This window comes from Gossypium hirsutum, chromosome D07 (genome assembly GCF_007990345.1).
Source record: "Gossypium hirsutum isolate 1008001.06 chromosome D07, Gossypium_hirsutum_v2.1, whole genome shotgun sequence".
NCBI classification, from domain to species: domain Eukaryota; kingdom Viridiplantae; phylum Streptophyta; class Magnoliopsida; order Malvales; family Malvaceae; genus Gossypium; species Gossypium hirsutum.
Genome location: NC_053443.1, coordinates 902,692 through 974,780, shown reverse-complemented (window position 1 = coordinate 974,780; position 72,089 = coordinate 902,692). Strand labels below are relative to the sequence as shown.

Below are 72,089 nucleotides of genomic sequence, written 5' to 3'. Positions count from 1 at the left end.
AAAGGGGCTTGAGTTGAAAACCCTAAAAAAGGGCGACTCAAATTTTGGATCAAATTGGGGCATGAGGCGATCAGAGCATCTCAAATTTTGATCAAATCGGGGCATGTAATGATCTTGCTATACCTGATTCAACAGGAAAGGGTAGGTAGCATCTTGGGGCATCGACAAAGTCTTGTAGGTCTCCTAAACACATGTCAAACACAGAATGGTCTTTCAAAGAGTTGGTACAGAGAAGTTCAAGCTACGATATCTGGGGCATCTTGTCCTCATACTTTTTTTTTCTCTTGGAATACTTCATTCTTTTTCAAGATACGTGTTCTCAATTAATTCCCCTTTTATTCTTGCTATCCTTGATAGTTTATCCATTTTGAGCTATGCTCTCAAATCAATTCTATTTTATCAATCGTTATGATCTTTTGCAAGCATGTTGCATTGGAATAATGATTAATGGACTAATAAAACTTTCACGAAGGAAGTTTTGCATATTACTCTGAAAAGTTTCTAAATAATATAGGAGCCTGAAGCAGGACAATTGTTTAGAACACTCCAAATTTAAAGGTTGGAAATTTGGGAAGGAATAGTCTAAGTTTAGACTTTCTCTTTGGATTTTTGTTGTCAAACGCGTTGATTGACAAGACGCCATGTTGGTGACAAAGCTTGAATAAACAAGAAAGTGATGATCTTCAGGCAATAGGAAGAGGTTACCTCGGGAAGGAGAGCCCTCGTTTGCGCATGAGTCGTTGGTACGACACATTGGGAATGATGTAAGGGACCAGAAGGATTTAAATCTTATACCCTTGAATTGCGATAGGAGAAGATTGACAAAAGCCATATCTTTCTACCCTAGGGTTACAGTGGGAGATTGATGGTACAAATTTTATGTCCCAGTGGGTTGAACTTCGATGTTCACAGTGGGGGCAATCAGATTACGTGTTTCTTTGGAAATGCCGGCTGGTCAAGAAGGCGTTGCGACACGTTAGTGATAAAGCCTTAATAAGCTTTTGAGCGATGATAACCTAAGCATTAAGGAATTATTTTCATGACATTCTACATTCATTCAAATACCATTCACGCAGGTCTAGTTAGGAGCATTTGATTCATTTTGATCATGCCATCCTAATCATTAGGCATAATTAGGTTCATTATACAGGTCATGTTCCCTAGAGGACAGATCAGTAAAAATTGAAGATAAACCTTGCCTCTCTCGGTCGTAGCAGAGCTGGTTGAAGTTGCCTTCCTGCATTGACAGCGAAGCAGATCGAAGACAAACCTTGCCACTCTCGTTTATAGTAGAGCTGGTTGAAGATAGCAGATCTTGCCTTCCTGCATTGACAGCGAAGCAGATCGAAGACAAACCTTGCCACTCTCGTTTATAGTAGAGCTGGTTGAAGATGGCAGATTTTACCTCCCTGACAACAGTGGAGTACATTGAAGCCGATAACTCTATCTCCCTGTATTTGGCAGTGGAATAGATTGAAGATCGAAGATGGCAGATTTTACCTCCCTGACTACAGTGGAGTACATTGAAGCCGATAACTCTATCTCCCTGTATTTGGCAATGGAATAGATTGAAAATTGCAGATCTTGCCTTCCTGTATTTGGCAGCGAAGCAGATCGAAGATGGCAGATTTTACCTCCCTGACTACAGTGGAGTACATTGAAGCCGATAACTCTATCTCCTTGTATCTGGCAGTGGAATAGATTGAAGATTGCAGATCTTGCCTTCCTATAATTGGAAGCGAAGCAGATCAAAGATGGCAGATTTTACCTCCCTGACTACAGTGGAGTACATTAAAGCCGATAACTCTATCTCCCTGCATTTGGCAGTGGAATAGATTGAAGATCAAAGATGGCAGATTTTACTTCCCTGACTACATGGGAGTACATTGAAGCCGATAACTCTATCTCCCTGTATCTGGCAGTGGAATAGATTGAAGATTGTAGATCTTGCCTTCCTGTATTTGGCAGCAAAGCAGATCGAAGATGGCAGATTTTACCTCCCTGATTACAGTGGAGTACATTGAAGCTGATAGTTCTATCTCCCGGGGCAAGAAGTAGATCGAAGATAGCAGGTCCTATCTTCCTATATTGATAGGAAGTGGATCCAAGATACAGATCTTGTCTTCCCATACTGGTGGTAAAGTAGATCGAAGAAAGTAGATCTTGCCTCATGTATTGGCATGAAGTAGATTGAAGATTACAGATCTTATCTCCCTAAGCAGTAGTGGAGCAGATCACATTCAGTCTTATCTCCCTAAGCAGTAGTGGAGCAGACGAAGAAAACAACAAATCTCATCCCCATGGAGTTGCAGCAAAATAGATTTAAGTCATGTTTCTCTGGAGCGCAGTGAAGTGGATTGAAGCAACGAGACACAGCAGAACAGAACGAGGCTACTTGAAGAAGAAAAGCACCAAAAGAAGTCAAAACTCGACGAGCCCGGGCAAAATTAGCCTTTCTTAGTCTTTGCTCTGTTCTCGTTACACGATAACAAGCAAAGAGGGGCAGCTGTAAGGCCCAATTTTATGCCCAGGCCCGAATATTAAAACAGTAAACAACAGTCCAATTAAAAAATAACAAACCCAAAATTCAACCCACTACCTAGCCCAATAGCAGAAACCCTAGCCCAAATAAAAAAAAAACAAATGTTTGCAGCAGAAAACCCTAGGCGCAGCATGCCTAGGGCGCGTCGCTCAGCCTCGTCTGCCCCCCTCACGCATGCACGCCTCTGACCGGTCGCCACTCGCACGCCTCGGCCTTGGCCACCACGACGCCCACGCGTCTGACACTCCCACCTGCTCCACCGTGCCCACCACCTGCAACAAGAACAAACACAACAGCAAAAGGAAGCATGCAAGGAATGGGGAAAAGAATAAACAAAAGAACGAAAACAAAAAATAGGAAAGGAATGTCTTATAGATCGGCTTTAAAAAGCCAAAAATGGATCACAGCAGAGGGGGGAGAGGATTTTTGATATTTCAAAGGGGGAATCGATTGTATTTTAGGGGGGAACCGATGGTATTCTAAAAAAGGGAAAAAAGAAATAAAAAGAACAAAAGTTTTGTACCAGGATTCAAGCAATCAGAAAAAAAAGAGGTTGAAATTCATTCTTGCGTCCCTTCATTTCCGTTTCTTTATTTGTATATACATCTTCTGTTTTATTTTTTTTTGATTTTCTTTACAAAAAATCTGTTTTAAAACGAAAAAGAGGAAAAGGAAGAGAGAAAGCTGTTACCTAAATCTTGAACCGTCGGCACTGTCGGAGTTCTTCTCCGTTTGAACCGAATCCAACGAAGATGGGGGGCTTCCATTTCGATTTCTCATGGAGGAAATACTAGATCCCCGAATATGGATCCAAAAGGGGTCGAACAAACCCTTCTCCTCGAGTCATCGACCACCGCCTGCGGTGGTACCATGGCAACGGCGGCCATGAGGGCTTTGAGACTCTAGTCGCAAGAAAGAGGGGGAGAGGATGGAAGGGGCTGCGTTCTTTTAAAGTTTCCTAGGGCTAAATAAGATAAAACAAAAAAATGAGGCTATTTATGTGGCGAGTCCCTTTGATTTTGAACCGCATTACAATGTGGTCCTGATTCGTGTTTTTCTTTTTTTATTTTTGCCCTATTATTGTATTTCATTTCTGATTTAGTCCCCGACCTGGACAAATGAAACGAAGCGCATAGGACTTGGGATATTGTCCCATTTCGTCCCCACAACTTCGAGCGCATAAGTGATTTGGTCCTCGGCAACTTTCTGTCATTTGTAATTTATACCTTTCCTTTTACTTTAATTTTTATTTAACTATTTCCTATTTTATTTCAAAAAAAAGGGGGGGTCTGCGAGTGGCCTGATCCACAGGCTAAATCCACGCATTCTCACTTTAAGTGGGTAATTTGCATGGTTGGTCCCCTCCATTTGTGCTGTCTTTTAATTAAACTCTATTTTGTTTCTTTCGTTTTTACCCTAAAATTTGTGTGTAATCTCAATTCGGTCCGCGCTAGAGTACTGCGTTTTGGTATTTGGGATAATTTTGTTTTTTTAATCCCCATTAGTTGGCGCGCATCGTATTTTGGTCCTCAGTATTGTTTTAATCATTTCATTTGCTTGCGATTTTATTTTATTTTAATGGAGTATTTTTTTTATTTTTTCTCTTTTCTCTTGTAATTCTTTTATTTCCTTTAAAAATTTATTTTTGTTCAATGTTTTAAAAATAAAAAATAAAAAAGTAGGCTTTATTTGTTTTTTTCCCCTCAAAAGTAGAGCCTTGGGAAGGGAAAAAGCTTACCGTGCATTAAGGGATGGAAATGTGCACATTTCTTTTAAATGGGAAATTTTCGCGATTAGTCCCTGTCCTGGGTGCCTACGTTCAATCAAGTCCTTTTTTTGTTTTCTTTAAATGCTTTCAAATTACCCCGGAAATTTGCGCCCAGACCCCTCCCTCATTACCCACGTGTCCATTTTGGTCCCCTTGTATCCTTTTATTCTGTTTTCACTCTAGAATTTTATTTTTTAATTCAATTAAGTCCTATTTTGTTTATTTTAGACACTTTTATCACAATTTTTTTTGGTATTATTATTAATCTAATGTTACTATTTTTTTATTATCATTTTTTTATTATTTCCTATTATTTATTATACTATTTTTTACACTATTATTTATTATACTTATTATATCATTTTCATTATTTCTTATTTCTTTTCATCTAATTTGATCAATTGGAGTTAAGTTTCACATTATTATATTATTTATTTATTTATATATTTGTTATATGCTTCATATATATATATATTTAAAATAAAACGAATTATTTTATGTATAAATCGTCATTATATGTATCACATTACTTGTTATATTTTTTTTACTAATAATCATTTTTTTGTACTATTTCTTTTTATATACATATTTTATAATAATTTTAAATATAGTTTATTATACTTATTATATTTTATCATGAAGACGAGACTCAATATTTGGCAATTCGCGGAATAGTGCCCTATCGTGCTGGGCTGCAATCTCCCGTTTGTCCAAAATAATCGAATATCTCTCCGGAATTTCACTTGTATTTTTCTAAATAAGGCAATATTTCGCGTTTGGAAAATCGAGAAAACGTGCCCTAACGTGCTGGGTTTCGATTTCTCGTTTGGCTAAATAGCCGAATATCCTCTTAAAACTTCAAAGTATGGTTTCATTAAACTATAAGGTGATCTTGGTTTCGATGGTTAGAGTATCGTGTCCTAACGTGCTGGATGTGATATTCCTTCGGAACAAGAGAATCTTATGTTTCAATTCACGATATCAGATTTTCTTTTAAGGATCGCATTTTTTAAAACTCTTCAAATTTTCAATTTTCGACACTAAGACACTAATTAATCAACTAGGTACCAATTTTGGGCGTATCGAGGGTGCTAATCCTTCCTCGTGCGTAACCGGCTCCCGAACTCATTTTTCTGAATTTCGTAGACCAAAATCGTTGTTTTAATAAAATTAAATCATTTATTAAAAACAACCACTTTTTGAGGTGACCCGATCACACCTCGTCAAAAAAGGATTGGTGGCGACTCCCGTTTTCATTCTTATTTTTTTAAATCCAAGTCGACCCCGTTTTCATTCAAAAAAATGGTGTCAACAGTGATAATCACAAATATATATATATATCATCAAAATTGCTATTAGTCCCTCTATTTTGATTAAATTGAAATTTAATCTTTATACTTAAAAAAATAAAAAATAAATTACCATATTTTTTTCTATTTAAAGTTTCTAATCAAATTAATATTTTCTTATAAAAAAAATTAAACTTAGCATGTCGATTAGCAAGGCAAAAGAAGGGGTAGGCCCCTAAAATTGGAAAATTATTCTTTACGCCCCAAAATTTATAAAATTATAAGTAAATACATAATAAAATTATAATTTGATATTAAAAATGATGAAATTTGAATTTAATCTTTTTAAAATTATAATTTATAAAAATATATTAAAAATGATGATATCAAAACTACCTTGATATGATGGGCACATAAGAGTGGTACAAGCCGCATATAAGTCCCTTGAGCTCCTCCTTAGTTCGAGAAAATCGTCTGTTGATCCTCGAAAAAGTGAAAGTCGTAAGCTAATCATGAAAAAGAAAAAAAAATATTTTGGCTCTCAAAATTTATAATTCAATCTCGATCCTCTTAATATCAGACTTCTAACTTTTTCTTTAATGACATATGATGACAAAAAATGCTAAATTTGTTAATAATCGAATTATAATTTTCAAGTCAAAAAAATGAGATGATTTAATTTATGTAAGGATCAAATTTCAAACTTTATTAAAATATAAGGACCAATAACAAATTTTGACTAAAGTTTCATTTATAATTTATTGCTTCGGGGAGGAGAAAAATGAAACCATGTTTTAGGTGCAAGAGATAAAAGTGATAAAAGACTCAAAACTTCAATCATTTATGGAATTTAATGGAAATAAATATAACCTCTCACCCATTATTAATTAAAATTATAGCCATTTCTTGGACCAGCAAGTTCTTTGTTATTTCCTATTTAATAATATTATGCAAATTTGCTTCCATATCTAGAATTATAGACCGACAACATGTTACCTTACTATATTAAATAAAAAAAACCCTGTTCATATCTGATACTATTTGATGTATTACCAATAAATTTAATTTTTTGAAAAATAAATTATTTTCAATATTCAAGTGATGTGTTAATATCTAAGTCATTAATTAACAGTTATACACCGGGCCTGAAAATTACTTTTGGAAGTCAGAGAGAATCATAAAATTTTGAAGGGTTTAAATGTAATTTTACAATTAAATTAATATGTAATTTCATAAAATTTTAGGGGTTAAATGAAAAATTTATCATTTGGTGGAGCTAACATCATTGCCTGCCCTATTTTCTTTTACTACTGTTGAAGAGGCTGACTCATTGAAAGAAGTCTTTAAAGTGTTGTTTGTCGGGTAACTGACCTGTCCTCCATATAAAAGGTATTGTCCTTGAATCATGTTGATGTTTTGTCTCTTGACGAAATCTGGCACGACTCAAAAACAATACTTATCATTGTTGAGAGTTCAAACGGTTATTTGCCAAACGAAACTTTAAAAAAAATTACTAGGAGAAGGGATTTTTTTTATTATAGATTTTAATGGAAAAATATAAAGATATATATATTTGTTTAAAAGCAACTTAACTGCATTAATTGTTTCCAAAGCAACTAACCACATGAAAATGAAATGAAATTATATTGACTTTCATGCATGGCAAACTCCTATAGTGACGTAAAATAAATCAACAAAAATTAAGGACAGCCATCACTATCAAAAATTAAGACAGCTACACTGCAAATACAAGAAAAATATATTTTAAAACAAAAAAAAGAAACCCTAAAAAGCTAATAAATCCAAGACATCCCACTCTCCATCAACCTCCAAAATTATTTCATTAAACTAATATGATTTCACATATTTTACGGAAATTAAAAATTGCAGGTAGTTTTTTTGTGAATATCAATAATTGAATTTATTTTATAATTTTCGTAAAGTAATGATATTCATAGTTAGACGAAACTTAAACACATATTCTTTTTTCTCTTTTTCAAGATTATAAGAAAAATACAGTCACCTACATACTCCTTATTTTACAATTATTAAAAAAAAACTTCGTATATATTTACTGCATTTTTACTCAAAGGAATTAACAGTTATTCATTCAACTCTTTAAGCTTCTTTTCTTAACATGGTATCAGGCTAAACCTTTTTCCTGATCATCTTTGATCTAGTTTTCTTCTTCATTCTTCTCTTCTCTTCTTTCTTTTTTTTCTTCATGGCTAATCCTTCCTCTTTCAATTTGCCATTTGGCCATCCTCTTTATTTGCATCCTTCTGACATGCCAGGAATGCTTTTGGTTTCTCATCAGCTCACTGGAACTGAAAACTATTGCGTTTGGAGCAGGTCTATGCGTATCGCCCTTCTTGCCAAGAATAAGCTTGGTTTTATTGATGGTTCATGTTCCCGTGCTGACTTTGATGCTGATCTAATGCCTCATTGGGATAGATGCAATGCTTTGGTTCTTTCTTGGATCCTTAACACTGTTACTCAGGAACTTTCTGCTGGAATTGTTTTTGCGTCCAATGCTGCCATTGTTTGGAAGGATCTTCAGGAACGATATGACAAGGTTGATGGTTCTCGTATTTACTATCTCCATCGTGCTATTTCCACTCACACTCAGGGAGCTTATTCTATTTCCACTTACTTTACTAAGCTTCGATTATTTTGGGATGAATATGATGTTCTTGTTCCTTCATCTACCTGCGATTGTGATCTTATTCGCCGAAATGCTCAACTTCAACAACAACGTCTTTTTCAATTTTTGATATGTTTAAATGAAACATATTCTAATGTTTGATCCCAGATCCTTTTGATGCAACCTTTGCCCACAGTTAATCAGGCTTACTCGCTTGTCATGCGTGATGAAACTCAACGAGAACTTGCTTCTCCACTACCTGTCTCGGAACCTACTGCTCTTCTTAGTCAGCAATCATCAACTTCTTCGGTTTCCAAGAAGCGTTCTGATTTGTCTTGTAGTTATTGTCAAAAACGGGGTCACATTCGAACCGACTGCTATCGCCTCAATGGCTTTCCTGCTGATTTCAAGTTCACCAAGAAGAAATCACCAACTGTCAATCAAGTTGTTGTTCCTTCTTCTGATTCTCCTGCTATGCCTGCTTCTTCACCATCTATTGTTTCGGCTCCTACATTTACTGCTGAACAGTATCAACAGATCTTGGACCTATTACACAAGAACTCTTCTGTGCAAGCTGTAGCTCACATGGCAGGTATATCTTATGCATCTGATCCGATTCATTGGATTCTTAAGACTGGGGCTTCTAATCACATGACGCATGCTTTTAATGCTTTAATTCAACCTGTTGCATGTGCTAACAACACTTTTGTTAAATTGCCTACTGGTAACACAGCCACCATCACTCATATTGGTACTCATAATCTTACACCTCATCACACTCTTAAAGATGTTCTTTACATTCCCTCATTCAATTTTAACCTTCTCTCCATTTCTAAACTCACCAAAGATCTCAATTGTTTTGTTTCCTTTTATCCTACATTTTGTGTTTTACAGGACCTTTGCAGTGGAAAGATGATGGGGATTGGTAAGGAACAAGATGGTCTTTATCTACTCCTCCCTCAACCCTCCTCAACTCCCACTTCCCTACCCGTACCTCTTCCTGTACATTCTTCAAATGTTACTTCTTTATCTGTTTTTAAGCATGTTGATTACCCTCTGTGGCATGCTAGACTTGGTCACACATCTTTTTCAAAGATGAATAAAATACACTTTTTACATAATGGCTTTGTGCATTCTCATAACATTCAAACATGCACTGTCTGTCCATTAGCAAAACAAACACGCTTACCCTTTCCACAAAGTACTTCACGAGAATCAAAACCTTTTACTCTTGTCCATGTCGATCTCTGGGGTCCTTATTGCACTTCAACTCATTCTGGTCATAGATATTTTTTAACCATTGTTGATGACCATACTCGAATGACGTGGATATATCTTTTAAAACTTAAGAGTGATGCCCTTTTTTACCTTAAGCAGTTTATTATGTTAGCCAAAACACAATTTTCTGGAATTGTTAAAACTGTTCGCAGTGACAATGGTCATGAATTTTTTACTAAAGAAGGTACTTTCTTTTTTCAATCCCTTGGAATCATTCACCAATCATCTTGTGTCCACACACCTCAGCAAAACGGTGTGGCCGAACGCAAACACCGCCATCTTTTAGATGTTGCCCGAGCATTAAAATTTCAATCGCATGTACCTGTTAAGTTTTGGGGGGAATGTGTTTTAACAGCTCGTTACTTAATTAATAGGTTACCTTCTGCAGTACTTCGCTGGAAAACACCTTTTGAGCTGCTGTATAATAGGCCACCAAATCTTTCTCACCTTAAAATTTTTGGTTGTCTTTGCTATGCCACAGTAACCAATCTGCATGATAAATTTTCTCCCAAAGCTACACCATCCATTTTTATGGGTTATTCTCAAGTCCAAAAAGGATATATCCTGTTCAATCCTGTTTCCCAAAAAATTTTTGTTAGTCGAGATGTTCTATTTCATGAATCTGTCTTTCCTTTTACAACACCCTCCAAAGATCAACCCCTCTTTCCCTTGGATGACAATACATTTGGTTCTTTGCATGATCCTGATTTTCTTTTACCACTTCAACACCACCACCACCACCTTCCCTCCCTACTTCCTCTATTTCTTCTACCCTACCAACATCTTCCTTACCCTCTTATCCTTCTCGAAGAAGCACCCGAAACACCAAACCACCTGTCTGGATGCAAGATTACATTTGTCCTACTTCTTCATCTTCTTCTACTACTGCACAAGGTCAGTATTCAATCTCCAACTTTATAACATGTCATCACTTACCTTTACACACTCAATGTTTCGTTGCTTCCATCTCTACCACCTCTGAACCTCGAACCTACCAAGAGGCCATTCAACATGATTGTTGGAAAGCTGCGATGCAACAGGAAATTCAAGCTTTAGAAGCAAACTCAACTTGGGAGGTTGTTCCACTCCCACCAGGAAAACGTCCCATTGGCTGCAAATGGGTGTTTCGAATCAAATACCATTCAGACGGCACTATTGAACGCTATAAAGCCAGATTAGTGGCTAAAGGCTATAGTCAAAAGGAAGGTATTGAATTTCAGGACACGTTTTCCCCAGTTGTTAAGCAGGTTACAGTCCGAATTGTTATTGCTCTTGCTGCTTTATTTAACTGGCCTCTCATTCAAATGGATGTCTATAATGCATTTCTTCAAGGTGACCTTTATGAAGAAGTTTACATGCACTTACCTCAGGGATTTGGCACTCCAGGGGGCAATCATGTATGTAGACTGCTCAAATCCCTTTATGGATTAAAACAGGCCTCAAGACAATGGAATTTGAAGCTCAGTGAGGCTCTCATCAACACCGGTTATGTTCAAAGTAAGCATGACTACTCTATGTTCATCAAATCATCTGGTAGCAAAGTTGTTATTTTGCTCATTTATGTTGATGATCTCTTGATCACTGGGAATGACAAATCCTTAATTGAAGACTTACAAGCAACTCTTCATCAGAATTTCAAAATGAAGAATTTGGGTACTCTCAAGTATTTCCTTGGCATAGAAATAGCAAGATCTAAAGAGGGTATCATTATGAATCAGAGAAAATATGTTCTTGAACTTATTAATGATCTTGGTTTGACAAATGCAAAGCCTGCAAATACACCATTGGAGCAGAATCTAAAAATGACAAGTCTGGAATATGATGCAGCACTAGACATACACGATGCAGATACAGAATTAGAAGATGCAAGCATATATCAAAGATTAATAGGAAGACTCCTATATCTCACCAATACTAGACCAGATATTGCATTTGGAGTACAGCACCTTAGTCAGTTTATGCAGAAACCGAAGAAGGAACATTATGAGGCTGCTTTGCGTATTGTGAGATACCTCAAGAAGAATCCTGGTCAAGGTATTTTTCTCACAGCAGAAGGAACGACAGATATACATGCATATTGTGACTCTGATTGGGCTTCATGCAACATGACTAGAAAGTTAGTTACAGGATATTGTGTCAAATTGGGAAATTCTTTGATTTCCTGGAAATCCAAGAAACAGAATACGGTATCTAGATCATCTGCAGAAGCAGAATACAGAAGTATGGCTACCACAGTTGCAGAGCTAGTCTGGTTGAAAGGTTTATTAGCTGAGTTGGGAGTTAAAATTTCAAAACCAATGTTGTTACATTGTGACAATCAAGCTGCCCTTCAAATAGCTTCAAATCCGGTCTTCCATGAAAGAACAAAGCACATTGAGATAATTGTCATTTTATTCGAGAGAAAATTCAAAAAGGTGACGTGGAAACAAAGCACATCTCAACAAATGAACAAATGGCAGATTTACTCACTAAAGGATTAAGCATTCCTCAGCACAAATACTTAGTGACCAAGTTGGGAATGAAAGACATTTTTCATCCTCCAACTTGAGGGGGCATGTTGAGAGTGTAAAACTGTTGTACCAGCATTTGTATAGTTAGTTAGAAATTAAGTAACAGTATGTAATTAGTTATAGTGTTAGTTACATTTTCTGTATATATTTACTGCATTTTTACTCAAAGGAATTAACAGTTATTCATTCAACTCTTTAAGCTTCTTTTCTTAACATAATCAAATTACAAAAAGGCAAAATTACAGTGTAAAACCCCTTTCGTAATCAAACTTTTGTCAGATTAAAACAAAAAAATTCACATGAGCAACCTTGCTAAATGGATCAAAAGTGTATATATATATATGCTTATGAACTTATAATATATATATATGCAGCAATCATCATCATCATCGACCCCATGTTTCAAAAGGCAGACATTCTTTTTTGCAGCTTAAGATCCTTATAAAACCTGTTAATGAACTCTTCAGCCGCCATATCCACTTGACTATCACCCCCACCTTCATCTTTCAACGGGAACGGCGAGTCCGTCACCCTTAATTGCCTCACAAACGGACTCTTCCCCCCAAACCCCGGTAAAACCAACGGCGACACCGCCGCCTCCACCGCCTCATTGTTCAACATCTCAAGAACCTTCTGCACCGCAGCCACCGTCGTAACATCATCGTATCTATACTTAGACGACTTCCCAAACTGATAACCATGGTGGTGGTTCTTACCGCCACGCTTGTGGTAAAAAAACGCTGCCGTAGCCGGGCTGTTACTGCAACTGAACTCGTACTCCCTTGGTGAAACGAAGGATAAGTGAGCATCGTTGGATCGGCAACTCAACGACGACAAGTGGTCATGGACTTTCCGGTGGAAAATCAAGTTTTTTATCACTTTTCCGGCATTGTATTTTCCTTTCTTCACCATGAAATGAAGGTCCAACATAATTTTGCTCTTGGATATCCCTGTCTTCAACATGAGGAAGACTATCCGTACAATGTTCCATAGCTTCTTTTCTACAACTGGTGGGCTTGCTTCCATTTCCATCTTTGAAAAGCTTTCCATGGTGGCACTGAGAAATAGGTTTTTTGGGGGGTGATTTTTCAGAGAGATGAAAGGGAAAGAAGGGATCTTTTTGTTGTTGTTGTTGTTGTTTGGACGCAATGGATGAAGGAGATGCAGTGATATATATACACGCATAAAAGCTTTCAAAAAGGTCCAATTTTCATGTTGGCCCCTCTGTTATGTTTAAATTTGAGATTAAATTTTTGTACTTTAATTTGACATATTTTGGGTTCTCTAATTTTATTATAATGTCAAAGAGGGCCTTATTTAGGGAAGAGCAATCGGTTTAATTAGTCGGTTCGATCAAGGTTTTTTTCTAACCGACTTAAGAAAATCGAGCCATCCAATTAAAGTTGAGAATATTGATCAAACCGAACCAACTTTGATTTGGTTGGTTCGGTTGGTTTTTCAATTAATTGACATTGAGTTATTGGGTTGGATTTATATGGTTATATTTTATTATATATTATAAAATATAAAATAAGTATGTTTTTCTTCAATTGGTTTGATTCTGAGATTCAAAAACCGATAACCACTCAAATTAATCGATTAAATCGAAATCAAAATCGATCACCCCATTTGACTAAACTAAAAAAATCGAATGGATCAATTTTTCGGTTAAAATCGAAAATTGCTCTCTCCTAATTATGACTCCCTTTGATAAATAGAAAAGATTGCAATTCCAAATAATAATTTAATTTAAGTCCCTTTTAAGCTTATAGACTAAATGGGAAAAAATGTACTTTTGGCTATTTCTAAAAGTTACTAAATCGACATTTCACACAAAATATTTAGTTTTGTCGCTTAATTAAATTATATGTTTAATTTCTTAAAAGGGCCCAATATAAATGTTGTTATTCAACCGATGGACTAAAGAACTTGAATTATTAATATTTTGGAACAATTAAAAATGTAGTGTTCTTATTTAACCAAGGGGACGTTTTGGTTTTGCTTTTGGGTGTGATATTAACTATATTATAAAATTTGAGTACCAAAGTAAGTCAAACTAAAATTTAGGGACTGAATCACAAATTTGAGTATAGTAGTAGAACCAAAACCAAAATTTCACCTTTGGAAATACAAAGTCACACGCTTCTTATGATTTCAATGCAATATGGAATTTGAAAAAGTGGTTGAAAATTGTCTTTTTTCTTTTTATATATTTAGCCATTAGAGGAAATTACAACAAAACCCTGGGGTACAGTCAAATTAATAATAATTTAAAGATATTTAGTATCGACGACGTCGTAAAAGAACTCCTTTTGCCTTGGACAATGGACATTATAAGTTGATGACTTAATTTAATCTCATACAAAGTCTAGACCACATCTGAATTGGATTAAATCCTAACCGTCCGTTCATCATAGTAAATACCCCATGGAGCATTGACATAGCTAATCCGAAAATTCAAAGTCTAGCAACTAGGATTAATACCCATAATAGTACATATAGTACTATAATGGAATGAAGAAAGGGGCTTTTCCAAATAATATTATTATTTTACACTTATAACAATTAAAATATATATTTATTTTAAGATTAATATTTAATACATTGACAGTGGAATTTTTTTATATTACAACTTCAAATGCTTCTACATGTCTCATTCTATATTTTTGAATCTTATTTGTAGAGTTCAAATATTCGTACGATAATAATGTATTAAATAATTTTAGTCCATTTGGCACATAATTATTTATACTATTTATAAAGCTTTTTATTGAGTTAGTGTCACGAGTCAACCATCACCAATTCGGTTAGGAAATTTATGGAAATGTCATTCTGTAATTAAGTCTTCTTATTTTAACAAAAACCAATAAAATATGTATATAATGAGATTTAAAGCCATGTTAATTGGATTAGTAAAATATTAAATTTACCACTAAAGCAAAACTTCGTTTTAATGTTTTTATTTTAATGTGCACAATTCATTACCTCCATCAGTTGTATATATTAATAATGTTTTTGATTGAGTTGATGTCACAAGTTCACTCGACACCAACTCAAGATTGATGACAACATCATGATAGATAATTATACTCAATTTAGTATTCTTAAGTTGATGCATTTATGTGTTTAAATTTCGTCTTACTCATAATTTAATCTCATTTTTTTCTATTTTAATATCATACATATTTTATGTGTTATTATTAATTAGTTTTAAGCCATACGTTTATTATTTATTGTATGTTATTTTCAAACACACCTTTGTGCTCTCGGTATGTGGTTTTTACACATATAGATATGTGATAAAATTTCTAGTGATAAATTAAAGAAATGGAAGTGAAAAGGTAAATATTCAACTCTTGATAACCATTGCTTGGATAATTATTGTACCAAGTGAACCTCGTGTGTTAGCCTGATGGTCAGGGCACCTTAGGTATGGTTTGGGTTCGAGTCACACTAGTTGTGTTGTTGTTAGAGCTTTGCCCTCCACTTGTAATTCACTAAAAAATTTATTGTACCAAGTAAATATAAATGAGATGACCTTTTACTTTCGGCTCTAAAATTATTTAGAGGAAAAAACCAGATATATGTGCATGCCTGTATTCACAACTAGTAACTCATTAATTATCTAATTGGATCTTGTAATAATTTTTGTTTAAAGTTGTTTTAAGGTTATAAATGAATTATAAATTTTTGAGAAGGTAAAGTATAATTTTATCATTATATTAATTAAAAGTAGAGGAGCTAGAAGCAGAAGAGGGGAAGGCAGCGAGCCGCTTTGACTTCCAAAAAATGAAATTTTTTTTATATAGTCTTTTTAGTTTTTAAGAAATCACAAGTTAGTACAGTGGTAAATTTCCGCTTTGACTCTAAATTTTTTTTATTCATTTCTAGCATCAAAACAAAATTTTGGCTTTACCCCTAATATTAACATGTAATTTCACAAATTTTAAAAGGATTAAATGATAGTTTTACTATTTCTGTCTCTATAAGTTCTTCCCACACTATTTTCTCTATTCAAAATCTATCTTAAAGATGATTCAACTTCTAATTACTCCACATGCATGGATGAATATTTAAGATTTGGACTTGAATCGTATCATTTCATAAGCTTGTAGAGAGGCGTTGATGTAGGATATTTGATAAATATTTTTGGTATTTTGGAAGCTTTTGTTTCCATGGCGAGAGAGATAGAGATGAGTTTTCAAAAAGAATGCCAGGCTGGCAGAAATGAATAGTTGCACCTACTTGGGACACATGGCTATTGGTTGAGGCACATATCAATCTAAGGTCGTACATGGACTCTCATCTCCACCATACAATTGGTGATAGAGAAAAGGGATTAGTGAAAAGAGAGTTTAAGTTTTAGATTTTTATCTTTTTATGAAATTAGGGTTGTGCTCAAAATTAATAATTTTAAAATTTAAGGTTTAAAGTTAAGGTTAAGATTTAAGGTCTAGGATTTCGAGTTTGAAGTATTCGGTTTTGTTTGTTAATTAAAGTTAGAAGATTTTAATAAAAGTTAAATTTTGTATTTATAGATGTTAGGGTTTAATATTTAGGGTATTATTAATTAGAGTTAAAAAGAATGTTGATTTTTGTTAGGATTTAGTATGTAAGATTGAAGGTTTTGGATATTGATAGTGAAACCCAATGAGAGTTTAACTTTGAATTCGTAATGTATTATATTAGTGAAGAGACTGTAAACAATATGAATTATTTTATTTTATTTTTTATGATTGCTTTTTTTTTCTCTTGAACCGAAGAAATAAATAGGAAGCATATATATTCAATATATATTATACATACAAAATTACAATATTGGGCATGCAAAATTAACATGATTGCCTATATATTCTCTTTCAAACCAATTGTGTGTTGAAAATGACAGTGTTATCCAACTTGGACAAGCCAAAACTATGATCTCCATTCATTTCATTGAAAAAACCACCAACAACGCGTGTTTGCTTCCATGAAATTGAAATGTAGTTTTGTGTCACTTTCGGGAGAGGCTACCATTTCATTGTTTGCTTCAACTTTAGCTTTTGACTAGTTAGACTTCATTTTAACTCTATTCGTCAAAAATACTGAATTTCCAAGTCTTTTCCTAATGAGGAGCAAAAAGGGACGAGAGCTTATCCACAAGGAAAGTTCTTCTATCTTTGCGGATAATGTTAGAAAGTGCATTCACAGGTGTAGTGGGTTCTTTGCTAAAGAGAGGAGGCGTTGCAAACAAGTAAATTAGATGTACTAGAAGAAGGTATAGAGGAAGACTCGAGTAAATCTGGTAACACTGAGCACAATGTTAATTGGTGGTTGGTAAGGCGGAGAAAAAAGAAATGTGGCTCACAATAAGGTTGAGTAAAGAAACAAGAGGATATAAGAACTTTAGAGAGAGTACTTTGTGAGTCCAAAATGCCAAAAGTCTTCTCATCAGTTGTGAAAGGTTCTTATTTATAGTGTCTCAAGAATGAGAGTTAATAGGAGTAATGAATGATATTTTTTTCAGTTACAAAGATATTGATGGTTCTTTTATTAATAAAAGGGTTTTGTTGGTGATGTTGATTATTTCTGGAAGAAGGGAGAAGCACGGTGTTACAGGAAAAAGTCAAGAGGAAACCTTTTAGCTACCTCCATATTTGATCCACCAAGCTAAACTTTCCGGAACATCCCAAGAGTGAAGACATTAATCCAATATCTCTACCATATTTTAGGGTTACTTCCACTTTGGTGAAGTAGCACTATGTGAAAGATCTTCCAAAGAACATCTCTTGGAATGCAAGACAAAGACGAGAGTTGTTCTTGAAAAAGAATTATTCTAACTTGTTTCAAATGTGAGTGTTCTCAATGTAGAAGTTGTTCCAAACTAAGAGTTGTTATGTGGTTATATTTTTCTTGGAAGTTCTTGTTCTGAATAATGACTTTTCTCAAAAATACAATTATTCTATATAGACGTTGTTCTAAACAACGATTGTTTTGAACATAGCTATTTTTGGAATACAATTATTAAACCAAGAGTTCTAATAGATGAGCTTCTCCACATATTCTATGAATCGGGCCAATTTAAGCGGGTCAAATGAACCCCATTTAATCAATTGACCTCCATGGGACGTTCTTTATGCATTAATCACGAGTTTTGATCAACAACCCATGGCACTTGCAAGTTGCTTATAAAAAATGACTTCAGTAATGTGTGTCGTAGTTGAAAGGTCCATCCAAGGCCCATTCTATTTTTAAAGAGGCAATATTGTTAGCTCCGAGTCTTGGTATTGATAGGAGTCGGGAAATTGCTTTAATTCCTAAGAAAGGTAACTTTATAGCTAATCGACTTGCAAAGGCAAGTAGTAAAGATTCTTTGGTTACAATATTGGTGTGTTCAGGGGTGAAGCTAGAAAATTTTTCTGGTGACCAGAATTAAGTTGTATATTTTTATGAGAGCTAAAATGTAATTTCATAATTTTAATAGCTTATTTCTTTACCATTTTTAAAGGAATAAATAATTTTTTTATCATTTAGGGAGGTAAAGTATAAAATTACCATTTACTAAATTAAAATCTTGTAAAACTTAAATAACCAAAAGTGAAATTTTACATTTTATGAGGGTCGGGCCCTGCCAGCCCTCTTGGCACTGCCTCTAGGTATGATGTGGTGAATTTTTTTATGTAAAAATATATTCTTTATAGGTGTGTTTTTATTGATTTTATAAAAGAATATAAATAGACGAATACCTTTGTAATAATATAACATTGTAAAAAAGCATAATTTTTAAAATATTTTTCTAACTGAATTGATTCTCAATTGACTTGCAACACTAAACTTTATCAGTTTTTTTTTTTGCAAGTTACTCGATCTTTAAATATAGTATGGAGTGTATACATATAAATAATCAAATATTATAAAATATTGTTCTTAAGTTAGCTTTTTTAAAGGCTTTTTTTTTGGTTCGATTATGTAAACAATGAAAGCAGCTTTCAAGTTGGGTCCCTAATTCGAAGACATATTAGAAAGCTTGAACTTAACAAAGGGGAATCCAAAGCTGGTTAGGAAATGCTAACTACAATACTTCAATTCGAAATTTAAATTTCTCGTGTTTCATGGAAATTCCTTCTCTGATGCATGAATTGATTTATGGTGCTTGGCAATTTTTCATGATCTTTCCATTTTCAGTCATTGATGAAGGCTTGTTTGATATCGCATGTTGTTCTTAACTCATTAAGATTTATGAAAAGCCCCTAATTAACCCTTTGACCGCTTTGTTCATGGGTGTTTTGTCATGTTATTTTACTGGTGTTGAGTGTTTTGATCTCGTGGCTCATATTTGTTTTTGGTGTATTGTTTGATTTGGATATCTTTGTGCACGATATGTTTGTGTTGAAATCTCTTTGAGGTCTCGTTTCGTTAATAAAATTTTTATTTTCCGAAGCAAAGACCTAGTTAATGTAATGATGAGACTTTAATAGGTTAATTAGAATGTTTTGAAATTTAGGGATTAATTTAGAATTTAGATGATAGTTTAAGAACTTTTGGTGGAATTAACCTTTATTTGCATTTATTTCATACTTTGGAAAGGATATTATTATTGGATTAATTACCAAAACAAGTATTTGGTGCAATGGTAAAATACATTGCAATTTTTTTTGTTCTGTTTTAGAAAATGACACAATTCAATCTAATGAAATACTTTTGATTGTAATCAATTGGATTTTAATTATTAAACCAAAAAGTAGAGAGAATAAATGCTTAGAATTAAAAGTAGAGGAACTAAATTTCAAATGTGTATTTGTAACGAGTATAGAGAAGGAAAACATAATTAGACTTAAAAAAGTTACCGACTGAGTCTTATTTTGGTCGGCATCAAGATTGTTGCCGGAGTAATACATGAGTTCGAATGCGCTGAAACGTGTTTATCCTTCTATTTAAGGGTTAGGGAGAAGTTATGGATAATTCTAGGCCACCAAATTATAAACCTTATTTTGAATTGGTTCCCAAACTTCAAAACGTTCTAATTATATCCCAAACTATCAAAGTTATACCAACCAAATCTTTTCATTAATAAAATCATGAATTTAACCATTAAAAGATATTTTATTTTTAACTTTTTTTTTATTTTTAAAAGTTAAATGATAATATTTTACTTTTTAAAAAAATTATCTTAAATCATGCTGTATACAATATAAAGTAATATTTAATCATTAAATTTACGATTTTAATAATAAAAAAATTGGATTAATATAATACCAATGCTATTGATATTGGTGGAATCCCTTTCCTAATTAAAGTTTTAGTCGGAAAGGGAAAAAAGTAAAGCAAACCCATCTGCATCAAAGGGACCACTTGAATGTTTACTTCTTTTAATAAATCACCAATAAATGGACTCTCACTTTGATGTGGGTTTGCTTTAGTGCACACGTTGATTTTTATATTATGTGATTCGAAACCTTGCTACAATATAATAAAAGATAAAAAAAATATTTATATCAAAACTTAATTTATTAAAATGATTAATTTATTACTTTTTAAAAAAATGCTTAACGCATTAATTTTATGTAAATATATAATAAATTAATTTTAATGTATATGCATAAACATAATACTAATTATCATGTCTAAGGCTTTTTTTTCTTTTCCAATTCGATGATGGTTTGACTGGTAAATGTTTCTTTTTCCTTTTCTTTATAAAATAGTCAAATACATTAAGATTGGTGTTGTATTTACTTAAAAAGAAATTAGGTCCATTTATCAAGGATTGTAAACTTGTGATGTGAAATGTAAATAAGCAACAAAGATCCTTCTCCCGTCGAGTATATGAATATTTAGAGCAGTGGCAGAGTGGGGAAGTTGGTAGAGGTTGTAGTTCTCCTAAAATGGAAAATTATTTTTTATTTTTTTTATAATTTATAAATTTTAAATCAGTAATAGTAAAATTGTATTTATTATTTATAAATTTCAAAGGGGAGATTGTTGAAAAATAAGGAATGAATAAGATGTGCTTGAGGAAGTGTCTATTTCCTAAAACACTGCGACAGATTAACTTGTTTCCATATTTATGTGATTGACAATTTATTGAACCACATCTTTGGAATGTGCTGAGATTTTGGATTGTATCTAGTCCATCAATAAAGATATATCACTTAGGGAAACATATTTGGAGAACATCTATCTAATCCCTTAGATCAAGGAAGTTGGATTGGAATATTGAAAACTTAGCTGCCAACAATCCTTATTTACTTTGTCTGTTATTATTATATTGCATTTAGCTAGTTTATTTGTTGTTTAATAAGGATTGCGATAGATCTTCATCATGTCAGCAAGTCTTGAAAATTTCTATATAATTAAAAGACTTGTATAGGTTTATGTACTGATTTTTTAGAGTACTTAATCTGTTCAAGTGAGAACATTATTTGTGAGAGCACATGTGATTGTAAAACATTTGTGCTATGATTTTACAAGCTAAGTTCGTAGTGTCGAATTCAGGGGTGAGAGTTCTAGTCTTCAAAGGTGCAAAAGTGACGAAATTGTCACTCGAGTGTGATAGATTTAGGTTCACTTGTTACAATTGTTTGAAGATAGTGGATATTTCTCACCGAGTTAAGCTTTACAGTTGTAGGGAAACCGAACTGTGTTAATAATCTTTGTGTCCCCTATTTTTGTTTCATCTTTCATAGTGCTTGGAGAAGTGCCAACTTCCTTAATCACTCCTACCAGCACTTAACTAGATACTTAGCAACTATTTCCGGTCAATAGTCCTTCAAAAAATTATAAAGATATTAGTTAATACAATGGTGAAGTTGCATTTTAACTCTTATCAAAATATATAACTTAATTCTGACTCCTTTAATTTTTTTTCTGGCTTCACCTTTGGTCGAAGGTAGGTGTTTTTCCATTAGTTATTATTATTATTTTTATACCAATACCCAATTTAAACAAAAAAAAAAGGTCTAAATTGTTGAGAAGATTCTAAAAAATTATACAAATATTTTTGTGATATTGAACATTTTTTCATGATTAAATTTTAAATAAAAATCAAAGATGAACAATTTGTGATAGATAGGAGCTAGGATTTCATGGATTATTATTTCCAAGTTTCCAGTTGGAAGCCAGTAGCCCCACATAAGAATTAAAATGAAAGGACCTTAATATTCCATATATATACATACAAAGCAATAAACCTGTTCCACAATTTTTCCAGAGGAATTGAAAAGGACTATGGGGCTGCATGCAATATGAGAAATTAAGTAGCTTGAAAGCAATGGCTTTTGCTCTTAGCCATAGAGAAAATTCAAGTTCAGGTCGATATCATGTTTATTAACTCAATCCCACATCGAATTGAACTCTTATATTGATAACCACTAATCTCACTATCATCTGGATCAAAGGTGCTTATAAATTAAGCCGTTTTGAGAATAATTCGGGATTTTTTTCTTTTAATTTGTTTTATTTTATTATTTAAATTGAAATAAATTACACAACTTATGGAGAGATGTGTTCCAATCTAACTAGCTTACAAATCTATAATATGAATTATATTTTTCAAAGATATTTCTTTGAATTATTGGTGGTCGTACCACATATTTCTAAAGCTATATGTCTCCATGTCATTTTCTTTGTTATTATTGATTATTTTTCGAAGGTTGTTTTCTTGGTATAAAACCTTTATTATTTATGATCATTTGATCAGTACCCTTCACTTAGTTAAAGTACTTTCATATTCTAGTTTTGTCCTTTTACTAAATTTATTTTTTATTTTTTAATTTTACACAGTTTAATTTATTTATTTTTATAATACTATTAATTAGTTTAAATAATTGATATCAATAAACTATACCTTCTAACAAAAAGAAAAAATTCACATAAACATTTTAATTAGACTTATCCATGGGCTAGGCCAAGTAGGCCTGTCAGAAAAGTGGGAGAGTTCGGGTAAAAATATAGGCCCCAAAAAATGGGCTCATTTTCTAAACGGGTTAAGCCTCGGATAAGCTTCTTTTAGCCCAAGCCGAGCCGAATTTGCAAAATAAAAAATAAAAAATTTGTTGCTGTTTTGCCACTGTTTTTATTGTTTTGCTATCATTTCATTATTATATTGCCACCATTTTGTTGTTATTGTTTGGGTATTGTATAACTCTTGTTTTATTATTAATTTTAATACCATTTTAGAGGTATTTGCTTGTTAAGTTGCACTTATATTAGTGTTATTTAAGTATTTTTTTTAAAAAAAATCATTTGTTGGGAAATATTTATTTTAATATTTTTAGTGTATTTGATGTATTATATTTTTTAAATTTATTTTTATATAAATAAAATAATATAAAAAGTTTAATACAGGTGGGCTGGGCTGGGCTTGGACAAAATTTTAAGCTCATTTTTTAGGAGGGACTCGAGTCAGGAAAATAACCTAATTTTTTTACTTGACCCGGCCTAACTCATCCCATGGACAACTCTAATTTTAATACTATAAAAGTAGAACTAATTTATGTCAAAGTTGAAGTATAGGACTAATCTCAAATTTGAGCATATTTAAAGGACCAAAACCAAAATTTGACCATGTCTTTGTTTATTTGGGATTTGGGTATTTCTTTTTATGACAATATATAGTCCATGCAAAGTTAAAGCTAAGGCTTTAATAATTTTTTTTCCAATTTGTTGGTAGATTTGACACTTTACTAGCTTTAAGTGCCATATGTGGGAAGAAAGGCCAGGAGTGAGGTTGTCCTTTAGATTGTTGGACCTATTTATTATGTGCAAATCCTTGGACCCCAACTCATTCCATTCTTATCTCTCCCTATAGCTGCTTGATTCAAGCCTTTAAAACATATAATTTTAGATTCTATCGATTTTGGATTCCAAAAGTGATGCTAAAATGATTGTTAGTGGTTTTCTTTTGATTTCTAAAAGAGATTGGTGGATATGGATCCCTTTAACAGGGCTAGTGTGTGTGTGTCAACTACTACCTAATCCAATTAGGCAATCCATAATATATATAATTTTGGTTTAACTTTTTTTGAGTCCCTCTATTATATTGAAACTTAAAATTTAATATCTTTACTTTAAATTTAAATGATTTGGTCTCTTTGCTTTTATGATTGTCGTTCAAATGATGATATCGATTTTTTATTTATAACCTTTTTTTACAGTAAAAATAGCTCGAATAACTTTCTTATAGTAAAACTCCATGTCATCACCTTAATGATAATAGTTAATAGTGTTAGTAATTTGGGCATCTTAATAATATTATAAAAGTAGAGTGATCAAATTATTAAAGTAGAGGGATTAAATCTTAAATTTCAATATAGTAGAGGGATAAAAATCAAAATTAAACTATTTGATTTATACCTTTCAAGTTTATATAATTAATTTAGGGGTTAAATTCAAAATCCAAAGTAATATACAAGGGTTATCTCCCCATAGGTTATATATTACCTCATAAAACAAAAGAAAAGGTCCTTAGAAAAAGCATTTTACAAACCTACAATTACTTTTTAATTATATGATCTTTTGACTCATTTATCTTGGCTTATTATGGTTATATATACTTACAAGTATTTGGTCCAAATAATGAGAGAAAGATTATCAAAATATATGTTTTTAAAACTTTGAAAAATGTAATTAAAAAATAGAAATGAGGGGACTTTGTCATTTCATCAAGTCATGTCAGAAATTAGGAGATCATGCTAGTGACCTAAAATCTGTTAAGTTGATTATCGAATGCTTTGCTTTTCTTTGGAAATTAATTTCTCGCATTTACTGTTGAAACCAGTTGAGTTGGTTAAAAGGTAAATTCATGTTTTTCAATGGAAATCTTATGTGACATGAGTAACGGTAGGTTAATATATTTTTTTCTCCCTTTTTATTTCAACCGTTGATTTAAAAGGATCTCATAATAATGGGATCTTTAAATAGATGCCACCTCTTCATATATTTTCAATTTAATCCTAATACTTTTATTTTTAGGGATTTAGTCCTTTTACTTTGGATTTAAAAATTCCGGTTCACTTGCTAATACTGTTAAAATTATTCTATTAAATTCGTTGATGTGACATATTAAAAATGAGAAAAAAAATTCCACTTATTAGTCATGTAACAAAAAAATGACATTGTAATGAACTTGAATTTAACATAGAATTTTAATAGTGTTGGTAGTTCTTAAAAAATCATGTAAACATTTTAATCAAAATTAATTATTTATACTAACTAATGACATTAACAAAAGTTGAGGTACCAAATTATGTCACAAATTAAAGTATGAGATTAAATTTCAAAATTAAGCAAAGCATAAGGACCAAAATTGAAATTTGACCACTGTTATGTAATCTGAAAGAAGCAGTAAAAGCTTATGTATTTGGACATGTATACGTCAACATTTTAATCAGAAGGAAGTATTTGGACTGATTATGACAGTATAAAAGTTGAGGTACCAAATGATGTTAAATTTTAAGTATTAAATTTCAAATTTGAGCATAATATATGGATCTAAATTGAAATTTTACCATTATTATATTATCTTAAAAAATATGTAAAAAGGCCGTGTATATGAACATGTGGACCCCAACATTTTAATCAGAACGAAGTATATAGAGTAACGATGACATTATAGAAATTGAGGTACTAAATAATGTTAAAAATTAAATTGAATATTCTAACTTACAAATATTAGCAACTCAGGTTATGAGAAAGAAATTTAATATAATCGAATTCATATACTTATTGATAATTCCAAGTAGAAGTGTCGGAAACAGATTATTTCTAAAATCAAATTTTTAATAATTATATTACAAAGTGATTGAAGATTTAATCGATTATTATATTAACCACTTTTAAAAATTTGTCTTTATATTAATATTAAAATTTTGAATTAAACAATTGGGTATTTTCTAGTCACCAATTGGGTAATGTAAAAACAAAAATTGAATAGTTGAGTAACCATTTTGTAACTGTTCATAATTATGTAATCAAAAAAGAAAAAAATAGTTGGGTACCATTAACTTTAAATTAATTAGTCCACTTCAAACCCATATAAATAAATAAATAATTAATAACTTTTTAAATATTAAATCTAATACCATGATTTCAATATATATTAAATTTATTTCACATGTTTCCATTATACATATAAATATTCGCCCTCACTAACCCATTATGAAAATGTGTCGATTGAAGCTAAATGCTTTAATCCAAGGGAGAGCAAAGTCTGATCTGGATTAGTGGAATTTAACGATTGATATGAATCTTCTCACCACTAAAACTAAATTATGGTCAAATTAAGATAATTAGCAATGATTAAATCACCACCTAAATCTCAAACAATTTCCTTCTATCTCTAATACCTTTGCAATTTAGCCTATAGCTTATTCATATATTAACCCAAGTTTCAGAAAAGTTAAAATATGTTATAAGTTTTTGTATCTTTTAAAAATTTGGAATTTAGTTTATGTATTTTTATTTTCAAGAATTTATTCTTTTTACTTTTAAAAATTCAAAACTCGAGTCTAATTGTTAAAATTGTATTTTTTGTTAAATTTAAGTTCATTACAAACATCAATTTTTAGTTACATTACGAGCAAATGAATTTTAAAATTTTTAACAGTGTTATTAATTAAACTTAAATTTAAAAATTTTAAAAATAAAAATATAAATTTTAAAAATAAAAATATAATGATTAAATTTTATTTTAAAAAAATATTTATAACATATTTTAACCTTTCAAAAATTTAAGGGTCTCACGTCTAATACAGGGCTCGAATCACCACAGAAAATTTTAGAACGTTAGTCTTTGGGCCTACTAGCACCTATCCTGTCGATGTGTTGCAGGGTACTCTCAACCAATTCGACTTAAACGTATGAATCCAAGCAAATTTGGGTCAATTTTGGTACCAAAATAATTTACTATGGCACGAGAAAAACGAGAGAAAAGGACAATCACGAGACAAACGATACCCAACAAGAAAATATGAGTAGAAAACTACTTATTGCTCAACAAGTTCAACAGAAAATAATTGGACGATTAGACATGCGAAGCAAAAACAATCCTTAGCCACTTAGCCTGTTATGATCATCGTGAAATAGCTTTTAGAATTGGCATAATAGCGAATTTAACTCTCAATATTTACATATCATGTAATTTGAAGTTTTATTTATTCTTTTTTTTATCCTTTTCACCTAAAAAATTAAAAAGATAAATTTATTAGCTAAATTTGATTGAAAAGATTTCGAAAATGAAAACACCAAAAAATCCGAGATACTACTTTTCATCTTGTCTCATTATTTTAAAATTAACCTTCAATGTCACAAAGAAAAACAAACAACAAAAAATACCAAATTACACAATATGATGTTGAGAGTTTAAATTTTTTGGAATAAAAACTAAATTGACACAATGAACGAATGTTGAGGATTGAAGTTGCTATTATGTCAATTTTAAAAGCTGCCAAGTTATCTTACCATTAATAATTTAACAGCTAGTGACCAAAAAAAAATTACTTATAGTTGAGTGACTATCTATGTAGTTTACCCATTTTCAACGAAATCTTTCTATATATAAGCAATAGCTGCTACACCAAAAGAGAATCATCATAGTGAGTTTTATTTATTTTAGTTGCTTTGCTATAGATTTTGCTAAAGAATATATCAAACATATTTACTTATCCAATGGCAAATGTTGGTCAGCAACCAAAATGGGAAGGTAAGTCATGTGCAAAGTTAGCAGGATGCAAAGCAGAACAAGTATGGCTCCTCTTACAAGATTTTTTCGGCTTGGACAAGTGGTTCCCGAGTCTGACTACTTGTCTCCCCGTCGAAGGTGTCTCGGGACAACCTGGGTGCGTTCGTTTCTGTGCTGGTTTTAAAACTCCGGTCAGTGGTAGTGATAAAGGAAGTATGAATTGGACTAAGCAAAAGCTACTGTCCATTGATCCAATTAAGATGGTTTTTAGCTATTCTATTGTGGATGGCAATGTTGGTTTCAATGCTTATGTATCAACAGTGAGAGTGTTGTCCAATGAGCATGGGTGTGACATTGAATGGAGGTATGAAGTTGAGCCAGTGAAAGGTTGGACACTCGGGGATTTGGATTTCTTCATCGCTTCTGGTTTACAAGTTATGGCTCAAAGAATGGAAGCAGCTCTCCAAGTTTTTCAAGCTACAATGGATCAATAAGGTATTGTCCCTTTCAAAAAAATGTAGCTCACATGAAATGTGAAAAGAAATAAGTCAAAATCATTAAAAATGGGAATAAAAATAATATATTATCACTAAAATATAAATAAAATTATCTTATACTCAAGAATGTAAAATCTTGGGCGAATGACAAAGGCCTCACTAAAAATGGGGAGTATGTAGTATCAAGATTATGTTATATTACGTTATATTGTTGATTCAAGGGAACGTTATTGAACCAAACATGATAATCTATGACGAAATTTTTATGTTCTTGCAAGTAATGTAAGATGATCCGATCCAAATGCATTAAATGAATAATCCCTGAAAGTGGCAAAGCTCCCTTAATATTGTTGTATGAATTGATAATTCCTAGTCTCTTTGCTTGAAGAAAACTAGCTTACATGAAATTAACAGTAAAGAAATCAATAATTAGCAAAGTAACTTTTATTCTAAAATGGTTAACATGATGATTGGCCATTGGAACAAACTAAACTCAATTCTAAGTAGTTGCCAAGCTATAACCAGGAGTCTTGGCAAGTTTCATTTGCTTCACGATCCTTCTAACCCTCTCAACATCTTCCCACAAACCATTACTAGCATAGATATTAGACAATACAACATAAACCCCATCATTCCAAGGTTCCAATTCTTGTAAATGCTTAGCCACCCACTCCCCAATCTCCACATTCCCGAATTTCTCACATGCACCAATCAAACTCCCCCATATCACTACATTTGCCTTCATAGGCATCTCTTCCACCATCTTCCTTGCTTCCTCAAGCAACCCGGCTCGACCAAGCAGATCTGCCATGCACCCATAATGCTGCAAATTTGGCTTTATCCCATAACTATTCATCATATCAAAGTAAAATTTCCCTTCCTCTACTTTCCCACCATGCACACAAGCACTTAAAACCCCAATAAATGTAACATAGTTAGGTCTCACCCCGGACTCTCTCATGCAAAGGAAACAACCAAGAGCTTCCTTAACATGACCATGCATTGCATAGCCAACAATCATAGACGTCCAAGAAGAAACATTTTTTTCCTTCATCCTTGAAAAAACTAAATAAGCTAAATCCATCCTACCACACTTCCCATACATATCAATAACCGAATTCAACATCAAAATATCGGATTTTTCAAAGCGTTTAGCTTGGAATACACATTTGTGTAACTGAAGAGCTAACTCAAAATCCCTAAACTACCACAAGACGATGTCACACTAACCATAGTCACATCATCAGGCAAAAACCCATTTTTTTTCAGCTCAAAAAACATATGAATCGCTTCTTTAGCACGCCCAGTTTGAGCAAGTCCAGCTATTAAAGCATTCCAAGAACCCAATTTCCTATCGGGATTTTCATCAAACACCTTCCTCGCATTCTTAAACTGTCCCGCTTTTGCATAAAGGCTTATAAACCCACTCTCGCAAAACTCATTCAACTCTAACCCAATCTTCACAGCCATGGAATGTAGTTGACGGCCGATGTCAATAGCGAAACACTGACAGGTAGCCTTCAAGACAAGAGGGAGAGTATAACGATCAGGGAGGAGTCCAGTTCTCGACATGGCAATGTAGATGTGAAGTGCTTTAACGGGAGCATTGAACCTGGTGTAAGATCGGATAACGTTGTTCCAATGAAACGGCGAGGAGTAACAATCGAGAAGTCGGGTTTGAATGATGAGGGCATAAAGTTGGTCCAAGTGGAGAAGGGTGGTGCAATTGGACAATAGATTAGGCAATGTCTTGGCTGGGTCTTCAACGTTTGGATATGGAAACGATGGGTTGGTTTCAATAATGGCAGTCGAAGCGAGATTGAGATGGGAAGGGGCTATGGTTAAGTGTTTAGGTGTTGGGGTTGTAGTTCTGGGAACCAGAATCTTGAATCGAATTGAGTTCATAATTGGGATAGGAGACTGAGATTTCAGTTCCAGTAGATCTGAAACATGGGAAAAGGAAGCTTGTTTATTGATACATCGATTATCTATATTGTGAATCGATAGGTGGTGGAGGATGTAGATGAAATTTTAGAAGAAAAAAATGTAGAGAAGGATGTAATGATGGGTTGCAGAGAAAATTAACCAGAAAGAGAATTTCTTTTGTAAAATTTGATGTTCTTTCTAACATTTGTATTAGCAGTTACACTTCTCACAACTGAAGTAATTTAACAAAATAAACAAAAACTAGAATTAAGCACAAAAATACAGCCCAATCAGAAAATAATGAAAATAACCCAATAAGTGTATAAAATTTCATTTCGTTTATCTAGTATGAATGCTCCCTTCTTTGCTGCATCCTTATCCTCGAGGACGTACAAAAATTCTCATGTTGAGTCCTTTAGAAAACTGTTGCTCCATTGGGTAATGACTTGAGTAACAGCTCGATTACCACGTTTGACCATTCTTCTGCTAAGTATAGCCATAGGCTCCTTAGCAAGTATACCTTCATCATTGATTATAGGTAGCTGAGATTGTACAGGCCCTTGTCCAACATGCTTCTTCAATTGAGATACAAGAAATACCGAATGAGATGGATAGTCTTCAATTTCTATATCAGCTATCTTTTTTAATAGCCTTAAAGATTCTTCATCTCCATTTTCTTGGATATCTCCAGTATAATATGCCAATATTTTTCTTTGTCCATAGTTGATAAATTTCTTGTTGAAGAATATCTTTGGCTGTTGCTACTATATTAATCCCTGCTTGGGTCTGATTATAAGTCATTGATCTCACTCGTACAAGCATCTCATATGGACCAAAGAATCGAGCAAAGAGCTTGAGATTAACTCTGTTTACAACAGATTTTTGTCTATACGGCGGAAGCTTAAGATAATCTGAGTTACCTACTTCGAATTGCCTATCAGACATTTTATTATCTGCTTGTTGCTTCATATGGTTAGCTGCACGATGAAGGTACTACTTCATTAATTTTATGGCTGCCTCTCTAGCCAACAAACTTTTATCAACAGTAGCAGCTTGTGAATCACCAGGTAAGGCATGTGCATCGAAGCTGGTTGTCCTTAAAGAATAGGCAATTTTACCATCTGACCCAAAAAAATTAATATTTATAAAAATAATCCTGTTTAAAAATTATTACCCAAATAACTTGAAATGAATAGTAAAATTAGGTTATGAGAATTAAATGGCTGGCACCACTATTTTTTCTATTAAAAAATAACCTTTCGGGCTTTGGATACTAGATGACCAGCTCTAATATTTTTTTTTCAAAAAAAAATTTATTTTGGGTGCTGGCACACTGATGGCCAGCACCCCTTTATCTGATTAAAAAGATATTTTTTTTGAGGTGTGAGGTGCCGACCAACAAATGCCCAAAGTCACCCAACAAAAGAGATGAAAATATTGCAACATTAACCCCTCCATGTTTTCTCATCTTTTTTTATTTCTCAAGTTTAATTACATATTTTATATTTTAAAATAATATTGAACTACTTATTATGTTTTTTAATTATTATTGTATTACTCACATTATTATTAAATTTAAAAATTAATTTAAATTTAATATGCACAATTAAATTATATTTTTTTATAAAATTAAAATCTACTTTAATAATTTTTATCTTTTATAATAATTCAAATAAACATTGCTAAATTATTGTTTCTTTTAATTTAAAAAATAAGTTGTAATATATTTATAAATAATGTGTTACTATTAAAATATTTCTAAATGTTTATTTGAATTATTATAAAAGATGAAAATCATTAAAGCATATTCTAATTTTATTAAAAAAATTAATTTAATTGCTCATATTAAATTTAAAAATAATGCGAGTGATGCAATAATAATTAACAATATGATAAGTAGTCCAATATTATTTTAAAATATAAAATATGTAATAAAACTTGGGAAATAAAAAAGATGGAAAACAAGGAGGGGTTAATGTTACAATATTCCCATCCCTTTTGTTAGGTAACTTTGGACATTTGTTGGTCGGCACCTCACACACACCAAAACAATAATTTCTTTTGATCAGATAAAAGGTGTTGACCATCAGTGTGCTAACACTTCAAAAAAAAATTTAATAAAAATACATGAGTATCGGTTATTTATGTCCAAAACCCTAAAAAATTATTTTTTAATAGAAAAAATAGTCGTGCCGACTATCTAGTTCCTATAACTTAATTTTACTACTTATTTAAAGTTATTTAGATAAATGTTTTTGAACTAAAATTATTTTTATAAATATTATTTTTTTTGGGTGAGATGGGTAGAATAGCTTAAAGAATCTCGGAAACCGTGGTATTTGTGGAAGAGTGAAAGGTGGTATTCTGCAAAGGCAAGCTATTTCACCTAATCTCTAGGTCGCTCCCCAACCATAAACCTCAAATAGGTTTCAAGGCAACAATTAGTCCAATGAAGTTATTTATGTGATCGGCATCAACTGTAGAAAATAAATGAAATTTAGAGTTGGGAGATTAATTTTTAATTGTTAATAAAACTTTTAAAGTATCAAAATGATTCTAAAATTATAGCTTAAAGGACCAAATTAGCTACTAACTCTTTGAAAGTTAACAATTAAATGATAAATGTAACAATTATTATTATGTAATTTTTAAAAATTAGGTGACTAAAATGTAATTTTAAATAAAATTTAGGGATAATTGATGCAGTTTACATTTCATTTTAATAGTTAAATGATTGAACTTATAAATATTAAAAATTAATAAATTAAATTAGAATTTTTATTTAATGAAATACAAACTTGGAAAAGAATTACATATATCATAAAACAACAAAATTAATTTCATTTTTATAAAATAAAATTTTTTATTTAGTTTCAATATTATATGAATTAAATGATTAAATTAAAACATAAATATAAATTATTTAAAAAATTAAAATTGAATAGAAAATTTAAATTGAACAAAATTCAATATTGAATATAAAAATTAATCAAACTACAGTAATAGAAATTTCACTCCCTAATATTAAGGTTGAATGGGTAAATTACTTTTTAAACATGCAAATAATTAACAACTAAAATCAAAATAGATTAAAACCTTAATATCGTAACATATTATAAAATTTCAAAATCTCCAAAATTATTGGAAGAAGAAATAACAAATCTTAACAGAAGCTTCGGTTACAATAAACCAGCTGATCTCATTGCAGCTTTAAAGTCTTCCTCATTTCTCCAGTCAGGAACCTGGATCCATAATAACGTGCCAAAAACAATCAGATGGATATGAAAGAAAAGAAGGGGAATATAGACATGGGAGGGCTTACCTTTGCGATTTTCATGTCGAAATGAGTTTCGATTTTTGACATTATCATTTCGTCCATATCACCGCATAACAAATTGAACACAGCTCCTGTTAACATTAATACACAAAAGTCGAGAATGAAATCAATGTATTTAGCTAATCACATTTTCATTTCAAGAACCCAGTAAACTTACCCTTGCGACCAAATCTTCCGGCTCTACCAATTCTATGCAGATAAACCTCACAATCAGGCTCCGTAGAATGGTCATATTTCACGGGAAGGTTATAATTGATGACCAAATTGACCTGTAGATATATACAATATGTAAGCAGGATGTTATGTTGCACGACAACTGGGAAAGATAAAAGGGAATGATACCTGTTGTTGGTCAAAACCCCGGGCAAGAAGATCGGTTGAAATGAGAACTTGAGTCAACCCATCTTTAAACTCTTTGACTATCTTGTCTCGATCTTCTTGCTTGAGAGCACCTTGAATTGTAGTAACATCGTAACCAAGGTCGACAAGGCTCCTGTGCAATATGATTGCACTATTCCTCGTCCGGACAAATATTATCGTCTGCCCTATACGCTCTCCGAATTCCAAAATTTGGTCCTTGATTACCATAACCTTAGCAAGTTCATCTGGACAATCCACCTTATACTGGATCACCGATTCCAATGATAGTTCTTCCTTCTTGACAAACAACTCGTTGTGATTTCCTTTCACTATCTTTGCAGCAAACTTCTTAACAGATTCATTGAATGTGGCAGAGAATAGGAGAACCTAAAACCAGCCCTTATTAACCATTCTAAGTTAGAAAAAGATAATGCATTCCAGACCAATTTTTGAAATAAAAACCTGACAGTGAGAAGTGACACGTCCAATATGCTTCATCATGTTCAAAGAATCATCTTTAAATCCTTCCTGCAACAACATAATCAAAACGGTGTCGCCCATTCTTCCAAAATCAATAAGGCAGGAGGAGGCAATTTAATTAAAGATGCGATGCTTTTGGAATTCTTAATATAAGTGAGTTTGAAAATCAATACTACCATACTTGTCGCAAGTCATTCATAAACCAAGTAAAGCTCGCGTACAGAGAAATCTAAATTGTAAATGCCAAAAAAACCACAAGCAAAAATAATCCATTAACACATAGGCTACCTTAGCAAGCATGTGATCAGCCTCATCAAACACAAGCATCATGAGATAAACCCAATGTCTTCTCAGTCATCCGTCTCTTAATAGTGCCCGGAGTACCAATAACTACTTGCGCTGTAATAGGCGATCTTTTCTTAATGTGAGTTTCAGTAGTAAAATCCCCTCCAATAGCACATTCAAAAGTTATCCCAGTATACTTCCCCATCTTCCTCAGCACTTCCGAATTCTGCAGAAAAGAGAGCCCCGAGTCCACGATCATAACCAATAATCAAATATCATCGAAAATTCAAATTCACAAAAAACTAAAAAAATATTCACAGAAATTGAACCTGAATAGCCAATTCTCTAGTGGGACAACAACACAAGGCTTGAGGAGCTTTTAATTTCGGATCGACACGAGATAGCATTCCCAGTGTAAAGCAAGCGGTTTTTCCAGAACCGTTATGAGCTTGAGCGATTAAATCCAAGTAAGGGGGATCCAAAATCAATGGCAAACTAATAGCCTGTATTTTACTAGGCTTTTGGTATTTCATCTCAACATACAGACCCTTCAACAGTTGTGGCGACAAATTCAACTCCTCAAAAGTAAATGCCGACCTGTACGGCGTATCTCCTGATGTAATCTGAAAAGCCCAAACAAAAATATTACTCAAAATCTTAAATCTCTCCATCAAAATAAACTTTAGATTTAGGAAGGAATACGATTTTGATGTTGGAGTCTTCATCAAGGAACTTATTGCTATCGTCGATTGTTAAGTTCTGAATGTCGATTTCGGATAAAACTTTTTCTTCCGATGTTGAGGAAGTGCTCGCCGGAGCATAGTCCTTTTCCTTAGAAATAACCGAGTCTGCAGCAGTTTCAGCCATGTAGCTAGTAAACAAAGGTGGATACCTTCTTCGTCGGATATATATATAAGAAACAGGGAAAAGGGTGAGTTTAATATTTAAATAAATTAAAAATGTATTTTTTATAAAATACTTCCGAGATAATTTTACGAGTCCCACTGGAATTATTCTCTATTTAAAAGCATAATTATCCTTAAAAAACATAATTACTTATTTGGTGTTTTAATTTTACAAAAAAATTATTCTAACTATTTTTTCGTCTCTTTTAACTATTGAATTTTCATTATTTGTTAAATCACTCAAAATAAATAAAAAAAGTATGTCACCAATTAATTAATTTTTTAATTTTAAATTTTATAAAAAAATTATTTGGAAAAAGTAAAAATTATTTCAAAGAACTATAACCAATTCATATTTTTTAATTTTTAAAAGTTAATTAATTGTTGATATCACATACAAATGAACTGTCACATGGATGCCAAGTTAACCAATATTAGCTTTTTCATCTATTTTTGAGTAATTTGACAAATAGCGCAAATTTAAAGGTTAAAAGAGTCAAAAAAAATTAAATGGATGGTTAAAATAATTTTGTAGTTCTGGTTAGATAGCCAAATAAGGTGCTTTTAGGCTACTTTTATTTTAGACACTCAAAAATAACTTATTACAATTTTATCACCTAATAACTTTTATTTTAATCACTCGAGCATTAAATCTTTAATGGAGGTTGACTTTACATATCAAATCATGTCGATATCATGTTTGCACTTTTATTTTTTTAAGCTTTGATTAAAAAAATTAAAGTGAAAATTCAATAGAAACTAAAACAATGTATTAAAATTGTGACACCCACACCTAACTCGATCTCTAAATTTAGATGTGTGACATCATATTATGTTGTTAAAACAACTTAACTAACTCCAATATCGTTTTACATAATAAAATAACATTTAAAAATTATAACATTTCCATACTTTTAAAGAGATTAAAATGAATGCTAATTAATCACATTCTATACATTTAGGGGATTAACAGAATTGAATACACAGTTACAACTCAAATCCAAACCCAATTCATGTAACAACCCAATTTTTAATGATTTCAGAAATAGTGGTTTCGAAACCACAATTTCAACGAGTGAGTCTGTGAATATTACTGTTTAATATTTTCTAAATACCTAAGGGAAATGAACCCTATGATGGATTATGTCGTTTGATTTCTATTTTATGCAATAAATACTTAGATCTTGTTCTCAATTATGTGTGTTTAATTATTGGTTTAATATTTATAGATTATTGATCCATATTTGATGTGCTTAAATTAGAGGAGGAATAACCCTGTTTAGGTGTAGATTTAGCGTAATTGAGTGGAGTTGCATGCAATCCTAGGAATAAGACGACATAAATCTACTAGGTTAAAGTCAAATTTAATAGGAGAATCCATAGATCGAGTTAATGTGATAATAGATGTTTTAAGTAGAAAGAAATTTCAACCAATCAACCTAGAGTCAATTGTTCTTACTCTTAAAGAGAGATATTAGCACAATTTAGGGATTTCTACAGATCAATATACTAAGTGAAGAAATTACGTAAATTAGATTGATAATGACAGATGAAGTATAGGTGAATTCTTTCCTAGGAATTGTTTCGCTTCTTGGTTGTTTACTTGATTATTTTCTTGATTTATTTTTTGTCGTGTTTGTAGTTAATTGGTTTAGTTAATTTTAGTTTTAATTAATTACTTGAATTTATCGATTAAATAATAGAAAGATGATAATTATTAAGAACATATCTTTGTTCATTATAACTATATTATTAATTGATAAATGCACTTACTTTAATCAGATTTTTAATTGGTTTATGACTACATTAGTTCTATATTTGTAGGAGAGATAAAATGTCATTTAACCATTATATTGATTTATAATTAATATTTTTATAATATTTTAAAGAGATTAAATCAAAAAATTTTAATTTTAGGGACTAAACTATAGAAATATCATATGTGACAAAATGACGGGTGAAAAGATATTTGTTTACAACTGTAATAACTTACCTACGGACGAAAAAAAAGGGTATAATTTAAATATCATTTACCATATTTTAACTATGATGAAGACAAATAGAAGGTGAAGGGTGTTGAAGCCCCAAAATACCCCTTCCTATGCCCCTGTCCATAATTTACTCCTCACTATGATAGTTCTTATTTAAATAAATTTGAGAATATTTTGATTTAAACTTTCTAAAGTACTATAAAAATATAAATCAATATATTTTGATATTAGTCCTTGATTTAATCTTTCTAAAGTATATAGAGATGAGAAAAGAATCAAGAAACCAAAATATTCCAAATTTATAGTTGCAAAGGAAAATACACTGATCTCTAAACCTTAAAAATATGATCCTTCTATAGGTGCATGAGTCATCATCTTTTCATCCAACTCAGGGACAATTCTTCTATACTATTCTATGCGATAGATTTTAAGCTTTCCCTCTGAGAGCAAAATAAAAAGAACAAAATAGCCTTCCTCGTCTTCTTCTGAGCAAATACCCATTACCTGATTGTAGCTTAGCTCATCATCATCTAAGGGGCCAAACCAATTATAAACCAAATTAATAGACATAATAATAATAATAATAATAATAATAACAATAACAATACCTTGGAGGTCAATGCGGGGGATGAAATGATCGCGTTCAATTTCCAACCAAATTGTTTTAGGATCAAGCAAGTTCGAATGAGGTGCAAACGACTTGATTTCATTATTACCTGCGACTTTTCGATTGGAAAGGACCGCTATATAGCTGCTTTAATAATAATAATAATAATAAAATATTAAAAAATGAATGTGAAAAAAAAAAAAAGATGCAAAGAGAATTTATATTAAATTACCCATTTCTGAAGCAATTGAATATTAGGAATGGCCTCATTCCTGGGGGCCCAATGCAATCGGAATCGGATAGATCCCAATAAAACTCAAAATTTGAATATGCCACTAACTCGGAGGTGGGCTGCCACAACATTAAGAAAAAATGAGAAGTCTACCCATCTTGCTTTTAAGGACTAGGAGGAGGTAATCCTCTTCTCTTCCATCTTCTCTATATTTATAGCCTCCCACAACAATGCAGTCACTAAAAGTGTTGTCGTCGTTAAGAACAATCCATTTAATGGCATCCACTGACAAAAAATATTTAAATAAAAACTGTTGTAATTTTAGTTAAAAATCAACATATGATGTGAGGGTGTAAGGCAGTGAAGAACAAAAATGAGACAAGTGATGGCAACTATCACAACTGTTGTTGAAGCAAGGTGGCGTTGGATGAAAAAACATATGTGCAAGTCTGATGAAAAAGAAACCTAAGATTAACAGAATAATAAAACTACCTTTTATCTTGCAATCCCAATAATTATCAACGGGCTCCCCAACGTTAAAATTTTGTCCTAGGGTCGCTCCACCCACTGGAACCCCAAGCCACAACTCGGATGTTCTCATTTAAATCCGATGAGAAAACAGTGATCTTGTTTTGTTTTGCAACCACAATGTCGCCTATGTCGCTCGATTCCACTAAAAAAAATCAAAAAGTAAATATGGTATACAAAAATTCCAACAACTTCAATGGAATAGCAAATTTTATACCTGCGTCAATGCCATCCATAGTTCTGTGAGAGAGGGGTCAGGAAATTTTCCATGGAATAATTTTCCGTCCTTTGTAAGGACAAGGAAATTATATTTAGCCGCCCTTCGCCATACGATGTCCTTAATAAAGCCTGCCTGAGGCAACGGAATCGAACACCTAGGTTCCATATTCTGAAGAACAGCAAAATTCTCCAAATTTAAAATGGATTTTGAGGTTTCAAAAATAGGAATTTCATGTATATATTTTTATAAATTTACAACCAAACAAAAAATTGGATTAAGAACAATTAAAAACAATACTTAATAAATAAATATGAGTACCTGGACCATCAAATATATATATAATGTCGGCGACACAAACAGCAAGTAGACGCTCATCCGTGGAAAGAGCTAGTATATCCATAGACATGGAGAAGCTTAATATTCATAGACATGACTGGGTCCATTTGGTGGGGGGGGGGGAGGAACAAGGTAAACAAGGATTAGAAGGGTATGGTTAAGAAGAAATGGGAATTTGATTCACGGTTAAGTACTTCCTGGCTGTTCTCTCTGCCAAAAAGCCAAGGAAGAAATTGAAAATCAGTTATGGACAGCTGGGAAAAGCAGGTCCGTATCAGTAAGGAAGCGCGTGGACCGTTAAAAAATGAGGCTCTTTTTTTGTTATAAAGAAATTTTTTGGGTAACCGCAGTGAGGGGGTGGAACAGTGAAGGTCCATAGTCTCACTATGGGCAAGTAGGATCGATTTGATGACAATTTGACTAGGTTTCCATGCCAATCGTATTGCATATTCATTATCTGAGAAAAAAAATGTTAAAATACGCTTATGTAATTATGTTGGCCTGATTTTCTTCATTTGAAATTAATTTCTCTATTTCTATTTCTAATTTTATTTTTTGAAAATTCAATTTCTTTTTTATATTTTAAGCTTTAAGTACAATTGTTAACAGTGCAGGTAATGCTCCAAATTCAGCCTAGATATTACGGCTAAATCTGGAGAAGTTACACCAACTCGCAGAAAAAAACTGATTTCAATAGGTGTTTAGGAAATACCAATATGGCGACAGTCATTAAAATCTATTTGTTCATTTATAGAAAACACTTAAGAAATTACTTAATTTGTAGCGGAATTTTTTTCGGAGTTTTAGGTTTAACAGAAATTCATTTTGTCGACTTAAGTAATTTTATAGTTTCGCATTTGAAAATATCAATTACCGACGAATTAAACAAAAACCCATTTACAGACCCAAAAGTCCAAAACAAATAATTATGAAAATCACCATATTTACATAGAGTGCGAAAACAATCTGAGCTTCCACACGCCGTTTGATCCTTAGTCAGAGGGTTACTTGAACAGTCAAAGATAAAACAAATGGGTGAGTTATAAACCTCAGTGTATCACTAAATTCAAACAGAGATCATACAAAACACAATATACAAATCAAAGTAATGCAAAGAATTTCATAATGATCATATAACCAGAATGGAGCAAATTAGAGTATTACAGAGAATTTCATAACGATCACATAAACAGAATGGAGAATGCATATTTATGCCAATGCGGTATTTTTTAGGAAATCATAATGCAGATTTTTCAGAAAACTTCATTCCAAACTTCGCGACACACCAAAATAGAGTTCTCCATAACTCATCCAACCAAATTACACCAATAGATAATTGTGGACATCGCCACCAGAATTGTAGTTAAAACTACCAGATCAAATATATGCGGTCAAGCCATTATGTTGCAACCAAGTTGCCAGACAGAATTGTGAAAAAACCACTAGTGATAAGTGATGAAAGTAACATATTTTAATCTTGTTCTTAATACATTTTTGGATGATTATTTATGTAAATTGGTGGATTTTATGCTCCTAATTCTTCGAATTCATGTTTCTATACTTAGCTGAGCATTTGAGAGCAAAATGAGCAAAATGAGCGAAAATCGGATAAAAAGAGCAGATTTCAGGAGCCATACGGGCTGGACACATGGCTATGTGCCAGACAGTGTCGATTTTGTAACTCGCTTCCCAAATACGCAGAAAAACGTAATTTTTAGGCTTTTTAGGCATTCTAAAATCTATAAATTCCAAATAGAAGAAGAGACAAAGGAGCCATTTGAGAATATTGAAGAAAACAACACAAAGAATGCCATTAGAGCCAACTCTGAAGCAGATTTTCATCAAGATTGAAGACCTCTTTTTAATTTCTTTTGAAGTTTTTATGAATTTCTTTATTTCTTGTGGTTATTCTAACTTTGAGATGTTTTTATTCACAATTATGAACTAATTATTTAGATACCTAGGGAAGATGAACCCTATAATGAATTCTATTATTTGATTTATATTTTACGCAATAAATACTTGATTATTGTTCTCAGTTATGTGTGCTTATTTCTTGTTTTTAATATTTTTGGAATATTAATTCATATTTAATATGTTTAAATCAGAGGAGGAAAAATCATTGTTTAAGAGTAGATCTAGCATAACTGAGTTGAGTTGCATGCAATCCTAGAAATATGACAACATAAATCTAGTGGATTAGAGTCAAATTTAATAAGAGAATCCATAGATCGAGTTAATGCGACGATAGATGTTTTAATTAGAAAGAGATTTCAATTAATCAACCTAGAGTTAGTTGTTCTTACTCTTGAAAGAGATATTAGCATAATTTAGGGATTTTTATGGATCAAGATACCAAGTGAATAAATCGTTTAATTTATATTCATAATAATAGATGAAGTTTATGTGGATCCTTTCTTGAGTATTGTCTCTCTCGTTGGTTATTATTCAATTGTTTTCCTGATTTATTCTTTGTTGAGTTTTTTAGTTAGATTGATTTAGTAAATTTTAATTTAAAACAATCACTCAAATTTGTCAGCTAAATAATAAAAAAATGGTAATTACTAGTACTTTTAGTCCTCGTGGATATGATATCCCTACTCACCATAGCTATACTATTTATCAATAGGTGCATTTGTCTTTGTCGTATTTTTAGTTAATTTCGTGACACATCAACTAGGTAATGTAGATCATTAAACTGCCATAAACTCCCTCCTTTCACATTATCCCAAACCCCATGCAATGTATCATGGCATGCATATACAGAATCAAAATGATAAGCATGTAGGACATGTTGTCATACAATAACAAAAATAGAAAACATGGGAATCCATGCTTTGCAAAACAAATTTATCAAATATCAATGAATCATATCAGAGTTGTCATGAAGTCACATGCATGGTTATATGTATCAGAATCAATGTCAAACAAATCAACATATTTTTTAATAACATGTTCTCATCCGACAAAGTAAAACGGAAACGTACTATCAAAATTGACAGAACACGGATTATACTCGAATAAATCACATACCTTAAGCACATCCCAAACAAAAGCACATTATACGCTAACAGATCATACTTACTTAGCTTATATCATCTCAAATATATGTATAAGTAACAGATTATACACTAACAGATCACCAGATATCGATATTTATAGCTTAATCGAGACCATACGGACCTTACGAAAGGCTTACGTTCGATTCAAACGACGTTACGACCTTAGGAAAAATTTTAGTATTTTAGCCCACACGCATGTGTGGATTCACATGGCCTAATTGGCTGGTTTGTGTGGCTCACATGACCGTATAGTTCAACATAGTGCCACACACACGACCGTGTGACGTCGGCAGCCCCAATCCTGGCTTTCGCTATTTACAGATTTCTCGGGTTTTCGTTACACAGCTGATACAATTTCAATGTTGAATCAACACGACCAATCAGGCGATTTATTCGCAATCAAATCTCTAAAACTAACATCCAAAACCGAAGTTACGTCGAAGAACTTTGATACAAAATCTCAAACGAAATTTAAACGCTTACCCTCGCACATAAATCGAAAAACAAAACTTAAATTGTTGGGGAAACGTTAGTCTCAGGATCTTCACCTAACAAGGATTCACACAAATCAAAATTATGCTACACAAAATGAAATACCATACCGTCCAACAACAAAACTCACGTAAGAACTTGAGAGAGAGTACTTACACGATTGATTGAAAGATTAACGACACAATGAACTTAGAGTAACAGATACCAAAAAGATTCAACAGTAAATTGATGGTGGAAGAAAGATAATCAACAAAAAGAAAGGGAGAAGAAGAAGAACAATGAAAAAGAACTAGAAAAAGTGAACATGAAAGAAAGGGAGTTTGGGAAAAGTTTAATCAATTAAAAAAAATTAACTCACAAGGCAACATAAAAAAAAACCATTTTCTTACTACTTTCGCAAAGACCTGAATTCAAAATCAAAGGGTAAAGTGAAACCTTATAACTGAACCACTAGGCTCATCGTTGTCAACAATTGAGCGAAAATAATATTTATGCCAGATGCTCAAGAATAGGAGTTTAGATAAAAGTAGCAAAAATTCAAAAGAAAGGATTCAAACCCAAAATCTCGCACATACAACATAATACTTAGCCACTGAACCAAAACATATCACTTGCCATAATTTCACAATCTTAACCCAAACTCAAGATGTAACCACTTTTAGTTTTACTAACCCAATTTATTCTAACCCGATTGGAATGTTACAGTACAAAGTGCTCTTTATTTGCTTGAGGATCCCATACCTACAAAGAAATAGACAATACACAATGCATAAAAAAATCAATAATTACAAGTGATGAATTGAGTTTCATGCCATAGTTGAAACTTCAACCTAAATATTCAATATACTGAGTTATGATTTTGGTCTCTTTACTATGTTTAAATTTATTTTTAGTCTTTGTATTATGAGATCAAGTAATAATTAATCTTTGAACTTAGCAACATTTTTTCCTAATTTTGATCTATGTGATGATAAGACACTCTGAGATTGTATCACGTCATACACTAAAAAATTTAAATGTTGGCGTAATACAATCACTACGTATCATGTCATCAAAAAAACTAAAATTGAAAAAAAAATTACCAAATTCAGAAACTAATATAAAAAAAATGTGTATTTTAGTAACCAAAATTTAACTTTTCAAATGACAAAAAAAAAGAAAAAAAAGAAAAGAACAGAGTTTTCATGAATACATCAACAATTCAACTCTATTAATGATTTTTTTTTAATTATGCAATTTGAATTAAGGCATAACACTAAAAATAAAATAATAATTAAATTATTTTATATTAAAATATAAAAATTAAATCTCTAAATAGAGTACCATACAAGTTCCAAAAATATCTATAGAGATTTAACACACAAGGTTGATCTATCTGTTAAAATGAATTTATTCATACAAAAAAATTACAATATTCATACAAAATTACCCATTGGCGCCTCCCTATGAGACACTTTTAATGGCGCCTCTCTGCGAGGCACATTCATTGGTGCCTACCTGACAGGCGCCACCCGACCCGACCGACCCGTTGACCGCATTTTGACCCGTATTTTTATTAAATTTTTTTTAAAAAATATAAAAAATAATATTTTATTCAAAAAATTAATAGTTTTTTATTCATTGGCGCCTCTAAGATAGGTACCAATGAAAAAAATAACCCATTTTCGTAAATAATTTTTCTGACACCCTATTTCAGTACATTTTTTTTTTTTTGCCTATTTACGTAAAAAAAAAACCCAAGGACATAATTATAATGAAATAAAAATTGGGAACTTGCCTGAACAAAAGCAGCACGTAACGATGATTTTATGCATGCATCAACTTTCTCTTGATTCACAACCATTTCGTTTCCTTCTATGTGATCCTCATTTGAGATACGTTCTCCGCCTCCTATTATCTTTTCCGATAGAACCGCCATTGAAACAACACACCCAATTGTCGACTCTGCGTTATCGCTTCGAAAATAGCTGTGGTAACCAAGCAACCTTTTCTCAGCCCAACTCAAAATCGCACCCAAAGTAGAACTCAACATCCTACAATAATTCTCATCTCCTTTCATCATCTTGGCATCATTTTCGACTTTGATCAATAGGTTATTGCTGGCACTCAATAAGTCGCCTTCAGCTTGATATCCATCGTCGCGTAATGGTTAAATAGTATCCACAAGAAACAAAGGTTATGTAGCATTTGGTTCATCCCTAGGACTAACCATGTCTTTTTAATGAGCTCTAGGAATTCATCTAGCTCTTCGATGACCGATGTTTCGTCGTTGACATCGAAACAAGCTTCGAGTAGCATTTGGTAGATTTTAAGGTTCAATGGGAATCCATCTGCCCAGTGAGTACTGGTCTCGGAAACTGACCCGATATTATTGTTTGTTCTACAAGCAAGTGAAGAAACAACGGTACGGAGGGCTTGCATTGTTTCATTGTTTTTGCCGGTTTCCAAAGGCTTCTCCAATCCTCCGTCTATGATCTCTCGGAGCTGCTGCAGAGCAGTGTTTTCGTCACCGAGTGGCACTAGAGGATGCAAAAGGAGTCCGGCTTCGAGGAGCTTTAAATTTCTTCTTTGCCAAGCTTCATATTCTTCTTGGTTTGGAAAATCTGAAGGCTTGAGTTGCTGCAACATCTAAGTGGTAACACCATTGACTCTATTTTCTGATACAATCAATAAAGTGAATTAATCTGAATTCGAACTTGATCCAATCCAATTTGATAAAAGGAAAGCAAAAACGAGACTATGAATTTGTATTTATTTCCACAACTTGAAATAGAAACTATTCAAATCCGAAATAATCCAAACCTAAAATGGCTCGACTTGAAATGTCTTCAATCCAAAATTACATTAATCTAAAATGACCTGAAAACCTCAACCATGATCTCAAATGATTCGAACATAAAATGACTTAAACCTAAAATAATTTTAACTTAAAATTGACTCAAACTTAAAAAATCTCGAAGTCAAAATAATCTAAGATGTTAAAAATTAAATTAGCTTGATCTAAATTGATTAGACCCACCCAATTTAGTATCCACAGTTTAAAAGCATAACTCATAGTTTTTCCTTAGTAAAATTTAGTAAAATTATAATATATAGAGACAAAAATTAATTGCACTAGACACCCTTAAATTATAGAATAAATTTTAAATTCAAACTTAATAAATTTCAATTAAATCTTTAAATTAAATTTTTGTTCCAATCAAGTCTTTACATTAGTCTAACAATCACCTTTAGGATTAAAAGTGAGATTAGATTTGATGTGTTAAAAAAATATTATTAATCTGAAAAAGAATGGCGTGAGATTTAAATAGCTAAAGTTAGACAACAATCAGAAGTATTTGATTAAAATGGTACTTAGAATTAAAAAAATTCAATCAATGTTTTAACAATTAGATTGGATCGGTTTAAATAGAGGTAAAAATTAGTTGATTTGTGAACTGATTGAATTAGATTTTTATAATTTAAATTTATAATTTTTTAATAAATTATTTGATTTGAAGTAAATAAATTGGTCTAATTGATTGAATCAGGGATAGTTGGTTTGACTGATTCGACAACCAGTCCAATTCAAGAAAGAGTGAATACAATTGAAACAATAGCTGTTTAGGACCAAATTAAAAATTCAGTTAATAAATTGAGGATGTTTAACGCAATTAACACCTAGAGAATTACTTTTGTTTCTTATAAAATAACGATACATATGTAAACAATAACATTATATTATTTATTGCGCCAATTTAGCATTTGTTTTCTTCATTTCCTCATTGTGTCATCAAGCCTATGTGATTACTCATTGAGCCAAAAAAACAAGTCAAAGCTTCACCATCTTAACAAGAACACAATGTCCAAATTACAGTGTGAAGAAAAACAAGAACGAAAACAATAATTTTGAAAAAAACAATACTAAGATGTGGTTACCAACTTTGATATTTTGTTCTTTAAATCATGAAGATGAATATTACCAGTACGAACAAAGCATTATCTGAGAATTCTTAATTTGGAGATGGAGTGAGTGTAACTCCAAGAAATAGGAAATGAAAAAAAATTTAAGAATGCTCTGAAACGATAAATTAAACAACAGTTTAAAGAATAAAAATCTGGAAAAAGAATACCAAAATACAGTAACTAACTTTGCTTTTCATGTTCTTTCGAAAACATGAAGATGAATATTACCAGTACAAAGAAAAGCATTACTTAGAAATTCCTGATTTAGAGAAAGAATGAATTTAGCTGCAAGAAATAAGAAATGAAAAAGAACACCCTAAAACAAGAAATTAAACAACAGCTTAGAGAATAAAAAACAAAAACAAGAGCAACAATCTAGAAAAAAGAAATACCAAAATACAGTAATGAACTTTGCTTTTTATGTTTCTTCAAAACATGAAGATGAATATTACCGGTATGAACAACAGCACTATCTGAAAATTTCTGATTTGGAGAAAGAATGAGTGTAGCTGCAAGAGAGAGATGAGTTGAGAAGAGAGAAACAAAGATTAATAGAATAAGAAAAGAAAATTAGAATTACATGCTAACTACCCCCTGGCTGGTACGGTGACACCTGGGGGCTTTTTTTTTAAATAACCTAAAATTTATTTGTTTAGTTAATTTTTGTATGGTTAATTGAACTCAAATTCTATGGTCTTTTTCATAGGAAGTTAAGGATGAAGGTGCTGAACTGACAGCTGCTGCTCTCTTGGCCAAGGTAAATCATGCAAGAGATTTGTTGTATTATGAAGGTTCATTGATTATAATTATTGTTTACTTCGGTTTCAAACAGCAGTGGTTGATATCATTTTATGCTGTGCTTTGATTCCATTGTTTCATCAGTCTGAATATCTGTCTCTGTTGACAATATTTGGCAATGCCATTTTCCTATTCCAATTTATTGTTTCTTTGTAGTAACTATTCTGTACTTGGTTTCTGTCCATAGAGAGATGGTCAGTATCGAATTGATTCCGAGGCGACTTCAACCATGCTAAATTGTCTAATGTATAAGCTCTCGTATTACAGGTCTGTTACTGTCAACCTTTGAGTTCATATGTGGTTTCGGCCTGTGTTGTTCTTAGCACAAGCACTTCATCCCTTTAATTACATACATATTTACAGGTTTGTGGAAACTGAGGAGAAAGGCTATGATAAAGTTAGGCATACAGAAATTGGACAGAAACTTTATAAACTCACTCATTTTGAGGAGGTTAGATGATCCTAATTTTCATCTTATTCAATAGTGTTCAATTTGCCTATAATAGTTGTCAAATAATTCCACCATGATCCATATGAGTTTTCGTCCTAACTTTACAAATGTTGTGACATACATTTGGAATGAGAAATTTCCATCTTTTTTCCCTTTGCATGCAGATGTCCGCAAGATTTTTATTACTGATGTGCCGCCACTCAGATTCTTTGGATTCAACTGCTTCCCTGAACAGATTTCTCTGTATTGTTGCCAATGCAGGTATTCACAACTCATCATTGGATGGTTCGGATATATAAACTAAAGCCTCCAAACAACAGGATTTGAGGAAAGACAAAGACATGAGAATTGGTACATATAATCGTTAGATTGTATTTGTCGTTGTAAGCATGCGCAAACATACACAGATTAAGTGTCTTCCATTGTTGTGCTAGGGAAATGTTAAATTGGCAGTAAATAATATAACCTTATTAACTTTAAAAATCAAACTTATCCTCATTTTTTTGGGGGTAAGATTTTAGAATATAAAATAAAGAAATAGAATATTATTTAGAAGATTAAATATTTAGATAAACATTCTAGCTATTAGATATTTGTAAAATTAATAGCAAAGAAGTTGACATGTGTCAACAATCCAACGGCCACTAAACTCTATAAATAGGGGTAGGAGCTTTCATTTAAGTAAATGTGTAGAATAAAGAAATGTATGTCATATTGTAATTGTATTGTGTATTAATAAAAGTGTTCTTTTCTCTTATAATTGTAATTCTCTATTAAATTTGAAGGAGCAGCTGTAAAACCATTTTGTATTAAGAACTCGTCAATCTCCTCGTACCATGTTATCGAACAATTTTTACGGAACAAACAATGAATAGACTCTTATTGGTGGAAAGAACAAGTATATCAACCTTGTTAATACGAAGGTCGACTAAACTCTACTCTACAAAACTTCCTACATCCGCCTTAGCCATCATGAAAACATTTTTTTTCTACTCCAATTACCCTACCCAATTACATGCAAGTATTAATAAAAAGAAAACACTCAAGAAATGGTAGAGGTGATCATGGACCGGAAATTTTAGGCCCGTTTTCTAGTCCAGGGCCCTGCCCGACCCGAAATATGGCCTAAAAATTTGTCCAAGCCCGGCCCGAAAGAAAATTGTTAAGCCTGAGCCCGACCCATATTAAATTTTACAACACCAAAATAGCATCAACCAGAATATCTACACATTAACCGATCAACCTATTTAATTTTATAACAAACTATAAATTGTAAGCTAAATTAAATTTTCAACAATTAAAAAGGAAGGTACCTAAAAAGCAACCGAAGAAATATGAAAGTTAAAAAGTATATTTGATTAAAAATAAAAAATATATTTAATATATGATTCAGGCCTGGGCACCCTAAGACCCTAAGAAGGAACCTAAAAAGCAACCTAAGACCCTCTTTTTTGCCTAAACTCATATTTCGGGCTTATATTTTTACCCGAACCCTCTTATTTTTTGGGTGGGCCGTCGGGCCAGACCGGGTAGCCCAACCGATGATCACCTCTAAAAACTGGAAGCCATCAAAAATAAAAACCAACCAGAAATAAAACATAAAAAATAGATCAATTAGCACATCAGATCAACGGCTAAAAAGAACACAATGTCCAAATTACAATGTGAAGAAAAATAAGATCGAGAGCAACAATCTTGAAAAAAAACAATACCAAAATACAGTTACAAACCTTGCGTTAAACGTTCTTTCAAATCATGAAGATGAATATTACTAGTATGAACAAAGCATTACTTGGCATAAAAAACATAAAGATGAATATTACCAGTATAAACAAAAGCATTATCTGGGAATTCTTGATTTGGAAAAAGAATTAGTGTAGCTACAAGAGATGAGTTGAGAAGAGAGAAATAGAGGCTAATAAAAGAAGAAAAGAAACTTAGAATTGCATGGTAATTGCTTCTTGGCTGGTACAATGTTGGTGGACTTTTTTAAAAAAAAATAATCTAACATTTTTAGTTAATTATAGATAAGACCCAATTTAAAAATAATCTGCGTAAATGACTTGATTCTAGTGTATTTCTCCTTGCTGGCATTGCCTAAAATAAGTATAGCCTTGTTCTATCTTTTTGGTCTTTGTTCTATTTTTGAAAGTGTCAATTTTGGACTCTCAACCATATTTATGCATTTAAAGTTAGGGATAAATCTCGAAATAATACATGAAATTAATTTAATGTGTAATTTTATACATAAAATTTTGATTTTATCTAATTTTCATAAATTACTAACACAATTATTGATATAACATCGTTTTATGTTTATATATTGCATACTCAAATAATCATATTTATCTAATATAAAAATAAATTGATGTATTTATTTATTCAAATATGTATAATTGAATCAAAATTAAAGTTTTATGTAAATATTTTTTCCACAATCAAAGTTTCAAGTGTATAATTATACCAAATTAAAATTCATATATCAAATTACACATTAAATCAAAATTTATGTATAATTTTAAGATTTGTCCCTTCAAAATAAAAACAAAAAAGATTTTTTTTGAATTATTTAAATTAGTCACTATGATCTCCTATAATAAAATTTTCAAATTTTGCATCTGACTTTTATTGTCAAAATATTTTTTTTGTTGTGCATGTTTAAAAATATTAATAATCTATAGTTACTATAAATTATATAATTTTAAAAATATTTTTATTATTTTATATAGAAAATGAAAAGTATACACATTAAGAGATTTATATCCATATCTTTTTAGTTTTTTTACATCTATACTTTACCATTGAATTAAAATTTCATTTGTTATTGATATCAAATTTTTATAAAATAATTTTATTTTTCAATCGTATAATGGATATTAGTATATATTACATTATTTAAAAAAAATATGAGATATTCTTTATATTCTAAAGATTTTCATTAAGTTGTGAGCTTACTGCATATTTTAATGAGATTACTTTATAAGTATATATGTCCATTTCTACTCAGATCATTTATACAATAAGCTTAATTAGTGGCTTAATGCTCTTCTATTGTGCTACTGTAAATAAATGGCTTACCAATCTTCCTCCCTTTTAATGCTACTGTCTGATCTTACCTTGGCTACATTTGGCTGTAAGCACCACGAAATTTCCTTTGCTTTATATTCTATGTACATTACTATTAGCATCTTTCATGCTTTTCTAAATTTAACATATATTTTAATATATACATGGTATATCATAATATATAAAAATAAAATAAAATATTCGAACTCTGAATAGAGGAGTTTAAGCTCGATTCATATTTTAAATATTTTTTAGATTTAATATTTTTATTCAAATTCTTGTTAATTTTAAATGAGATTTCAAGTTTGATAGATAGCTTGGTTCTCCATAGTAATAATTGAAAAAGAAACTACAGCTTGGGAGAAAAACGTTTGGTATTTTTTTTCTCTTTTTCATTTCATTCAGTAAGCAACATAATTTTCCATATACAGGCAGCTATTTGAATCACTTGAAGCAGTTTACACCTAAGAACTTGCATCATTCGACTGTTTTTTTCACCAGGAGCAAAAACTGTTAAAGTCTCTTTGGCAAATGGTAAGTCTTCTTAAGGAACTTAGCTGCTGTTTCATCATTCCGATAACACAAAACGCGCAACACCGTATTCGGTTCCGTCGGACTCCACTGTCCGGTTGTCGGTGGCAACGGAAGCTTAGACTTAGCAGAAGAAGAAGCACAACTCTCTAATGTTACTTGTTTAAATTTCTCAATCAAGCTATCAGTATCAGTATTAAACAAGGGTAGAATATCTTTAACTTTAGTTGAAAATTGATCTATTAACTCAGCAGGAAGTCCATCACCATTAGACCAAAACAAATCAGTCAAGAAATTAAAATCCTCATCTATGATTTCATAATCTTGCAGGGTAAAAGCACGAGGAGGGCCTCCAGCTAGTAAAACCATTAAGAAACCATCAAAAGAAACCTTCATCACTTCAGTTATAACTTGTGTTCTAACTTTATCATGTACAGTTATCGAAATGACCTCCAAGTAATGATCAAGCTCTTGTAGGAAAGGATCGATCCTTGTAGATGAAACTTCCCCTATATACAAACCGTCCCAAAAGAAATGACTTAGGTCTTGGAATATGACCTTATTTGCAGTTGCTTCACATAATTGTTGCATCCCTTCAACACATGCAGCAGCTGAAAATTCAAATACTTTCTCCATCCGATCGGCAATATCTTGATTGGTTCCAGAACTGGAAAGATGGGTAATATCTCTTTTTGCTAATACATTCAATTCGTTTTGAATATAGTTTAGGGTATTAATACGACAACACATTTGGGGTGTCCCGAATGAGTCATTTTCATTGCCATTTACAGTCCCAGCTTGAGATTTCTTAGGAACTTTTTCTTTTTTCTTAAATACACTAGGAAGTTTGGACCGTCTAGAACATCTTGTTAAAGGTGGCATTGTGGGAACATATGTACTTTGAGTCCCTGTAGACCAGAAGATAGTATATTCTCCTTTTAGTTTTATTCAATATTTGCGAGCGGTTCTGCTGTACGCATATGCACGAAAAAAAGAAAACCAAAATTCCTAACCCTATACCAAAATTTCTAAATCATGCATTATGTAAATACGTACCACAGCCAAACTTTGCCATGGATATATAATGTTGAAGACAACTGTTGATCCCTGTGGCTAAATCTGGAAGCAAGGCAGAATGCGTTGTTATTGGTAACAAAAAGAATGCTTCAAAAGCTTCATCTACAATCCGCAACACTTCAACAGCTGACAGTGCAAAGCGCTCTCTATTTGCCCGTGGATCCCATACCTACAAAGAGATACAATACACAATGCATAAAATAAGTCAGTAATTAGCAGCTGATGAATTGAGATTCATACCTGAAACTTGCACTTGAATATTCAATACACTGAGTTATGATTTTCATCTCTTTACCATGTTTAAATTTAAATTTTAGTCTTTATATTATGAGATAAGGCAACAATTAGTCTCAAGCTTTGATAGCTTTTTCCAATTTTTATCCATGTGACGATAAGACACTCTGATATTGTATCATGTCACACTCAAAAAAAAATTAAGTGGGCGTGATACAATCTCTAAGTATCATGTCATCATAAAGACTAAAATTAAAAAAAATTACCTAATTAAACTAATGTAAACAAAAAAAAAAATATTGAGTGATCAAGTTGAGAAAAAATGTCAAGTTCGGAAACTAAGTGTTGCATTATTTGTTGTATTATTTAAACATCTTTCTATTTTTATAACATCATATTAGTCTAAATAGTCAATTCCATTAATTGTTATTATTAAAATGCTTATTTGATTATTATTTTTTTTAAAAACACCCCTTATGCTGATAAGCATGTTTATAGAAAAATTCCGATCAGCATCTTAACGGTTAATAGCGTTAACTATTAGGAGGCTAAATCTCAAATTTAAGGATCAAAAACCCCGAATTTCACCATATTCAACCCATAACTTACCTCTTGTTGCAAGTTCCTATCAACCCATTCCTTCAATCTATCAGTTCTAGTCTTTATCCATGACTTGACCAAATTAGAAGTAACAGAGTCAGCCTCATAAGGAAGCATCTCTCTTATAATTGATTTCCCACCATCTTCACTATCCTCTGAATTCTCAACTGCAATTTGCACCAAATCTTTCTCCAACTTATCAGCACCTTTCATTACTTCCAATATATCTGGTGTTAATTCATCAATGCTTGAAACATATTGCTTTAGTTCATTCCCATAACATGAATGGAGTGTGGCTACTGCTACACCAGCTGCAAGTGGATGCCACCTTTTCAATATTGGACTGAATGTCTCTTTCTCTGTGAATGCTAGTGTACTGACATCTTCTGCTAGTTTAGCCATGAATGGAAGCTCATTTTGTTGACCTGTTGATGATGATTTACTGGACTTCACCGTCTCCATTATCTGTCTAAATACATTATCAACAGAAAGAACCTTGAGTCTTTCTTTCAAATAGAAATTGGTCAAATTTTATAATTATTAATTCTAATTAGACCAATTGATATAAATAATTACTTGTAACTTTAAGGAAAAAAATTATATGGCCTTTCTCATCTTATATTTTGCACATTGAGTTGCAGGGACATAATTATAATGAAATAAATATTGGAAACTTGCCTGAACAAAAGCAGCACGTAACGATGACTTTATGTATGCATCAACCTTCTCTTGACCCACATCCATTTCGTTTCCTTCTATATGATCCTCATTTGAGATACCTTCTCCTCCTTCCATTATCTTCACCGACAGAACCGCCATCGAAACAACACACCCCATTGTCGACTCGGCGTTATCGCTTCGAAAATATCTGTGGTAACCAAGCAACCTTTTCTCAGCCCAACTCAAAATCGCACCCAAAGTAGAACTCAACATCCTACAATAATTCTCATCTCCTTTCATCGCCTTGGCATCATTTTCGACTTTGATCAATAGGTTATTGCCGGCACTCAATAAGTCGCCTTCAGCTTGATCCATCGTCGCGTAACGGTTAAATAGTATCCACAAGAAACAAAGGTTATGTAGCATTTGGTTCATTCCTAGGACTAACCATGTCTTTTTAATGAGCTCTAGGACTTCATCTAGCTCTTCGATGACCGATGTTTCGTCGTTGACATCGAAACAAGCTTCGAGTAGCATTTGGTATATTTTGAGGTTCATTGGGAATCCATCTGCCCAGTGAGTACTGGTCTCGGAAACTGACCCGATATTGTTGCTTGTTCTACAAGCAAGTGATAAAACAACAGTACGGAGGGCTTGCATTGTTTCATTGTTTTTGCTGGTTTCCAAAGGCTTCTCCAATGCTCCGTCAATGATCTCTCGGAGCTGCTGCGGAGCAGTGTTTTCGTCATCGAGTGGCACTAGAGGATGCAAAAGGAGTCCGGCTTCGAGGAGCTTTAAATTTCTTCTTTGACAAGCTTCATATTCTTCTTGGTTTGGAAAATCAGAAGGCTTGAGTTGCTGCAACATCTCAAGTGGTAACACCATTGACTCTATTTTCTGATACAAGAAACAAAGTGAATTAATCTGAAATCGCACTCGATCCAATCCACTTTGATAAAAAGAAAGCAACAACGAGACTATCAATTTGTGTTCATTAGACCTATCATTTTTTATTCAGAATTCGAAATTTTGATTTAATTTATCCGAATTCAAACTCGATTTGATTCAATTTAATCATAAAAAGTTAACAAATTCTAACTTGTCTAACTTGAAATAGAAACTATTCAAATCCGAAATAATCCAAACTTAAAATGGCTCAACTTGAAATGTCTTCAATCCAAAATTACATTAACCTAAAATAACCTGACCATCTCAAATGATTCAAACATAAAATTACTCAAACCCAAAATGGCCCTAATCATCAAAATAATTTGAACCCAAAATAACTTGAAGATATTAAAAATTAAATTAACTCGATCCCAATTGATTAGAACCTCCCAATTTAGTATCCACAATTTAAGAGCATAACTCATAACTTTTCCTTAATAAAATTATAATAAGAGAAAGAAATTAATTGTACTAGACATCCTTAAATTATAGATTAAATTTTAAATTCATCTTAAACTTAAAAAATTTCAATTAAATCTTTAAGTTAAATTTTTGTTCCAATCAAGTCTTTACATTAGTCTAACAATCACCTTTAGGATTAAATGTGAGATTAGATTTTATGTGCTAAAAAATATTATTAATCTATATGTGTTTAGAAAAAGAATTGTGTGAGATTTAAATAGCTAAAGTTAACAACAATCAAAAGTATTTGATTAAAACGATACTTGAGTTAAAAAATTCAATCAATATTTTAGTAATTAGATTGGATCGGTTGGACTAGGAACCAGTCAGGATATTAGCTCAAATAGAGGTAAAAACCAGTTGATTCGTGAACTAGTGGAACCGAATTTTATAATTTAAATTTACAATATTTATAATTTTTTAACAATTTATTCGACTTGAACTAAACGAACTGATCTAACCGATTGAATCAGGAACCGGTGGTTTGACCAATTCGACAACCAATCCAATTCCAAAAACAGTTAATTCAATTGGAACAATAGATGTTTAGGACTAATTTAAAATTTAGTTAATATCTTGAGGATGTTTAACACAATTAACCAAAAAAAAAAGAAACCGTTATACCAATTTTTTTCTTTAACGAACCTGATCAGCGGCAACTTTGGAGAGAGCTTTTCTAACTCGGGAATCCATTTGCTCTGAAACTCGCATCTGAACTCGCATCGTTTCCCCAATCGTACTCACCTTTTTTACTCGTTCCGACTCGGCCTTCTCACTCGCTTTCTTCCTCCTTGATCTCAATCCCAATGCCTTCTTCACTTTACTCGCCGCCCTTGACGTCAACGTCTGCGGTGTCGCCGCCGCCCTTTCCGAATTCTTCTCCGAATCCGACGCGTAAGTCGACGATTTCCCTCCTGAACTCAGACGCGCTCCGACGAGGATCTCATAAGCCGTCTCTCGGAGCTCCGAGTCCGATAAATTCGTCGCCAATTCCCCGAAGGGACTCGTAAGGGGTTCAGTACATTCACTAGGCATTGCCGCCGTTACCGCCGCCAACGTCGTTTTATGATGACGTTGATGTCGTTTTACTTTCCTGTAAGTTACGTTCCTTAATCTACTCCACATATTAATTAAATAAAAAATAAAGTAAGTAAAAGAATTAATTCATTAATATCGACATGTTAATTGAAGGTGTTTTATAGTGGGAGTGATTAGTGATTAATGCACTGTTTTTTTGGATTAAAATGAAAAAAAAAACCTTGCTTGTATATAAAGGAAATCAAAATGAAAGTTCTGGGAATTTCATCAAACAGAAAATTAAAGTTATAAAATATTAAAACCGACAGATTTTCGAACAGTTTAAATTGGATATGAAGGAATTAAAGGAAATGATGGTGATGTCTTTCTCTAGGTGGAAGATTTTCTTTCTCATTTTCTCGCTCTTAGTGTTAATTTTCCCCCTATCCAAACAAGATACAAAGTCTCAAAATTCAACAAATTTCCAGTCTTTTTAAATTCATTCGGTTTAAAAAACCCATCCAATAAAGTGGAGGTTTTATTATAATTGAATTCTGAGTCATACATTTAAATGAAGACACAATTTTTTTAAACATTGTTTTCTTCATTCACAAGACTCGAACTTAAAATCTTATGTAAAAGATATTTGAACTTCTTACAAACCTTACCATTCTATTGGATTGTTTGATTAGAGTTATGCCCCTTGTTTTTGTAACCCTGATTGTTTTTATTTATATGATTTCGTCCTTGGAAAGCCATCATATGCATCCATACACATAATTGGCATGATTTGAAGGCCTTGGCTCTATATAGAAAAGCTATTTGCAGGTATAATGCAACCCATCGAGATGTTGACGTAACAAAATTTACATCAAACATGTTAAAATATCCAAAATGAAGAAAAATTAAATTGAAAAAACTTCCGACGAGATTGAATACGGAGTTGAATATTTTTCCAAAACTTTTTTTTTTCAAAATATTCAACCACAAGCCATTGATAAAGTCATAAGAAAAATCACCTGTCATTTTCTTGAATTATCGAAGATTGAATGTACGTTGAGACTTTCAATTCCGATGCTTAACGATAATCATATAATAATTTTTCTTTCAGTATTGTTGTTGTGGTTGAAAAAAGAATTCTCGTAAACAAATTAAAAAGAAAACAAAATGAGAGAAAATGGGGGATGAGAAAGAAGATGGGAAGTTGGGAGAAATTTGTGAGAAAATTCTTGCAACGTTAGTTTTACGGGTTTACTTTTTGTTTTATTTTCTATTTTTCTAAAATATACAATTTTTGACATGTTGTTGACTAATAATCAACCTTAATTTAATTAAAATAAAATAATTGAGTTTGCTTCACTTACCTTTGATGAAAAGATAAATGAAATTTAGTATAAAAGTATCGTAGAGGTCCTTGTACTAGAAGTTGGATTATATTTTGTTTCCTTTACTCAAAAAATAGACAAATTAGTCATTGTACATTAGATCAAATAGAGTAAATCGGTCATTTTTGTTAAAAATTTTATCAATTTATGATGTTAAAAACTGTCGTGGTTGATGGAATAATTAGACTGTTACATGTGGCATGCCATGTGCATCTCATGCTGGTGTACAAAGAGTAGTTTTAACAATAAAAATGAATCAATTTTTTAACTGAAGGACCAATTTATTCATTGATCTAACATATAGGGACTAAGTTGCCCATTTTTTTTAAGTGGAGAGAACAAAATGCAATCCAACTCCTAGTAAAAGGGTTTTCATGATATTTTACCAAAAACTTGTAAAAATTGAGAAATAAATTCGTTATTATACTTGTTGACACCATTTTTTTGTTGAAAACGGAATCGACTTGGATTTTGAAAAAGAAAACGAAAATGGGAGTCGCCACCAATCTTTTTTGATGAGGTGTGATCGGGTCACCCCGAAAAATGGTTGTTTTTTAATAAAAGATTTAATTTTTATTAAAACAACAATTTTGGTCTACGAAATTCAAAAAATTGATTCGGGAGTCGGTTACGCACGAGGAAGGGTTAGCACCCTCGATACGCCCAAAATTGGTACCTAATTGATTTCTTAATGTCTTAGTGTCAAAAATTAAAAACTCGAAAAGAATTTAAAAATATGATCCCTCCTTATATTGCTATTTTAAAATTACCCGAATGAATAAAATGAACGATGCTTCCTTATCTCGAAGTAACAAGATGTCACATCCAATAAGTTAGGACACGACACATCGTATTTTTTGAGAGTAAGCTCGCCTTTTATTTTTTTGTTGTTTAAACCTCATTTATTTTAATTTTTAAAGGATATTCGGTTATTTAGGATCAACGCGAGAAAAATCGAAGCTCAGTAAGTTAGGGCACGATTTCTCGAATTTTCTAAATATGGAATATTACCTTTATTTTCGAAAAATCCTCATATCGAGAAAACGTGTCATATCCAATGCGTTAGGACACAACATATTGAAATCCCAATAATGAGCTTTTATTTATTTTTATTAAAGGGCATCCTCGATTATTTAGATTCAAAAAAATTAGAACCCAGCACGTTAGGGCCCAATTCTCTCGAAGATCCCAAGTATCGAGTATTGCCTTTATTTCCAAAATTTTCCTTTTTTACGAATTTGGGTAAAAATTGATGTAATGTTAAATTTGATGTACGAATAAATGATTACGTTGATGAATGACAATAATATTAAAATATGAATAAACAATTCATAGTACACACAATGGCAATGATCTCACAACATTCATCATTCAAATACAAACATTAATAAATAAAGACCCATTAATTAGACAAACAATTAAGAAAATGTAAAAGCAAAATAAAATCGAATAAGATGTAAAAACGATGTTAAAATGATAGTGATGAGTTTAAAATAGATAATGCAAAACAAGAGATTTAAGGTTAATAATGTACACAAAAAAATGGTATATATATAAGATAAAACAAATAATGTATATAAAGTAATACGAAGGAAAAGAAAAATCTTTGAAACGAAAAACAAATAAAACATTTTTAAATAAATAAGTTGCGTTTAAAAGATATGTAAAACAAGTGTAAATAATAAAACAATTTTAACAAAATAATACATAAAATGGGTTCAAAATGAAGATAAAAATGACAATTTAAAAGGAAACAATAGAAAGTAGTTTATAATATTTAACATATATAATACATCTTAAACATAAAATAAAACAAACAATAATAAAAGCAAATCGATATACATATAAAAAAATTTTGAAATGTCAGTAAACTTAAAATAATATATATATAAATAAAATGATCTAATATAAATGATACGAGAAAGAAAAAATAATAATAATAAAACCGCTTAAATGAAATGACATAAAAATCTACACAATTTAAAAAAGAAAATAAGATGAAATCAAAATGAACAAGGAGACTAATAATAATAAACAAAATAATTTGAAAGAAAAGTAAATATATATATTTATAAAATAAAGAACTAAGGATGAAAATGGAAACGGAACAGAATCTGGGATTGAAACTGTAAATAAATATAACAGGTGGCTAGGGGGCTGAAATAAAAGGCGTTGAGGACATGGGGGATCGATTGCGAATATTCCCCGTCCCGTATGCGCATCGTTTTGCGCGGGACCAGGTTGAAAAGGGCGCAAAATTCAATGGCCAAAATTAAAGGAAACAAAAGGTTTCATTGAGGGTGCCGCAGAATTTGGGGGACCAAAGGCACAAATTACCCATTAGGGCAATAGTGCACAGGTCTTTCTTCCATTAACGACGCCCTATGGAATATTATAAATAGAAAACAAAAATAAATAAATAAATAGAACTCTAAAAAAGAAATTAGCCCCCACTTCTTTCTCTCTTCTTTCAGACAATCTAAAAATCCCAAAAAAATGAAAGGGGGTTCCCTTTTCTGTTCCAAGGTTCCAAGACTACGAACCCCGCCGCTGACTTCGCCGCACCACCACTATCGCCGGTGGCCGACGACAAGCGACCACGGAGGTAAGTTTCTCGTATTTCTCTTTTCTTACATTTTTTATTTTTGAATGCACAAGAAGAGAAAAAAAGGTGAAATAAAATATGCTGAAATTATAATGCAAAAAAAAAATAAAAAGGAAAAATCCTCTAAAAATCGTTCTGCTTTTGGTATGTCTTGTTCACAAAACAATCGTCTGATTGAGATTGATTCTTAAGAAATAAAAAAAAAAAGAATAAGTAAATAAATGGAGATCTTGAGAAATAAAAAAGAATGAATAAGTAAATAAATGGATAGCAAGCAGTTTGAAGATTAAAATCAACCTTTCAATATTTCTTTGTTTCCTTTTGATTTTCTAGTGTTCGTAAAAGAGAGGAAGAAGAAGTACAATCGTTTGATTTTCGGCTTTTATAGCCGATTTACAGCCTTTTAGTTTCTATTTTTTTTTGTCACTTTGCTATTTGGCTGCTCGTTGTTGCGTGTTTTTGCTGTTTTGTAGGTGTTCTGACACGCGTGGAGGAGGCCTGGTACGCATGCGGCGGTTGACGGCTAAGAGCAGGGGCGTGCGGCATGCGGGGAGTTGGAGCGGCGCCAGTGGCTAGGCCTGCGGCTAGGGTTGTTTTGTCTTTCTTTTTTTTAGCTGAAAAGAGTTTAAGTTTATGGGCTGTTGGTTTAATGTAAATGGACTTTTTTTGTTTTTATTATTTGGGTTTATTTGGCTGGTATGAGCCCGGGCAAAATTTGGGTCTTACAATACTAATTTACAGTTGAAACAAAATGTTGAAAACACAACATTTGATAGATTCAAACTCTTATATACTTAGCAAGCACACCCCTTACCCACTCGGCTAAAGCAACCTTTGCATTTTAAAGCATATTTTACAAAATCTATAAAGATGATGATAAATGTAGCCCTTGATGTTTATAATTTTTTTGTTAATTTGGTTTTTATTTTTATTTTTTAGTTAAATTTGGCCTTCGACCTTTTAAAAAAAAGTCAAATTTGATCATTAACCTTCAAAAAAAAGAGTGAAATTGTTGTTTTCTTTAATGAAAGTGTTAAACTTTTAAACTTCATGCTTTTTTTTTAATTTTTTAATTCTTTTGTACTTGTACAATTTTATATTATTTTTTGACATAGCATATAAGTTAAATAGTGTCATGTCAACATAATACATACATAGACTGCCACATGAGTTATCACGCCAACTACATTAAAATTCTTGTTTTACTTAGCATTTTCATTAGAAAAATGTAATTTGATTCTTTTTGAAAGGTTAATGGTTAAACTTAGCTAAAATTGATAAAATATATATAAACTTTAAAAGTTAAATTTATCATTATCAGTTAACTTTTTTGAAACGTTTCTCGGTTCTGATATTATGGGCCTGCTTGCAAGGTTCTAAAACGACCAACGTGACCAATATTTGAAGCAAATCTTCGCCCACCCTTTGAGGACCAACAACAAAGCCCACATGTGTATATATATATAACAACGTTGTTAATATAATTTAAATAATTTTAAAAAATAAATTTTCTTATCTCAAGTTAAAATGACTTGCCTAGCCCAATTGATTAAGTTCGACTTGGATTGAGCTTAGATAACAAATTTCTTATCTCGAGTTAATTTAGCTCAATTAAAATTTGGATTAAATAATTAAAAAATAAATTTAAATTTAATTATGAAGATATAAAAACATTAATATAAAAAAACATTTTTTTATTTTTTATTAATATTGTGAATAATGAAACAAGCTTATAGGTCGGGCAAGCCTGAAAATAGGCCTAGGCTTAAAAATCTTTTTAGAATTGGATCGCAGTTTGATTGGTGGTCGAATTTGTTATATTGCTAAATTTTAATCTAATTGATTTAACTGTTGATCTAATTTTAATTAAATAAATTATAATATATATATATAAAAGTTATAAAATTAGATCCAATCTATTCATACTGGTTCATAAATTAACAAATTTATTTCGTTATTTTAAATTAATATACCGACCAATTTAATCTAGTTTCAACAACGGTCCGAAAGAAGAAAAAGACTTTACAATGTTAAAAGAATAGTGCAGATTCCCAAACATTTATGAAGTGCAAAAAAGACAAATGTAATAATTTCACTTCAATGATGTTTGTTTGTCTTACTTGAATTTACTAAGAAAAAGAATACAGTTTCATCTGCCATTGCCATACAATTGCAGTTTTGTCTGATTTTCACAAGTGATGAACTGAAATAAATAAACTAATTAACAGGTCCTTACACAAATGCATAAATTAGACTAAAGTTATTAAATTATGTTATTTTTAAAATTTTATACAATAAATTTTAAAATTATATAAATTAAATATGATTAAATTAGAGAATTAAAATTAAATTCGTAACTTACATATAGTAAGGGGCTAGTAGCAATATTTAATATAAATAGATTTACGGTTTAGATTAGGAGTAAAATTTCAAAATTCGATAAAAATATGGACTAAAATGAATCAAAGTAAAACACAAAGACTAAATTTATAACGTACACATAATACAAGAATTAATAATAGAAATTGTCCAAAATAATCACTAAGGAAAAATCAAATTTTATTTATTTTTAACTAGGACTAAATTGCTCATTTTTTATGTCATTTTAAAAGATACATTCCAAGTCTTACCACCATTTATAATTATCTCATCCCTATACTATGAGTATTAATGATAATTAATCATAATATTAATATTTTTCGTTAATTATATATATATATTTTATTCTTATAATAATAAATTCAACTTTCAAAATTTATATATTTTTGTTAATTTTATTTTGATTTACAATTTTAATCGAAACATTTATACAAACATTAAGAGCTAAATTTGTTATTATACCTATCAAAATTACGTACAATTAACATAAAACATTAACGTCATTGTAAAAGTCCATTTTTGCCCGGGCCCATACCAACAAAATAACCCAAATAATAAAACCCAAAACCTAAAATCAACCTAGCCCAACATCCAAGCCCAATCCCAAAACCCTAGACTCCCACTTGCCTCTTCCCATTCTCCCATGTTGTTTGCCACCAGCACCACTCCCACTCTCCCATGCTGTCTGCCACCACCATGCCTTTTGCCGCACCTGCAAACAAGCAAAGGAAAAGGACAAAAAATGGAGCAATAAATATTAACAGAATATTGTATTTTTGGCTATAAAAGCCACAAGCAAAATCGGACCAGGGAGGGGGAAAAAAAGAGAAACAAAAAAAGGAGGGGGGACTTTTGTAACAAAAAAGAGAAGATTCGGCTTTTGAAAAAATTAAAAGAAATAAAAAAGGGGGCTTTAGAAGGTGATTCACCTTGTTTTTTTTTCGTTTTCTTTATTTTCGTTCTATTTCGGTTTTTCTATAGTATTTCTTTCTCTTTTTTTATTATCATTCAATCAACACACATATATATAAGATAAAAAAATAAAAGTAAAAAGGAGTTTACCTGTTTCCGGCGGCGGTGGAAAGAGGAAGAACCGAAAGGTCTCTTTCGATTTTGGCCCTTTTCGCCGGGATTTCGGCTTTTCTAACCCCAGATCTGGACTCTATTCGCAAAAAGGAGAAAAAGGGAGCTTTTTTTGGTTTTCCGGCCACCGCGAACGGCGGTGTCGTCGCCGGCGTCCGGCGACCGGTGCGGTGGTCGATGGCCGGCAAAGGGGGCTCTTCCTCTCTTTTTACGGACACAAGAACAATAAAAACATAAACTTTGAATCGGAGAAGTAATTTTCGTTTCTTTATTTTTGTGTGTTTTTACATCTAGTTTGATTTCTTTTTATTTCTTTCTACTTACGAAAATAAAAACAAAAGAAATAAGGAGAGGAGAAACTCACCGGAGTTGGCCGTGACCGTGCCGCCGGGGTTTTTCTTCCATCGTCGGCCGTCGGTCTTGGTGGCGTGGTGGCACTCAAGGTGTTAAGAAACCCAAGTGTTGGACAGCCTGAAGACAGATTACAAGAAGTTGCGTAGGTCGGTAAGAGCTGCTGGCTTGGGTAAAACGCCAGAACAATGGCGACAAGAAATTCAGGAGGAAAAGACGAAAGCTAATCAATGGGAAAAGAAATTTCAGGATACTCGGACTCGAGAAGTCACCTTGGGAAAGAGTCTACTAGTTTGCCAAGACGAGAAGACGGAGTTGAAGGTCCGGATAACTGAACTAGAAAGATCGTTTCACCAGTACTGTAATCATAATGCTACGGTTGAATTAAGGGCGAGCTTAGACAAAATTGAAGAATTAAAAGGACAAATAGGAGGGCTAGAGAATGCATTGCAAAATAGTGAAATCTGGATAGAGCTTCTGGAAGAAAATAATGAGCAGTGGCAAAGACAATTCCGTCGGTCTCAAGAGCAGATTAGAGAAAGAGATTATATTATGGGAGAGGCGGTGGCTCAAGTGCGCGAAGTAGCTGATCATCTGCAAACCCTGGCGGTTCAGGCTGATCTATTAAGTTTGAAATATGAGTTAGAGTCGGACAGGGGCCGAGAATTAGCTTGGCTTCTTAGAAAGGTTAAGGCTTTGAGTGTAAGGGCAAAGCCATATATGTAGTCTATTTTATGTAAAGAAACTCTTTATCTAGTAAAGTTTTCTAATGAAGTTGAATTAGAATCAGTGCCTCTTTTTCTTTGCATTCTTTTCATGCATTGCATCACATCATATGCATTAATGACCATTTAAAAAAAAACCTAATCGAATAAAATCATTTCAGTTAACCTGGAAAACCAACAAAGTTACGGCACCCGAGCTAAGGCAAAAAATTATGGACCAAAGGTTGGAGAAGCTAGAGCGACTTCAAAAAGAAATGCAAGACCAGTTGCAGGCGCAAATGAAAGAGCAAATGGAAAAGATTCAGCGTGACATGGTGCAAAAGATGGAGGAGTCCCAAAATGATCTGGTGGCTAAGATGACGCAATTATTGAAGGGGGTAGATAAGGGTAAAGGTCCTGTGATTGTTAGTGAAGAAGAAAACAATGGTGAACCACTTTATCCTCCAGGTTTCACGCCTCCGCATGCGCAAGTACAGACTGAGCTGCATCCGCGGAGACCCTCTGTGTCGGTTAGGCCCCAGCAGTTCCAAGGCGATGCTTCAATCCCAAGGAATTTTCAACCCGGAGCGGGCTTTAATCCCGGTGATAGCCCGAATAATATTGCTGTCCCAGATCTTGATAAGATGGTTGAAAAGGGCAAGGCGAAGGAGGAATTTCCAAAACAATTTGAGGAGAAATGGAAATGGATAGAAGAAAAGTTTAGGGCAATAGAAAGCATCGAAAGGTATGGAATAGATGCAAAGGATCTGAGCTTGGTTCCGGACTTGGTGCTCCCTTACAAATTTAAGATGCCGAAATTCGAGAAATACAACGGGACTAGTTGCCCAGGATCCCATATTACTATGTTTTGTAGAAGAATGACGGGGCATATTAATAATGATCAATTATTAATACACTGCTTTCAGGAAAGTCTTACGGGAGCAGCGTCAAAGTGGTACAATCAGCTGAGCCGAGCTAAAATTGCTACTTGGAGGGATTTAGCACAGGATTTCCTGAGACAATACAATCATGTCTCAGAAATGATGCCTGACAGGATAACTCTACAAAATTTAGAGAAGAAATCAAACGAAAGCTTCAGACAATATGCGCAGAGGTGGCGAGAGGTGGTGGTTCAGGTGCAACCCCCACTTTTGGAAAAAGAGATGACGACGCTTTTTATTAATACTTTGAAAGCCCCGTTCATCACTCACATGTTGGGAAGCGCTTCAAAAAACTTCTCGGATATAATCATGAATGGTGAAATGATTGAGCATGCCATTAAAAGTGGAAAAATAGATGGAGGAGAAAATAATAGGAGGGCACCCCCGAGGAAAAGAGAAAATGAAGTGAATAATGTGAATGCTTATGGTAGGTCAATTACCGTGAATCAACCAAAGAAAGTGGTTGCTAATCAACAGGGATCATCAAGACAAGAGTCGGGAGCTAGGCAAATTACTGAAAAGCCCCAATTCACGCCAATCCCGATGTCATACAAGGAGTTGTATCAGACTTTATTCGATGCACATGTTGTTGCTCCTCGTTACTTGAGTCCTCTACAACCCCCGTATCCAAAATGGTATGATACGAACGCGCAATGTGATTATCATGCGGGAATTTCTGGGCACTCGATAGAAAATTGTACTGCCTTCAAGAAGGTAGTAGAAGGACTTATCAATTTAGGTGTTGTCAAACTTGACGACTCACCTAACGCAAAGAATCCGTTACCTAATCACGCAGATAAGAGGGTGAATATGGTTAGCGAAGGTACGAGAGAAGAAGTCAATACTGACATTGCTGAAGTAAAAACTCCATTGAAACGGGTCTGGAAAGAAATGGCGAAAAGAGAGTTGGTTATTTCAGATTCTGAGGAAGGGCATGAGATGGGAAATTATTGTGAATTTCACCATAAAACAGGGCATGAAATCCAAGAATGTGAAGGATTCAAGGCTTTGGTTCAAAGCATGATGGATAACAAGGAGATGAGGTTTTATGAAGATGCGAAAGAAATTAGGAGCATATGCGCGACAGAGTTGGGAACAAAGGCTCCAAAAATAAATCATCCTGTGGTCATTATCTCACGCCCTAAGGGTAATGAGGTTAGGGCTCAGGTAACACCGAAAATTGTAATCCAGAAACCATCAAATTTTTTTATAGGGATAACAAAATGGTGCCGTGGAATTACGGGTGTAATGTGACCATTTTGGGAAAAGAAGCAGAAAGAAACCAGGAAATAGGTTCTTACACGCGCAATGGAAAAAGACATGACGCTCAAGCAGAGTCGTCCAGGGAAGAGAATTGGAAGAAAGAACAGAGGAAAGGGAAAGTAGTGGAAGTTGAGCCATTGGTAAATGAACCAATAAAAGAAGAGGAGGCAAAGGAGTTTTTGAAGTTTTTGAAACACAGTGAATACAGTGTTGTAGAGCAATTGCACAAACAACCAGCCCGCATTTCTGTATTAGCTTTACTCCTAAACTCAGAAGTACATCGGAATGCACTTTTAAAGGTGCTAAACAAAACATATGTGGCTGACGATATTTCGGTAAACAAGCTGGATCAGTTGATCAACAATATTGGTGCTGACAATTTTATCTTCTTCAATGATGATGAAATACCATCCGGAGGAAGAGGTTCTACTAAAGCCCTGCATGTTACTGTCTGATGCAAAGGGTACACACTCCCGGGGGCCTTGGTTGATAATGGATCTGCACTAAATGTATTGCCTTTGTCCACTCTTAGTCGATTACCAATAGACAGTTCGCACATGAGAGCATGCCAGAGCATAGTAAGGGCATTTGATGGAACAAAAAAGGAGGTTATGGGGACAATTGAGGTACCATTAAGGATTAGCCCAGTCACTTATGAGGTGGATTTCTTGGTAATGGATATTAAACCTTCCTACAACTGTCTATTGAGGAGACCGTGGATACACTCAGCAGGGGCAGTACCTTCATCATTACATCGGAAGGTGAAGTTGGTATCGGAGGATCGGTTGGTAACGATAGATGCAAAGGAGGATATTATCGCAATGATGACTAGCGATGGACTTTATGTGGACATCAACGATGAGGCACTAGAATGTTCTTTTCAGTCGTTAGAATTTGTGAACGCGATGTTTATTGCGGAGGGAAATAGAATTCCAGTACCGAAAATATCCAGGACCACTGAGATGGGATTGCGATTGATGGTAGGAAGAGGAGCCTTACCCGGGAAAGGATTGGGAAAATATCTTCAGGGGAGGATTGAGGCACCAATGCCGAAGGAAAAGTTTGATAGATTTGGTTTAGGGTACAAGCCAGACATGAAGCAGAAAAAGAAAGAAGTAGAGAAGAGACAAAGAAAAGAAGGGCGCGTTTGAATGGACATGAAGCTAAGTGTGAGCCTTTAACCTTTCCCCACATATCTGCATCTTTTGTGTCGGGAGGATTTATTCATTCTGAATGTGGAGTGTCCGGTAGCGGCATGGGAAGAATGTTGGAAAATGTTTATACCAACGCCATAGAAGCAACGGAAAGGAGGGCCTTGTTGGAGATCTGCCCTTATGAGCCTGGAAGCGAGCTAAACAATTGGACTGCTGAAGAAATCCCTGTAGTCTTTAGGGCTTATTCAGAGTAATGCTCAAAACATTCCTGTTGTTTGTTGGCCTAGAAACGATATGAAATCTTTTGTGAAATAGGCATTGGGCCTAAGTATCATTATTTTAATGAAATACGTGTCTACGTTCATCTCGATCAGTCACTTTTTTTTCCTTTTATATTTTGCCATTTGATTGATTGTCTTACAAATAATTCTTTCATTTGTAATTCTTTTGCACAAACATATTCATAAATTTATATATTCTTGGTATATTCTTTGATATGCCCTCATAGGTCTTCAGATATCAATGACATGAGTGACGCTGCCTCAAACGCGGAGCCTATTTTTGAGCAAGAAGTGTGTTTAGAGGGATCCCACGACTTTGAAAATGGCAAAGATTATGATGCATCTCCGGACTTGTTAAGAATGGTGGAACAAGAGGATAAGCATATCCTACCTCATAGGGAATCATTAGAAATAGTGAGCCTAGAGGATGGAAAGGAGGTGAAAATTGGAACTGAAATCACCGCAAAGACAAGGCAAGACCTCATTAATTTGCTCCGAGAGTTCAAAGATGTTTTCGCGTGGTCGTACCAAGATATGCCTGGGCTAAGTACTAACATTGTGGTGCATCGTCTGCCCATAAAGGAGGATTGTAAACCCGTTCAACAGAAGCTCAGGAGAATGAGACCTGACATTGTGTTGAAAATAAGAGAAGAAGTCAAAAGACAATTCGACGCTGGATTCTTACAAGAAGTCAAGTATTCGGATTGGGTAGCCAACATCGTCCCTGTTCCCAAAAAAGATGGAAAGGTACGAATGTGTGTGGATTATAGGGATTTGAACAAGGCTAGTCCAAAGGACAACTTTCCACTGCCTCACATTGATACTTTGGTAGATAACACGGCGGGCTATTCATTGTTTTCTTTCATGGATGGTTTCTCTAGATACAATCAAATAAAGATGCATCCTGGGGACATGAGGAAAACCACATTCATTACCTTATGGGGAACATTCTGTTACAAGGTAATGCCCTTCGGATTGAAGAATGCGGGAGCAACATATCAAAGAGCTATGGTGACTTTGTTTCACGACATGATGCACAAGGAGATCGAAGTCTATGTTGACGATATGATCGCGAAGTCTAGAACGGAAGAAGAGCATGTTCAGGTCTTGAAAAGGTTATTTTTGAGATTAAAGAAATTTTAGCTCAAGCTTACCCCGGCCAAATGCACGTTTGGAGCCAGATCAGGGAAGTTATTAGGCTTCATAGTTAGCTAAAAGGGGATCGAGGTTGACCCAGACAAAGTAAAGGCAATACGAGATTTACCTCCCCTGCGCACTCAGAAGGAGGTTCGAGGCTTCCTAGGGAGGCTGAATTACATTGCTCGGTTCATCTCACAACTGACAGAGAAATGTGATCCAGTATTCCGGCTCTTAAAGAAACATAATCCGGGTGAATGGGATGAAGAGTGTCAGAGGGCTTTCGATAAGATAAAGCAGTACTTGGCTAATACTCCAGTCTTATCACCTCCAAGTCCAGATAGGCCATTGATATTGTATCTAACAGTGTTGGAGAATTCCATGGGATGTGTATTGGGCCAACATGATGAGACGGGAAAGAAAGAAAGGGCAATATACTATCTCAGTAAGAAATTTACCGATTGCGAAATGAGGTACTCATCAATTGAGAAGTTGTGTTGTGCTCTAATCTGGGCAACCCGACGACTGAGGCAGTATATGTTGTATCACACGACTTGGCTGATTTCAAAGTTAGATCCTTTAAAGTATATGATGGAATCGACTGCTTTGAACGGGAGAATGGCTAGATGGCAGATCTTGCTCTCAGAATTTGATATAGTATATGTCAGTCAGAAGGCTATAAAGGGAAGTGCAATAGCCGATTTCCTAGCTAGTAGAGCCTTGGAGGACTATGAATCTTTGAATTTCGATTTTCCAAATGAGGACTTGATGTATGTGGCGAATACTGAAGAAAATCCTCAAATGGATCATGTATGGAAGTTAAATTTCGATGGAGCTTCAAATGCTACGGGTAATGGAGTTGGGGCAGTTTTGGTATCCCCAAGTGGAGATCATTATCCTGTTGCTAGCAAGTTGGACTTCGATTGTACAAATAACATGGCAGAATATGAAGCATGTATTATGGGCATTCGTGCAGCCATTGAACGGAACATTAAAGTACTGAGAGTATACGGGGATTCAGCGTTGGTGATATACCAACTCAAAGGGGAGTGGGAGACTAGAGATCCTAAGCTAATCGGTTATAGAAAACTAGTTCTTGAATTGGCTGAGGAGTTTGACGATATCACCTTCTATTACCTCCCACGAGAGGAAAACCAAATGGCTGATGCATTAGCTACTCTAACTTCGATGATTCAGGTGAATAGACTTGAGGCAATGAGGCCTGTTCAGATGAGTATCTCTGAGACCCCGGCTAATTGCTGCAATATTGAGGAGGAGGGAAAAGATGATTGTCCTTGGTATCAGAGTATCCTACAATATGTGAAGAATCGGGAATACCCTGATCAAGCGACAGAGAATGACAAAAGAACTCTGAGAAAGATAGCCATTGAATATGTCTTAGATGGAGAAGTGTTATATAAAAAAAGGAAGGATCAAGTACTGTTAAGATGTGTGGATGCTGTGGAAGCCAAGAAAATTTTGGAAGAAATCCATGAGGGTATTTGTGGGACGCACGCCAGTGGTTTCACGATGGCCAGACAGATCATGAGATTTGGGTACTATTGGCCCACCATGGAAGGCGATTGTATTGATCATGCCAGGACGTGCCACAAATGCCAAATTTACGGAGACAAAATACACGCGCCTCCTTCACCTCTTCACGTCATGACCTCTCCTTGGCCGTTTTCCATGTGGGGTATGGATGTTATTGGGCCAATATCACCAAAGGCTTCTAATGGGCATCGCTTCATCTTTGTAGTAATTGATTACTTTACCAAGTGGGTGGAGGCTGCTTCATATGCAAATGTCACGAAAGCAGTAGTCAGCAAATTCTTGAAGAAGAAATCATTTGTCGATATGAAATGCCTGAGAGGATCATATTCGACAATGCGATGAACTTGAATAATAGCACAATAGCTGAAGTTTGTAGCAAATTTAAAATTAAGCATCATAACTCATCGCCTTATCGTCCCAAAATGAATGGTGCAGTGGAGGCGGCCAATAAAAACATTAAAAGGATTGTGGGGAAAATGACTGAAACCTACAAGGATTGGCATGAGAAATTATCATTTG

The 72,089-nt window shown here is 33.0% G+C and overlaps 5 protein-coding genes, 2 long non-coding RNA genes and 2 pseudogenes across 8 annotated transcripts; 2 read left to right on the top strand and 7 right to left on the bottom strand.

Annotated features, from left to right (window-relative positions):
- Positions 1 to 2,564: 2,564 nt before the first annotated feature.
- On the bottom strand, positions 2,565 to 3,500 carry LOC107932222 (uncharacterized). Its single transcript, XM_041097715.1, has 2 exons — positions 3,234 to 3,500; positions 2,565 to 2,814 (listed from the first exon to the last, which is right to left on the bottom strand). The coding sequence occupies exons 1-2, from the start codon at positions 3,320 to 3,322 to the stop codon at positions 2,565 to 2,567; spliced, it is 339 nt and encodes a 112-aa protein (XP_040953649.1). The 5' UTR covers positions 3,323 to 3,500.
- Positions 3,501 to 12,213: 8,713 nt separating this feature from the next.
- Positions 12,214 to 13,174, bottom strand: LOC107932198 (uncharacterized). Its single transcript, XM_016864149.2, has one exon. It carries the CDS (start codon positions 13,079 to 13,081, stop codon positions 12,434 to 12,436), a length of 648 nt encoding a protein of 215 aa, XP_016719638.1. The 5' UTR covers positions 13,082 to 13,174; the 3' UTR covers positions 12,214 to 12,433.
- Positions 13,175 to 27,595: 14,421 nt separating this feature from the next.
- LOC107932192 (lachrymatory-factor synthase) lies at positions 27,596 to 28,423 on the top strand. Its single transcript, XM_016864144.2, has one exon. It carries the CDS (start codon positions 27,674 to 27,676, stop codon positions 28,178 to 28,180), a length of 507 nt encoding a protein of 168 aa, XP_016719633.1. The 5' UTR covers positions 27,596 to 27,673; the 3' UTR covers positions 28,181 to 28,423.
- A 189-nt stretch (positions 28,424 to 28,612) lies between these two features.
- Positions 28,613 to 31,104, bottom strand: LOC107932191 (pentatricopeptide repeat-containing protein At1g77170, mitochondrial-like; annotated as a pseudogene).
- A 2,022-nt stretch (positions 31,105 to 33,126) lies between these two features.
- On the bottom strand, positions 33,127 to 35,521 carry LOC107932223 (DEAD-box ATP-dependent RNA helicase 38-like; annotated as a pseudogene).
- Positions 35,522 to 37,674: 2,153 nt separating this feature from the next.
- LOC121219212 (uncharacterized) lies at positions 37,675 to 39,632 on the bottom strand. Its single transcript, XR_005915881.1, has 6 exons — positions 39,373 to 39,632; positions 39,052 to 39,222; positions 38,799 to 38,979; positions 38,307 to 38,591; positions 38,076 to 38,218; positions 37,675 to 37,997 (listed from the first exon to the last, which is right to left on the bottom strand). It is a non-coding gene; the product is annotated as an uncharacterized lncRNA (long non-coding RNA).
- Positions 39,633 to 51,560: 11,928 nt separating this feature from the next.
- Positions 51,561 to 57,922, bottom strand: LOC107932220 (protein unc-13 homolog). 2 transcript variants are annotated; one of them, XM_016864181.2, is made up of 6 exons: positions 57,753 to 57,922; positions 56,362 to 56,830; positions 54,325 to 55,203; positions 53,656 to 54,111; positions 52,792 to 52,981; positions 51,561 to 52,643 (listed from the first exon to the last, which is right to left on the bottom strand). In XM_016864181.2, the coding sequence occupies exons 2-6, from the start codon at positions 56,749 to 56,751 to the stop codon at positions 51,718 to 51,720; spliced, it is 2,841 nt and encodes a 946-aa protein (XP_016719670.2). In that variant the 5' UTR covers positions 56,752 to 56,830; positions 57,753 to 57,922; the 3' UTR covers positions 51,561 to 51,717. The 2 variants fall into 2 exon arrangements, with proteins under 2 accessions (XP_016719670.2, XP_040952899.1); XM_041096965.1 differs by having other exon boundaries at positions 56,362 to 56,809.
- Positions 57,923 to 60,543: 2,621 nt separating this feature from the next.
- Positions 60,544 to 61,498, top strand: LOC121219211 (uncharacterized). Its single transcript, XR_005915880.1, has 2 exons — positions 60,544 to 60,723; positions 61,197 to 61,498. It is a non-coding gene; the product is annotated as an uncharacterized lncRNA (long non-coding RNA).
- A 2,088-nt stretch (positions 61,499 to 63,586) lies between these two features.
- LOC107896035 (uncharacterized) lies at positions 63,587 to 64,651 on the bottom strand. Its single transcript, XM_041096964.1, has 3 exons — positions 64,550 to 64,651; positions 64,165 to 64,389; positions 63,587 to 63,814 (listed from the first exon to the last, which is right to left on the bottom strand). Exons 1-3 carry the CDS (start codon positions 64,588 to 64,590, stop codon positions 63,682 to 63,684), a joined length of 399 nt encoding a protein of 132 aa, XP_040952898.1. The 5' UTR covers positions 64,591 to 64,651; the 3' UTR covers positions 63,587 to 63,681.
- Between the last annotated feature and the right edge of the window lie 7,438 nt (positions 64,652 to 72,089).

Excerpts from the sequence above, each read along its gene's own strand:
- LOC107932198 (XM_016864149.2), bottom strand. The coding sequence starts at position 13,081 with ATGGAAAGCTTTTCAAAGATGGAAATGGAAGCAAGCCCACCAGTTGTA.
- LOC107932222 (XM_041097715.1), bottom strand. The coding sequence starts at position 3,322 with ATGAGAAATCGAAATGGAAGCCCCCCATCTTCGTTGGATTCGGTTCAA. Across the intron at positions 2,815-3,233 it reads GCCGACGGTTCAAGATTTAG|GTGGTGGGCACGGTGGAGCA; the intron begins GTAACAGCTTTC and ends TTCTTGTTGCAG.
- LOC107896035 (XM_041096964.1), bottom strand. The coding sequence starts at position 64,590 with ATGGAAGAAAAACCCCGGCGGCACGGTCACGGCCAACTCCG. Across the intron at positions 64,390-64,549 it reads CACGGTCACGGCCAACTCCG|AGAGGAAGAGCCCCCTTTGC; the intron begins GTGAGTTTCTCC and ends GTCCGTAAAAAG. Across the intron at positions 63,815-64,164 it reads TCCACCGCCGCCGGAAACAG|GTGCGGCAAAAGGCATGGTG; the intron begins GTAAACTCCTTT and ends GCTTGTTTGCAG.
- LOC107932192 (XM_016864144.2), top strand. The coding sequence starts at position 27,674 with ATGGCAAATGTTGGTCAGCAACCAAAATGGGAAGGTAAGTCATGTGCA.
- LOC107932220 (XM_016864181.2), bottom strand. The coding sequence starts at position 56,751 with ATGCCTAGTGAATGTACTGAACCCCTTACGAGTCCCTTCGGGGAATTG. Across the intron at positions 54,112-54,324 it reads TACGTGCTGCTTTTGTTCAG|ATAATGGAGACGGTGAAGTC; the intron begins GCAAGTTTCCAA and ends GTATTTAGACAG. Across the intron at positions 52,982-53,655 it reads ATAGGAACTTGCAACAAGAG|GTATGGGATCCACGGGCAAA; the intron begins GTAAGTTATGGG and ends ATCTCTTTGTAG.